At 43.8% G+C, this 72,089-nt stretch overlaps 1 protein-coding gene across 1 annotated transcript; it reads left to right on the plus strand.

The window, feature by feature from the left end:
- The first annotated feature begins 5,607 nt into the window (after positions 1-5,607).
- Positions 5,608-54,863, plus strand: LOC138302047 (calcium homeostasis modulator protein 3-like). The gene is made up of 3 exons (XM_069242450.1): positions 5,608-6,246; positions 47,282-47,537; positions 54,087-54,863. Exons 1-3 carry the CDS (start codon positions 5,960-5,962, stop codon positions 54,564-54,566), a joined length of 1,023 nt encoding a protein of 340 aa, XP_069098551.1. The 5' UTR covers positions 5,608-5,959; the 3' UTR covers positions 54,567-54,863.
- The last annotated feature ends 17,226 nt before the right edge of the window (positions 54,864-72,089 follow it).

Here is a 72,089-nt window from a genome sequence, read left to right on the forward strand (position 1 = left end):
ATGCCTATTATCGTCTTCCAAAGGGATGGTGGGGGAGATGTTATTTGGGTATAGTGTTCCCAAAGGTTTATCAACTGGATGACCTATCGATGATTCAAAAGACACCTGGATCCCATCGTATCCAGAAAAGAGAGACCGCAGCTGCTGTGGTAGGAGATATATTTGGAGCCATGATTCCTTCATTGGGAGTTGTGCTGAATTCCATCAAAATAAGAAAGTTGTCTACTATAGTGGATAACATGTTGACAAAGTTTTCAGGTGCTATAATCCTGATAGATGCTGAACTTGCAGCGGAAAGAGCTATGACTCTTCAAAATAGGCTTGCTTTAGACATTCTTTTAGCAAAGGATGGTGGCGTTTGCAAAATGCTTGGTGCACAACACTGTTGTACCTATATTCCTGACAATAGTGTGAAAATTAAAACTATGCTTGCTAATTTAACAAAAGAGAGTGCAGATTTGAAGGAACTGAAAGAACAAGGAGTGTGGGAGAAGGTTGGAAAAGGACTTGCTTCAGTGGGACATTGGATTGGGGGAATTTGGAATGGAATATTACTGAAAATAATAGAAGGAATATTAATAGTAATAATTTGCATATTTGGAATATGGGGAATAAAAAGGGGAATAATAATGATTATGGAAAGAATTAAAAGAAGAAAAGAAGAGAAAATTATGAAAAGAATGGCAAAAGAATACAAAGCGCAAACTAGGGGGATTAAAAGGAAAAGGGAACTGACAGAATTTTAATGGAATAAAATTTGTGGGCATAGTTTGGTGTGATGACTAGTAGTCATCAGAGGAGGGATTGATGAAGCAGAAAATGAAGGTTTTACATTTATTAACGCGTAAACGTAGTGTGAAATAATCATGTGTGACTTTAACCGAACTAATAAAGATTGTACGGGGACAAAGTGTGCCCTCAGAGTAGTTTGCCAACATTTATAAGCGTGCTTTATATAACGTGGTGTATTAGAATTGCACTAATCCGACATAATCGTAAACGTGTGCTATGATTTGCTTGTTTGAAATGGTTTAGCTTATCATGACTTTAGCGGAGGCTTTGGCCTAGTTGCCTGGTCTCACGGTTTAGATGCTCGTATTTTTCCACTGTGCTAATAAACGTGTATTTTTGCTTGAAGCTGTACTTTTCCACAGAAACCATTCACATGCTTATCTTAAGGTTTCGTGCCAGCCTGGCATATTTTCTCTTTACTCCAAGGTCGATCTGCAGGTGCGGACAATGGAAGCTCTGAAAGTAAGCTAATTGGCATAAAATGTTGCAACTTGCGTACCCATCTCCAAGGATAATGTATGCTTAAGTAAAAGCTTGAGAACTGTCGTTTTTGATTGGACAATTTGAAGCTAACCTATGAACCCTCCAATGGAAGACCCTACTGGATTTGAACTATTGTCTATAAAAACCAGGTGCACGAGAAGAAGGTAGCCATTACGCGATATGATTGCCATTGCGCTATCATTTGCCATTATTGGACATCCCGCCATTTTGTAGACTTCGTAGCTATTATGGCCCACTTTGCTGCGACGCCATTTTGAAAGAGACTTTGATGCTTTCTCTAATCGAGAGAAAGAGACTTTAATGATTCTTGCCCTAGAGACTTTAACTTTGATCCCTTTGCATGAAGTAGTAGTTTACCTTGCCGCCGTGAGGCAATTGCCCCGTCCACCCTTGCCCCTTTGCCCCGTCCCATGCTGATCGAAACGGTACCCATGCAGATTGAGAAACGGTACCTGTGAGACGAAGACTTCCTTGTATGCTGATCGTAATTGGTAAATATGAAAGGAAATTGTACAATTGCATTGTGTTTCTTTTAGGTAACCAACTGCTGATTTTGATAAGAGCCCTAGTTAGGAGTTTTTTCTAAATTAATGTTGCTAAACTGTTTTTGCATGAAGTCCCACATGCCGATGCTAATTTGAGGTTAGACGAGGATTCCATATGTCGCACGATGCAATTTGAGATCTTGTTATGCTGACTAAATGTATGCAATTAGTTCATTACAGATTATCGTATTAGTGATTTGCATTGCTATTATTGAATGCCTTGTGATTCAAATGCTACATAGATTGCACTTGTTTCGCCGTTATGGACAGCTATTAATGTTCATATATGTTTATCATTTGGTGTTGAGACACATCTATATTGTGCTAGCTTTGTTAATATAGGGAAATAAAATTCACTAACTTTGAATAAACTGGTGTGGTTATTCCTGACTGAAAGGTCAGGGTTCGCCGAAATGTATTCTGGATTAATTGTCAAGTGTTATGTTGATCAAGGTATTGCCTATGTTCGTTATTGATTATTGATTTGATGCAATCGATCGATTAAGAGTACAGAGAGTTCCCACTAAGTCAAAAGATTCATCGGCCTAAAGAGCGTCCGAAAACAGGTAAAATTATTAGTACGGACCGCTCTATCACTGCTACACTCCTAGCAGCCCCTAGAACACTTTCCAAAACGTTGGTGGTGCCCCGCTCTTCTAGAGGCATCGCAAAATTGGATTGTGCACATTTTTGTGCCAAAGCAGGGGTTTATGGTGTGCTCCTTTGACCATGGGTGTGTAATATTTGATTAGTGGGTTCCTGCTTTCTCAATGCGTGAAGTCTGACCTTTTTGTACAAAATGGCTTTGCCTCACACTTCCCTTTTTTCATGCCAGATGCCCTTGCTCCTCCCTTGGGGCACCTAGTGTGTGCTTTTTCTAGGCAGCGCAGGGAGCTCATTCCTGCCCTGCCTTGTCAGCTCCCCTCCTGGCTGACAATACTCTGTGTCAGCATGGGAGCCAGCATGTTTCTTTTACTCCCACCTGTGTGAAGCACTCCTGGGAACGGCTACTTGTTGTGCCCGCCCCATCTAGACACGGGCACATAGAGGGAGGAGAAATGCCTGTTTTGCTCCTTGGTCCCAGGGGGGTTAGCATCTCCTGGGAGGATCTTAAATGTATTTGGCCAGGTGATGCAGTCAATGGGATTGAAAATGACCTCTGGGAGGTGGCCCTACACACATCCTGTCTCCATAAAAATATATGTAGGAGGTTGCACTGACCACCGAGGGCTTGGCTCTCGCTGGGGGGGAATTGAAAGATATGTAGGGGGTCACTACTTGCTCTATTCTCTGCCCATACCCGAGGGGAGAAACCTTTCCAGGCCCATTTCTCTAGCCCCGTTGGGGTAATTTTCATACTGAAGGTGTGATTTTGCTTCAAGTGACTCTAACCACTAGAAGTATTTTCTTCAGCCTCTTAGTCTTTAAATATGATTTTATTTCTTGAAGTTTGATTTTCCTGCTGCTAAACCCGTCCTTTGTTTGGGGTCCTAGCCTCTACTTTCGTCCAGGGGCCTCCTCAGCACCCTCCACAGTCTCCCAGTAGAGTAGCACTCCGCAGGCCCCAAGGCTTTGGCCATCTTGCAGGACACCTGTGTGTCAGCAATGGTATCAGGTGGCTTTTCTTCTGATGGGAGTCACCCATCTGCAGGACCAGTCCACAGAAGATCCAGGGGGACCCTCCTTCAAGGTCGTCCATCCCCTTTACTGTCCCTCAGAGAGTCTAAGTGGGTTAATACCACTGCCCCTAGAGAAACATACCTAGTCCCTGGGGACCGGTTACAGTGAACGTCTTTAACTCCATCTTCACAGTGAAGTCAGGTGGCTTTTCCTTCCAGCTGGGCATTGTTCTATAGTCTTCTCTTCCAGGTCGAGTGAGTTCCCATGTGTCTCTACCTTGTTCAGGGGTTTTTAAGTGGGAGTTAAATGTTCTGAAAGGAGGACACCTCTGTCCATCTTAGGGTGCCACACAATTACTCTACCCATGACCCAATCCTCTTGCACACCGTTCTGGGACATTTAAAGATGGCAACTTCAAGTGGTCTCTGGAAGGAATTCCCCTGAGAGCTTTAGCTCCGCCATCAACTGACACAACTGCCTGAACACTTCCTACCAAAACTTCAAAGGGGAGCCCCTCCTATGTTTGGTTCCAGGAGTCTGGCCTTTCCCTTTTGTTTCTGTGGGCTTCGGTTAGTCCAGGCCCGGTGCAGTGTGAAGAGTTACATAGCAAATGAAGATTTCCTCCCCACCACTTCTTTTCGTATGTGCTGGGATAAACACTGTTAAATGGTTCTATTGCGTATGGAGGCCTTTGATCCGCCTGCTGGCTAGAAAAGTAATTAACTTGGCACAGTAAAGGGGGCAAAGTCCTGGAATCAAATTAAGGCTGGGCCAAGGAAATATGGTAATTTTTAAAGGGCCATGAGAAATACAGATATCAAAAATGTGACTGTGGATCTGCACTCAGTGTAGCTGTTTACTCTAAAATTGATCATTGGCGGGTATCTCTAGGCCAAAGTATGGAAAACCTGAGTGGTGGCGCAGATTTTGCTCATAAGGCATAATCCATTGGGCACACAGCCTTTTCAGTAATCACTACAGATTTATGAACCTGTGCCCACTTACATTATAAGGCCTACATCGGGTCAGCACCAATCCCTGAAGTGTCCATTCTGAGACAGGCTACCTGCGGCAAATACCAGGCTGAGCTAGACAGTAGTCTCACACGCTCAGCCCATACACTTGTGCTCACATCCGTGCTCACATGTTTGCGTGTAACCAGCCCAGCACTTTTTACCCACTGATGCGGTAGCAGACCCTATCTTAAAAGGTGAACACTGGTAGTTAGGACTCCAAGTCCATTTCCACAAACTTTCCCGTAAATGAGACTCAATTGGTGTGACTCACAGTAAAACTGCAAAACTGGGAAGACAAAAAGCAAAAAATTTAAGGTGATTAAATGGGCGAGAACCATTTACTATACCGACTGTCAGCGGATCACCCCTCATAACTCTTTTCCTTTCTGCTGCACCCAATTTATGGGTCCCAGAGTAAATCGTTTCCATCTCCAGCACTAATTGGAGTGTAGCCTGGAAATGTCTTCATGATGCATCTATCTTGTTTGTGCAGCTCTAGTCTCTACATGATGGTGCAAGGAACTGCACCTGTTTTCATAAAGATACTGTCACTTTCTGTCCTTTTGACATGACGTCTGCTCCTACTACGGGAGTCTTTTCCTGCTATGCCTGGCAACCTTTTTTATGCACTGTTGTGAAAGCAGCTTTCTATCATTGATGTAGCACTAGCGCCTAATTGCACCATACCGTCGGGCACCAGTGCATGCTTTAAAAAGATGTATTGTGGCAAATTCAGTTTTCGCTATAGCAATGCTTTAGAATGATCTATGTATCAATTGCAGCAAATGTGCACACAACTTTAATTTTGCTAACCATTGTCTCATAGGCGCTCCGGTACTGCCCCTCCTGGGTTGCCTTTGTTGTTGGCCTTCATGTTGTTTGATCTGCAGCTGGTTTTGAAGGGTGGGGAGCAGTGAAAGAGATTCCCTCAGCTGCCTGGTTGCTGTATTGATGTGAGCCATGCAAATACTCAGGGTGGAGGCACAGGCACAAACAAATCCGTGCATTTGAATAGACGATTCACTCTCCCAAAGCCTGCCGCATATGGCCAATTTCCCATCACAACAAACGAGGAAGTGACTTGCTGAACAGCCACTGGTTCCGGCCAGAGCCTCGTAGCCCAGAGGGGACCTGCAATTTCTTGACAAGTGAGTGCAGTTTACAGGGGCTGTGAAGCGGGGAATATACCTTGATCATCAGAGAGACAATTGCTGGCTGCATGTGATACAAAGGAAAATACAAGTATCATTTGAATTGAAAGGTGAGAGGAATTTCCTCCACGCTGCTTCGCCGAAATGCGTGCTTTGTAGTACAGATTGACCAAAGAAAATCGAACATTATCAAAGGCGGTTATCATTTACTCCATCATAAAAATTGGATATTATCAGAGCAGCTGAAACATAATCGAAAATCCAACCTGGCGTAAATTGGTCTTGAATAACTTCAAGTTGTCATTAATCGACAGCAACGTCAGGCAGCGCCATGGAGAAGTTCCGCATGATCTTCCAGTACTTCCAGTCCAACTCCGAGTCGGTGATGAACGGCATCTGCGCGCTGCTGGCCCTGGCCAGCGTGAAGATCTACACCTCCTTCGACTTCAACTGCCCATGCCTGCCCCGGTACAACATGATGTACGGGATGGGCATCATGTTTGTGCCCCCCACGATATTCTTCCTCTGCGGGATGCTGGTGAACAGGCAGACGGTGATCATGCTGGAGGAGTGGAGGCGACCCACTGGCAGAAGGAAGAAGAACTTAGCTATCGTCAGGTATTGTACAGATTACGCTTATTTTCATTTGAATGGTTGAATGAATGAATTAAAAAATTCTTAATCTGAGCCGGTGGTTTCTGGTTGTGGTTGTGTGTGGGGGGGGGGGGGGCTGCGAGCTATAGACACATATGGGAAAGACGGAGGAAGAGAAAAATGAAAAGGCCTCACAAAGGGAGACACCGTAGAGCTACAAGAGTGAGCCGAAGGGACAGGGAGAAGCTGTAAATGGATGGAAGAGGTCAGAGATGGCTTCAGGAGTATGTTGCCTCAGTATTCTGTGTTCGCACATATTATTGGAGCAGCCGCCTGTTTCAGAGAAGAGATTTGGGTACCGACAGGTTTTTATTTGCAAATTAAACACTGGAATTAAGGAATGAATGAAACATTGAAGGACGATTTACGTAGCACAGCATCGTGAACAGAAAAGCCCCTGGGTGTATCCTGTTTATGTCCTCATTCTGCATTGCACTACTTGTTAAAACTCAGAGCTCCATCGGGTATGCATTTTATTACTATCAGACATACTGGTACATTTTGATGACTCTATATTCAGATATTTGACTCCAATTCCAGGTGTCCTATGGATCATTTCTAATAGTTATAGGTCCGTTCACATTTTCTTACAGTACTTTTGAATATTATTGTATTCTGACCCGGGATGTTCTGTGCTACTTTGTGAACTAGTTTCCTATTGTTTTCTGTTAACCACATCGATGAGCTGGTAATATACCTTTCATAGATTTGCATATTTTGGCGTATAGGTTTACTTTTTGGGCGTTTAAAATGGCAGTGCAACTTTGTTTATGGTGGCACCAGTTCATAAACATAGCTCAAAGTAGGGCAAGTCATTAAAGTACCGCATTAACCATAAATATTTAGTTTTCCCTTGCTATAAATCCGAGATGTGACAGATTACTAGTCTTAGGTGAATATTTCAACAAGTGATCAGGAAATCTTTTTCCAACTCCTGGGGAAGGATCAATACACTGGAAAGTGGATGTACAAGTTAGCGGAGGGACGGAGGGATACAGGTTTATCTGGATGGATGCTCGGGTAGATCAAATGCACATCTAAGCACAAGAATGCACAGATGGATTGGTGTAGATGCTTGGGTGGAATGGTGGAATAGAACGTGCATATACAGATGATGTGATGTATATGTGTCGATAGATGCAGATGTGGATTAATAAATACATGTACAGGCAGTTGCACAGGTGATGTCCAGGTGTGGGAATATACAAATGGATAGATGCAGAAATGAGCGGTTGTACAGATGGATGAGACGTAAGTGAAGCAGTTGTAGCTCGCCGTGCGTTAAAGGGGCAGGGTGGCACGCGGGAGGGAGGCGGAAGGGACAAACACATTAAACCCAAAAAAAAAAAAAAATTACCTGCCAGCCGCTTACCGCTCCTCTGTCCCCTCAGCAGGAACAGGCTCCCAGCCTGCCCCACGGCCAATCCTTACGCTGCTCAGAGCAGCGTTAGTATTGGCTGGAGCGCCCAGCCAGGGCGCTCCCAGGCAGACTCGAAGCCTGTGCCTGTTCTATCCAACCCGGCAACACATTGCTGGGCTGGAGAGAGCACAGTGCACATTTGTGTTTGGTCAGTCCGAGATGGCCGGCCAAACATACATGTGCCCTGAGGGTAGTGCACGGTGCACTCCCCTCGTCATCCCCATCAGCCCCTCCCCTTCAACAACAAAAGGATAATAAACACAGTTTATCATCCTTTTATTGTTCAATTTTTGCAGCTGCTGCTGATCGCGGGAATGGCGACGCTCCTCCGCCATAGTGGAAGAGCCGCCGCTGAAGCAAAGATATGGATTTGTGTGCAGCAAAATGAATGCAGAGACAGGTAATGTACGGATTCATGGATGGATTGATACATGGGTCGCTCAAAGCTAAGGAAGGTGGATGGATGTTAAGGCGAAGAGATGTGTGAGCCATCAATAATTTTGTGTATTGTTGCTTAGGTGAGTGGATACAAAGGAGGCTAGATGGACTGATTGGCAGATGCAGAGATAGTTGCCTGTGCAGGTCAGTGTATGTGTTGCAATTTATATCAAAAGTGCTCCCTGGAATATGATCAAGCCCATTCTGATATTTAGGGACCAGGATGAGACCCGATGATGAAGCATGTCACTACTAGAGTAGGTGACTGTCTAAGAAAAAATACTTTGATTTGTCCCCATTGCATAGTGTAGGAGGCTGGACTGGCTTGTAGTGAGTACCAAAGGGTACTTGCACCTTGCACCAGGCCAAGTTATCCCTTATTAGTGTATAGGGTGTCTAGCAGCATAGGCTGATAGATAATGGTAGCTTAGCAGAGCAGCTTAGGCTAAACTAGGAGACGAGTGAAGCTCCTACAGTACCACTTAGTGTCATATGCACAATATCATAAGAAAACACAATACACAGATATAATAAAAATAAAGGTACTTTATTTTTATGACAATATGCCAAAGTATCTCAGAGTGTACCCTCAGTATGAGGATAGCAAATATACACAAGATATATGTACACAATACCAAAATATGCAGTAATAGTATTAGAAAACAGTGCAAACAATGTATAGTTACAATAGGATGCAATGGGGACACATAGGGATAGGGGCAACACAAACCATATACTCCAAAAGTGGAATGCGAACCACAAATGGACCCCAAACCTATGTGACCTTGTAGAGGGTCGCTGGGACTATTAGAAAATAGTAAGGGTTAGAAAAATAGCCCACCCCAAGACCCTGAAAAGTGAGTGCAAAGTGCACTAAAGTTCCCCAAAGGACAGAGAAGTCGTGATAGGGGAATTCTGCAGGAAAGACACAAACCAACAATGCAACAACGATGGATTTCCAGTCGAGGGTACCTGTGGAACAAGGGGACCAAGTCCAAAAGTCACAAGCAAGTCGGAGATGGGCAGATGCCCAGGAAATGCCAGCTGTGGGTGCAAAGAAGCTGCTACTGGACAGTAGAAGCTTAGGTTTCTGCAGGAACAACAAGGGCTAGAGACTTCCCCTTTGGAAGACGGATCCCCCACGCCGTGGAGAGTCGTGCAGAAGTGTTTTCCTGCCAAAAGACCGCCAACAAGCCTTGCTAGCTGCAAATCGTGCGGTAAATGTTTTTGGATGCTGCTGTGGCCCAGGAGGGACCAGGATGTCGCCAATTTCATCAGGGGACAGAGGGGGCGTCGAGCAAGACAAGGAGCCCTCTCAGCAGCAGGCAGCACCCGCAGAAGTGCCAGAAACAGGCACTACAAGGATGCGGGAAACAGTGCTCACCCGAAGTTGCACAAAGGAGTCCCACGTCGCCGGAGAACAACTTAGGAGGTCGTGCAATGCAGGTTAGAGTGCAGTGGACCCAGGCTGGACTGTGCACAAAGGATTTCCGCCGGAAGTGCACGGAGGCCGGAGTAGCTGCAACAGTCGTGGTTCCCAGCAATGCAGTCTGGCGTGGGGAGGCAAGGACTTACCTCCACCAAACTTGGACTGAAGAGTCACTGGACTGTGGGAGTCACTTGGACAGAGTTGCTGGATTCAAGGGACCTCGCTCGTCGTGCTGAGAGGAGACCCAGGGGACCGGTGATGCAGTTCTTTGGTGCCTGCGGTTGCAGGGGGACGATTCCGTCGACCCACGGGAGATTTCTTCGGAGCTTCTAGTGCAGAGAGGAGGCAGACTACCCCCACAGCATGCACCACCAGGAAAACAGTTGAGAAGGCGGCAGGATCAGCGTTACAGAGTTGCAGTAGTCGTCTTTGCTACTATGTTGCAGTTTTGCAGGCTTCCAGCGCGGTCAGCAGTCGATTCCTTGGCAGAAGGTGAAGAGAGAGATGCAGAGGAACTCGGATGAGCTCTTGCATTCGTTATCTAAGGAATCCCAAGAGACAGAGACCCTAAATAGCCAGAAAAGAGGGTTTGGCTACCTAGGAGAGAGGATAGGCTAGCAACACCTGAAGGAGCCTATCAGAAGGAGTCTCTGACGTCACCTGATGGCACTGGCCACTCAGAGCAGTCCAGTGTGCCAGCAGCACCTCTGTTTCCAAGATGGCAGAGGTCTGGAGCACACTGGAGGAGCTCTGGGCACCTCCCAGGGGAGGTACAGGTCAGGGGAGTGGTCACTCCCCTTTCCTTTGTCCAGTTTCGCGCCAGAGCAGGGCTAAGGGGTCCCTGAACCGGTGTAGACTGGCTTATGCAGAAATGGGCACCATGTGTGCCCATGAAAGCATTTCCAGAGGCTGGGGGAGGCTACTCCTCCCCTGCCTTCACACCATTTTCCAAAGGGAGAGGGTGTAACACCCTCTCTCAGAGGAAGTCCTTTGTTCTGCCATCCTGGGCCAGGCCTGGCTGGACCCCAGGAGGGCAGAAGCCTGTCTGAGGGGTTGGCAGCAGCAGCAGCTGCAGTGAAACCCCAGGAAAGGCAGTTTGGCAGTACCAGTGTCTGTGCTACAGACCACTGGGATCATGGGATTGTGCCAACTATGCCAGGATGGCATAGAGGGGGCAATTCCATGATCATAGACATGTTACATGGCCATATTCGGAGTTACCATTGTGAAGCTACAAATAGGTAGTGACCTATATGTAGTGCACGCGTGTAATGGTGTCCCCGCACTCACAAAGTCCGGGGAATTGGCCCTGAACAATGTGGGGGCACCTTGGCTAGTGCCAGGGTGCCCTCACACTAAGTAACTTTGCACCTAACCTTTACCAGGTAAAGGTTAGACATATAGGTGACTTATAAGTTACTTAAGTGCAGTGTAAAATGGCTGTGAAATAACGTGGACGTTATTTGACTCAGGCTGTAGTGGCAGGCCTGTGTAAGAATTGTCAGAGCTCCCTATGGGTGGCAAAAGAAATGCTGCAGCCCATAGGGATCTCCTGGAACCCCAATACCCTGGGTACCTCAGTACCATATACTAGGGAATTATAAGGGTGTTCCAGTAAGCCAATGTAAATTGGTAAAATTGGTCACTAGCCTGTTAGTGACAATTTGAAAGAAATGAGAGAGCATAACCACTGAGGTTCTGATTAGCAGAGCCTCAGTGAGACAGTTAGTCACTACACAGGTAACACATTCAGGCACACTTATGAGCACTGGGGCCCTGGCTGGCAGGGTCCCAGTGACACATACAACTAAAACAACATATATACAGTGAAAAATGGGGGTAACATGCCAGGCAAGATGGTACTTTCCTATACAACCCCCCCCCAAACGAAGGACAATAAGACTAGCCATGACCTGATGAGTCTTCATTGTCTAAGTGGAATATCTGGAGAGTCCATCTGCATTGGAGTGGCTACTCCCAGGTCTATGTTCCACTGTATAGTCCATTCCCTGTAGGGATATGGACCACCTCAATAATTTAGGATTTTCACCTTTCATTTGTTTTAGCCAAAGTAGAGGTTTGTGGTCTGTCTGAACAATGAAGTGAGTGCCAAACAGGTATGGCCTCAACTTCTTCAGTGCCCAGACCACAGCAAAGGCCTCCCTCTCAATGGCAGACCAACGCTTTTCTCTAGGGGTCAACCTTCTACTAATAAAAGCAACAGGTTGATCCTGGCCCTCAGAATTAAGTTGTGATAGGACTGCCCCTACTCCTAATTCAGATGCATCAGTTTGGACATAGAATTTTTTAGAGTAACAAGGGCTTTTCAGGACAGGTGCAGAGCACATGGCCTGCTTCAGCTCCTCAACAGCTTTCTGACAGTTTGCTGTCCATAATACCTTTTTAGGCATCTTTTTGGATGTGAGGTCATTAAGAGGGGCTGCAATGGAGCCATAGTTCTTAATGAACCTCCTGTAATACCCAGTGAGGCCTAGGAAGGCTCTCACCTGAGTCTGAGTAGTAGGGGGAACCCAATCTATAATAGTTTGGATTTTCCCCTGAAGTGGTGCAATCTGTTCCCCACCAACAAGGTGTCCCAGATAAACCACCTTCCCCTGCCCTATCTGGCACTTTGAAGCCTTGATAGTGAGGCCTGCTTTTTGCAGGTCCTCCAAAACTTTCCATAGGTGGACCAGGTGATCATCCCACCTGGAGCTAAAGACAGCTATATCGTCCAAATATGCTGCACTAAAAGCTTCCAGCCCTTGCAGGACTGTGTTCACCAACCTCTGAAAAGTGGCAGGTGCATTTTTCAATCCAAAAGGCACTACTGTGAACTGGTAATGGCCTCCAATGGTTGAAAATGCAGTTTTAGGTTTAGCATCTTCTGATAATTTGATCTGCCAATACCCTGCAGTCAAATCAAAAGTGCTTAGATACTTGGCAGATGCCAGTGTATCTATGAGCTCATCTGCCCTGGGTATAGGGTGAGCATCAGTTTTGGTTACCTGGTTGAGACCTCTGTAATCTACACAAAACCGCATTTCCTTCTTTCCATCTTTGGAATGAGGTTTTGGTACAAGTACCAAGGGAGACGCCCATGGACTTTCAGAGTGCTCAACCACTCCCAGTTCTAACATTTTCTGCACCTCTTGCTTTATGCAGTCTCCGACATGGTCAGGCTGCCTATAGATCTTACTTTTGACAGGCAAGCTGTCTCCAGTATCTATAGTGTGCTCACACCAAGAAGTGGTACCTGGCACAGTAGAGAAGAGTTCAGAAAACTGACCCAGGAGATTTATGCAATGGTCTTTCTGCTCAGCAGTAAGACAATCAGCCAAAACTACCCCTTCCACAAGAGCATCTTGTTCTGTGGAAGAGAAGAGATCAGGTAGAGGATCACTGTCTTCTTCCTGTCCCTCATCAGTTGCCATGAGCAGGGTGAGATCAGCCCTGTCATAGTAGGGTTTAAGGCGATTGACATGGAGCACCCTAAGGGGACTCCTGGCAGTGCCTAAGTCAACTAGGTAGGTGACTTCACCCTTTTTCTCAACAATTGTGTGGGGTCCACTCCATTTATCTTGGAGTGCTCTTGGGGCCACACGCTCCAAGGCCCACACTTTCTGCCCTGGTTTATAGTGAACCAAAACAGCCTTCTGGTCATGCCATTGCTTTTGGAGCTCTTGGCTGGCCTGAAAGTTTTTACTGGCCTTTTTCATATACTCAGCCATCCTTGATCTGAGGCCAAGCACATAATCCACAATATCTTGCTTTGGAGATTTTAAAGGTTGTTCCCAACCCTCCTTGACAAGTGTTAGTGGACCCCTAACAGGGTGTCCAAAGAGGAGTTCAAAGGGGCTGAAGCCCACTCCTTTCTGGGGTACCTCCCTGTATGCAAAAAGGAGGCATGGTAACAGGATATCCCATCTCCTGCGGAGTTTTTCAGGGAGACCCATAATCATGCCTTTGAGAGTTTTGTTAAATGTCTCCACCAGTCCATTTGTTTGTGGATGATAGGGTGTAGTGAACTTGTAAGTCACACCACACTCCTTCCACATGGCCTTTAAGTAAGCAGACATGAAATTGCTTCCTCTGTCTGATACTACTTCCTTTGGGAAGCCCACCCTAGAAAATATTCCCAGGAGGGCCTTTGCCACTGCAGGTGCTGTAGTGGTCCTTAAAGGAATTGCTTCAGGATATCTTGTGGCATGGTCCACTACCACCAAGATAAACCTATTGCCTGAAGCAGTAGGAGGGTCAAGGGGGCCAACTATGTCAACCCCTACCCTTTCAAAGGGAACCCCAACCACAGGCAGTGGAATAAGGGGTGCCTTTGGAGTGCCACCTGTCTTGCCACTGGCTTGACAGGTTTCACAGGACTTACAAAATTCCTTTGTGTCCTCAGACATTCTAGGCCAATGAAACAAGGGAACAAGTCTGTCCCAAGTTTTCATTTGTCCCAGATGTCCAGCTAGGGGGATGTCGTGGGCTAGAGTTAGGAGGAACTTTCTGTACTCCTGAGGAATCACTAACCTCCTGGCAGTTCCATGTTTAGGATCCCTTGCTTCAGTGTACAAGAGGTTGTCCTCCCAGAAAACTCTGTGAGAGTCACTGACATCCCCATTAGCCTGTTTGACAGCTTGCTGTCTTAGACCCTCTAGTGTGGGACAGGTTTGCTGTGCCACACTCAGCTCCTCCCTGGCAGGCCCCCCTTCACCCAAAATCTCAGCAGTGTCTGCTTCCAGCTCCTCTGGTGTAGGTTCTGCACAGGGTGGAAATTCTTCTTCCTCAGAACAAGAATCCACTGTAGAGGGAGGGATAGTAGGAAGTGCTTTACTTCTACTAGCCCTAGCTTTAGGGAGCACTTGGTCCATTGTTCCAGGATCCAAGCTTCCCAGTCCTTTTTGCTTTTTTGCCTGAGCCCTGGTTAAAGCAAAAATATGCCCTGAGATGCCCAGCATTGCTGCATGGGCCTCCAACTCCACATCTGACCAAGCTGATGTCTCCAAATCATTTCCTAGTAGACAGTCTACAGGTAAATCTGAGGCTACCACAACTTTCTTTGGACCAGTAACCCCCCCCAGTTGAGATTTACAACAGCCATGGGGTGGCTAAGTGTGTTGTTGTGAGCATCGGTTACTTGGTACTGGTGACCAAGTAGGTGTTGTTCAGGGTGGACCAGTTTCTCTATGACCATCGTCACACTGGCACAGTGTCCCTGTAGGCCTGAACCTCAACACCATTTATTAGGGGTAGCTGCTTGTACTTATCCATAGTAAGGGGACAAGCAACTAAGGTGGCTAAATCAATAGCCCCCTCAGAGACTAACACAGCCTCTGTGGTCTCCCTAACAAGACCAACCCCAACTAAGTTACCAAAAGTGAGCCCAGCTACTCCCTTGGATTGGCTATTAGTAGGTTTGCTCCCACCACCACTGCTATTAGTAGGGACACTAGGTGTAGCAGTAGGGGTTGTAGTGGTAGGAGGCTTGGTGCTTTTCTTTGGACAACTGGGATCTGTTGTCCAATGGCCTTTTATTTTACATAAATAGCACCATGGTTTCTTTTCTTTGTTTTGATTAGAAGAGGATTTGGGCCCACCACCCCCACCAGAGTGTTTTTGTGGGCCTGATGAAGACTCATTTTTAGATTTGTCCCCACCCTTGTCAGAAGACTTACCATCCTTCTTCTTGTTGCCATCTTTGTCACCCCCTGTATGAACTTTTCTGTTCACCCTTGTTCTGACCCATTTGTCTGCCTTCTTTCCCAATTCTTGGGGAGAGGTCAGACCAGAGTCCACCAAGTACTGGTGCAACAAATCAGACACACAATTATTAAGAATATGGTCTCTCAGGATCAAGTTATACAGGCTGTCATAATCAGTAACTTTACTGCCATGTAACCACCACTCCAAGGCCTTCACTGAATGGTCAATGAAATCAACCCAGTCTTGTGAAGACTCCTTTTTGGTCTCTCTGAACTTTCTCCTGTACTGTTCAGTGGTTAAGCCATAACCATCCAGGAGTGCATTCTTAAGAACTTTGTAATCATTGGCTTCACTTTCTTTCACAGTAAGGAGCCTATCCCTACCTTTTCCACTAAATGATAGCCATAGGATAGCAGCCCACTGCCTTTGAGGGACATCCTGTACAGCACAGGCCCTCTCAAGTGCAGCAAACCACTTGTTAATGTCATCCCCCTCCTTATAAGGGGGAACTATCTTGTGCAGATTCCTGGAATCATGCTCTTTTGCAGGATGACTATGGGGAATACTGCTGCTGCCACCATGGGTTTCTAAACCCAATTTCTCTCTCCTTCTCTACTTCTAAAGTCTGTCTCTCCAAATCCAGCTGTTGCTTCTTGAGCTTCAGTCTGGTTTGTTCCACTCTCAATCTGTCATCAGGGTGGGTGGGAGGGACATGTCTTGAAACAGAAGTATGATGAGAATGGACAGAAGGAGACCTGTCCCTTACAGAAGGCACCCTAACAGCTTGGTTAACAGAAACATCACTTCTACTGTGGTGAGAATGAATGCTTTTGCTATGATGTGAGACAACACTATCTGTATGGTGTGACTCTACATCAGTACCAACTATGCTAGACTGTCTAGTAATGGGCAGGCTCTGAAGTTTCTTTCCTGAATCTTTTCCTAGGGGTGTCCCTGGATCAGATTGGGAACCATTAGCTACTTTTTTCAACAGATGGGGCCCTTTTGGCCTTATCTTGTTCTCTAAGCATGTTAAGCAATAATTCCAAGGAAGGATTCTTCCCTACACTCAAACCTCTTTCTATACAGAGACTCCTTGCTCCTTTCCAGCTAAGGTGGTCATATGCAAGTTTGGACAGATCAACATTTTGGCCTGTGCCAGACATTTTTAGAAAGAGTTTAAGTGATAGAAAAAGAGAAAAAAGTTTTCAGAACTTTTAGAAACAGAAAAAAACTTTTAAAACTTTTTAGAACTTTTTAGAAAGTTTAGAAGTACTTTTCAGCACTTAGAAAAGAGTGAAAAGAGGAAATGCAAAACTTTTTGGTTAGGTGTACATACACTGAACTTGTTTTGTATATTTTTCTCTTATGAAAAGTACAATGACAAGAGTGGTAAGTAGTCTCAAAGCACTTATCCCACCGCTGCACAACCAATGTAGGAGGCTGGACTGGCTTGTAGTGAGTACCAAGGGGTACTTGCACCTTGCACCAGGCCCAGTTATCCCTTATTAGTGTATAGGGTGTCTAGCAGCATAGGCTGATAGATAATGGTAGCTTAGCAGAGCAGCTTAGGCTGAACTAGGAGACGAGTGAAGCTCCTACAGTACCACTTAGTGTCATATGCACAATATCATAAGAAAACACAATACACAGATATACTAAAAATAAAGGTACTTTATTTTTATGACAATATGCCAAAGTATCTCAGAGTGTACCCTCAGTATGAGGATAGCAAATATACACAAGATATATGTACACAATACCAAAATATGCAGTAATAGTATTAGAAAACAGTGCAAACAATGTATAGTTACAATAGGATGCAATGGGGACACATAGGGATAGGAGCAACACAAACCATATACTCCAAAAGTGGAATGCGAACCACGAATGGACCCCAAACCTATGTGAACTTGTAGAGGGTTGCTGGGACTATTAGAAAATAGTAAGGGTTAGAAAAATAGCCCACCCCAAGACCCTGAAAAGTGAGTGCAAAGTGCACTAAAGTTCCCCAAAAGACATAGAAGTCGTGATAGGGGAATTCTGCAGGAAAGACACAAACCAACAATGCAACAACAATGGATTTCCAGTCGAGGGTACCTGTGGAACAAGGGGACCAAGTCCAAAAGTCACAAGCAAGTCGGAGATGGGCAGATGCCCAGGAAATGCCAGCTGTGGGTGCAAAGAAGCTGCTACTGGACAGTAGAAGCTTAGGTTTCTGCAGGAACGACATGGGCTAGAGACTTCCCCTTTGGAAGACGAATCTCTCACGCTGTGGAGAGTTGTGCAGAAGTATTTTCCCGCCGAAAGACCGCCAACAAGCCTTGCTAGCTGCAAATCGTGCGGTAAGGGTTTTTGGATGCTGCTGTGGCCCAGGAGGGACCAGGATGTCGCCAATTGCTTGAGGGGACAGAGGGGGCGTCGAGCAAGACAAGGAGCCTTCTCAGCAGCAGGCAGCACCCGCAGGCCAGAAGTGCCAGAAACAGGCACTACGAGGATGCGGGAAACGGTGCTCACCCGAAGTCGCACAAAGGAGTCCCACGTCGCCGGAGAACAACTTAGGAGGTCGTGCAATGCAGGTTAGAGTGCCGTGGACCCAGGCTGGACTGTGCACAAAGGATTTCCGCCGGAAGTGCACGGAGGCCGGAGTAGCTGCAAAAGTCGCGGTTCCCAGCAATGCAGTCTGGCGTGGGGAGGCAAGGACTTACCTCCACCAAACTTGGACTGAAGAGTCACTGGACTGTGGGAGTCACTTGGACAGAGTTGCTGGATTAAAGGGACCTCGCTCGTCATGCTGAGAGGAGACCCAGGGGACCGGTGATTCAGTTCTTTGGTGCCTGCGGTTGCAGGGGGACGATTCCGTCGACCCACGGGAGATTTCTTCGGAGCTTCTAGTGCAGAGAGGAGGCAGATTACCCCCACAGCATGCACCACCAGGAAAACAGTCGAGAAGGCGGCAGGATCAGCGTTACAGAGTTGCAGTAGTCGTCTTTGCTACTGTGTTGCAGTTTTGCAGGCTTCCAGCGCGGTCAGCAGTCGATTCCTTGGCAGAAGGTGAAGAGAGAGATGCAGAGGAACTCGGATGAGCTCTTGCATTTGTTATCTAAGGAATCCCAAGAGACAGAGACCCTAAATAGCCAGAAAAGAGGGTTTGGCTACCTAGGAGAGAGGATAGGCTAGCAACACCTGAAGGAGCCTATCAGAAGGAGTCTCTGACGTCACCTGATGGCACTGGCCACTCAGAGCAGTCCAGTGTGCCAGCAGCACCTCTGTTTCCAAGATGGCAGAGGTCTGGAGCACACTGGAGGACCTCTGGGCACCTCCCAGGGGAGGTACAGGTCAGGGGAGTGGTCACTCCCCTTTCCTTTGTCCAGTTTCGCGCCAGAGCAGGGCTAAGGGGTCCCTGAACCGGTGTAGACTGGCTTATGCAGAAATGGGCACCATGTGTGCCCATGAAAGCATTTCCAGAGGCTGGGGGAGGCTACTCCTCCCCTGCCTTCACACCATTTTCCAAAGGGAGAGGGTGTAACACCCTCTCTCAGAGGAAGTCCTTTGTTCTGCCATCCTGGGCCAGGCCTGGCTGGACCCCAGGAGGGCAGAAGCCTGTCTGAGGGGTTGGCAGCAGCAGCTGCAGTGAAACCCCAGGAAAGGCAGTTTGGCAGTACCAGGGTCTGTGCTACAGACCACTGGGATCATGGGATTGTGCCAACTATGCCAGGATGGCATAGAGGGGGCAATTCCATGATCATAGACATGTTACATGGCCATATTCGGAGTTACCATTGTGAAGCTACATATAGGTAGTGACCTATATGTAGTGCACGCGTGTAATGGTGTCCCCGCACTCACAAAGTCCGGGGAATTGGCCCTGAACAATGTGGGGGCACCTTGGCTAGTGCCAGGGTGTCCTCACACTAAGTAACTTTGCACCTAACCTTTACCAGGTAAAGGTTAGACATATAGGTGACTTATAAGTTACTTAAGTGCAGTGTAAAATGGCTGTGAAATAACGTGGACGTTATTTCACTCAGGCTGCAGTGGCAGGCCTGTGTAAGAATTGTCAGAGCTCCCTATGGGTGGCAAAAGAAATGCTGCAGCCCATAGGGATCTCCTGGAACCCCAATACCCTGGGTACCTCAGTACCATATACTAGGGAATTATAAGGGTGTTCCAGTAAGCCAATGTAAATTGGTAAAATTGGTCACTAGCCTGTTAGTGACAATTTGAAAGAAATGAGAGAGCATAACCACTGAGGTTCTGATTAGCAGAGCCTCAGTGAGACAGTTAGTCACTACACAGGTAACACATTCAGGCACACTTATGAGCACTGGGGCCCTGGCTGGCAGGGTCCCAGTGACACATACAACTAAAACAACATATATACAGTGAAAAATGGGGGTAACATGCCAGGCAAGATGGTACTTTCCTACACATAGGTTGAGACTCGGTGGTTATCATAATAACCAACGTGCATAGTTTGAATAGGGTGTGATATATTTAGGTGTACTGTGACTGTGAAAAGAAAAACTGCTATCTCATTTCCTTTTAATAAACACTCTCTCACCTCCATGTAGGGATGGTTGCATCCCACTGGGAGCTGTGACTAGGGAGGTGGAGGAGCCCCTGTACAGAGTTGTGGATTGCCACCTTCCTGAGAGCTGGGTGGCACATGCATACAAAGGAGCAAGGAAGAGTCAAGGCCTTCAGTACACTTCAGCAGGGCCCTTTGATTCTGAAAATGGTTACTGGTGGAAGGGGCCTGGTGACATATCAGGAAGGAGATGGGGCTGATAAAAGAGTCATGAAGAGTAAGGCTACATTACATTTGTGTCTGAAAATGGATTATAATAAGGAGGGCTTGAGACTCCCAAACTGTCAAACTGAAGCCCTACATCAGCATGGACAAGCTCAGTACAAGGTGTACCTGTGTGACCAGGACTGGGACTTTGGCTTTGCCATTCTCCCATGCTGGGTGAGGGGACATCACTCGGGAGAATGAAGGAATACTCACCTGGAGTCTCTAACACCAACTTTTGACTGACCCAAGAATAGAGGACACTTTGAGGAGAAAGTGATTACCTGGTAGGAGTGAGATCGAGTAGGGATCCATTCTCGGTGGGTCCCGGCAGCAGACTGTCACATTCAGGCCCATCAGGACCACTCCACTAATTGGGCTGTCTTCCTCTTCCCATGTCCACTGTCTCACCAATTGGTCTGTCTGCCTCTGTGAAAAAAGCATGGCCCCCGTATGCCAGGCAGGGGCAACGATGAAGACTAAGGGCCATCATCCTGGTACATTGCTACACCAAGAACAGGGCTGTCTCCCTGTGTGCCACTGTAGCCTGAAGAGGCCGTTGCACTGTATGCGCTGCTACAACCCCCCAGTGTAACTGGGGGCGGGGTGGTGGTGAAGTGAAGGGGCAATCACCCTAAGCAGCGTACAGCCATGAAGGAGTGGTCTGTGAACAGCAGAGGAAGAGCAATGATTCAGCTATCCAAATCTGGGAACACCAAATACCTGCTGGCAGACTAGGAAGATTGAGTACCAGGCCACTGGGCCTCTGGAGGAAGTTGCTCTGACTAACCCACTATGGCACAGGGACACTTTGGATTCTGTAATGCCATTGTTGGGATTGTTGAACTCACTAACAAGGCATAGCTTGGATGTCCCCTCATCTACCTGTTGAATAACCACTGTCCTTAGAATGGAAAGTGGGACTTGAGAGCAGACCTGGATAACAATAGCTTGTCTGGCTTATGAAGACTGTGTATATTATTTGTGGTGTGCTGCATTATACTTTGTGTTCGTATATAAATAGTACCATTTACATAAAAGAAAGTATTTGACTGGACAATCATTTATTGGGATTGCTAGGGGTGTTTTGAGTTGTGAGCCTGTGTTTACCCTACACTTACCTCCTCCCCAAGAATCCTTGAACTGCCCAACTTTTGCTACCACTGAGAGTCAAGTACTGATTGGTACTTGGCCCAGTTGCTCAGAGTCCATAGTACGCTGGGTCCTGCCAAATCTGGGGTGAAATGTCTCAACCCCCACTCTACATCTTTTCTACAAAATCTTTCTTGGTATGCCTTTTACTGGAAAGGATATTTTGGGCGAGTAATGGTAGAATAGCATTACTTTGCTAAAACGAAGGGAGATGTTAATGGTTGTTATACTTCTGTATGAATAGTTTGGACTGAAAAGATTTCGCATTATGCAGCAATTTGGCCCTGGCACTCAAGAAGGTTTATTATTTATTTGCACGTTAGCCAAACCATTGTAGCTTTAACTGTCTGTTTTTGATATGGTTTCATACTGAACAGTGTATGTATCCTACTGTTTAAGTTTTCTTGCACTGAACTTAAGGGTTTCCCGGAGTTTGTACTTAGCTCCAGCTATTTTCTCTTAGATTCTAATGAGTAACCAATGCCAGTGCCAATGAGAAGAATCCCATAGCATGATACTGGCTCTTTACAGTAGGGATTATGTTCTTTGACTAACATTCTCTGCTTGTTTTGTGCCAAACGTAACCATTTGCATTTGGCACAAAATATCCATAGTCATTTCTTCAGACCTTAACACTTTTTGCAATACGGATACAATGTCTCACGTATTTTTGAATACTTGAAATGAGATTCATTGAGGACATCCTTGAATAATGACTTTCTTTTTGCCATTCTAACATACATACCAGATTTGTGGAGTGCCTGGTGAATTATTGTCACATGGGCACTTTGATAATATAATATAATACACTGTTCCAAAACTAGTGGGAGGGAAAGAGAAGGAGTCCTAATAATCAGGAGCAAAAGTCCTCACACACCACATTTGGTGTCATGCTTCATCATCGGACAGCTCCTCGTCAGGCCGGCGCTGCAATGCCTGACGGGCACCCCCTGATGGGGGGCTCTTTGCCGGAGATCTTTTTGTTATCGATGATGCCGCGGAACCAAATATGGGTCAGAAAAAGAGGAAGGAAAAACAAGAAGAAAGAGTAAAATTGTCTCAAGACCCTCACTAAATAATTTATTACTTGCTGTTGGGAAATGGTCAAGATTAAAAAGGTAACAAGGGAGTGAAACTAGAGATAATGCTCAGACACTCACACAAAAATCAGAATAGAGGAAGACGGTGATTACCCGAAACCCCTCAATATGTGGTCAAAATGCGGTCGACATGTTTCGCGTCTCTTATGGTCCAACAGGATCCCCTGACGCTTCTTCAGGACCTACTCAATCATTGGACTTCTCCAATTGAAAACAAGGCAAAAAAATTCTCAACTCCTGCAAACTAACGCTCACAGTCAAGACGTCATCAGTCACTTACTAGAGGTAAACAGGACTGGCTTTCCTTTCCTATCGGTCACCCTAAATACAGGGAGAAAACTGAGGTTAACAAATTGCGTAACTTCTTCATCTGTACTCAGAAAGTAGTACGTTTAAGTACAAAATATAAAAAATAGTGACAAACTGTGCAACACATAGTGATGAAGTGGATGATAGCAACCCATGCTCGTGATATATAGGAGGGCTTACCATCTCCATTAGAGAAAGGGCTTCATGGGATCACGCAGGCCTGTTGCCCGGTTCACAATGAATCTAGTTATGAGATAAACACAGACACATAACAGAGGAACAGAGTGTCTCTGTTACTAAATCATCAGCCAGACCTTTAACATGGTCACTGGGAATAAGCAAAACATAGTTTGAAGTGCAGACTGGATACAAATAAAGTGTAGTATACATCCACACGCACACAGTAAAACAGCAGACACGTCGTCATAGGTTACATAGTGATAATAATAATCACCCTGGTTTTTAATATATATACGTGTGGTCTGTAAAATGACCACCTTCAGGAAGAACATACAACAAGGTAAGAATACACTCGAGTTATGTAGGTCAAATGACAAGGGTTAGTGTATATAAAAAAAATAATACTATAGGAGGTAGTGATAGGGGGGCCAGGGTGTCCTATCCATGCTAGTTCCCTCCTTATTCATATCAGAGTCAACTCGACATGACACTTTATTTGTATCCAGTCTGCACTTCAAACTATGTTTTGCTTATTCCCAGTGACCATGTTAAAGGTCTGGCTGATGATTTAGTAACAGAGACACTCTGTTCCTCTGTTATGTGTCTGTGTTTATCTCATAACTAGATTCATTGTGAACCGGGCAACAGGCCTGCGTGATCCCATGAAGCCCTTTCTCTAATGGAGATGGTAAGCCCTCCTATACATCACGAGCATGGGTTGCTATGATCCACTTCATCACTATGTGTTGCACAGTTTGTCACTATTTTTTATATTTTTTACTTAAACGTACTACTTTCTGAGTACAGATGAAGAAGTTACGCAATTTGTTAACCTCAGTTTTCTCCCTGTATTTAGGGTGACCGATAGGAAAGGAAAGCCAGTCCTGTTTACCTCTAGTAAGTGACTGATGACGTCTTGACTGTGAGCGTTAGTTTGCAGGAGTTGAGAATTTTTTTGCCTTGTTTTCAATTGGAGAAGTCCAATGATTGAGTAGGTCCTGAAGAAGCGTCGGGGGATCCTGTTGGACCATGAGAGACGTGAAACATGTCGACCGCATTTTGACCACATATTGAGGGGTTTCGGGTAATCACCGTCTTCCTCTATTCTGATTTTTGTGTGAGTGTCTGAGCATTATCTCTAGTTTCACTCCCTTGTTACCTTTTTAATCTTGACCATTTCCCAACAGCAAGTAATAAATTATTTAGTGAGGGTCTTGAGCTAATTTTACTCTTTCTTCTTGTTTTTCCTTCCTCTTTTTCGGACCCATATTTGGTTCCGCGGCATCATCGATAACAAAAAGATCTCCGGCAAAGAGCCCCCCATCGGGGGGTGCCCGTCAGGCATTGCAGCGCCGGCCTGACGAGGAGCTGTCCGATGATGAAGCATGACACCAAATGTGGTGTGTGAGGACTTTTGCTCCTGATTATTAGGACTCCTCCTCTTTCCCTCCCACTAGTTTTGGAACAGTGTATTATATTATATTATCAGGTTGTCTGGTGGGTGTACACTGGACCATTAAATCCTCCGATCCCTTCTCTTTATTTGTAACATGGGCACTTTGCCCAGTCTTGGCCATAACAGCCTGCAGCCCATTCAAAGTAGCCAGTGGGAATATTTCTGCAAGGTTATTACAAGACACAAGCCAACTTTAACAACCGTTGAAATTTGTGGTGCCAAGTCAAAAAAGGCTCGTATATTCTTGACCACTTCAAAAGACTTTGAATATGATATAAGAGCGAAGGGCAGGGTTCAGGGAGGTTTCACAGTGAAGTCCCAAATGAATGTTCACTTTGTCTTTTTTTTAGCACGTAATATATTCTTGTGTAAACCATACTGCAAGGATTTTGCTGCAGACCTGAGGAATGAGAACAGAAAGGGGCGAAATAATGTTGCAATGCCTGTACTTGTATTGTAACAAGGGCTTAGTAACAATTTGAAGCTCTGTAGCAATGGACAGGTTATCTTAGTACTTTTTGACTGAAAAGGGGATAACGTTACACACTCTATGTTCTACATAGTAGGATCCACAAAATCCGACAGCATGAGTCTGTTAAATAGCATTTGGTCAACTGTTTCAAAGGTCATTTATAGTGCGTGAATCCATGAAAGCTACCTCTAAACTCTATGTCACTCTAAAGCCCTGCCATGTCACTTCCAAAACTACATTTATACATCAGCCTCACTGAACACCCACTACATTAGAGAACTGCAGATTGTTATGTCTCAATAAAGACCAACAGCTGTTTCACCACAGTCTATCATAATTGTTTGAACAATAATTCCTGGGATTATTTGGATTAATTGAGGATTTTGCAACAAAAGGTGCTGTTACTACATAGGTTTAGCTCGAATAGAAAAATGCCAGTGATGTATTTTTTGCAAAGGTCCCACAATATAAAATTTTTGGGCCCATTACCAGCATGGGATGGTTTCAAGGTGCGAGGTCTCTCAGAGACCCTCGATATTAACTGGTCTTGAGCTGATCTCCCATTAATGTGAGAAAATTCTCCAAGACTGACTGAATTTTAACTCAGATATTGAGATGTAGTTAAGGAGTTTTGGGAAATGATTGATGATTTCCTTGCTGTGAGCTAGCCATGATGACATATCTCAATGGAATGGAATTTTAGTCAAAATGAAACTCATCATTGGATCATTGTGAATTTTCATCCATTTCTTCAAATCAGGGAATTAAGGTGCATATGTCCAACACACTGAGATATTTGATGGAAAATAACTTATATTTTCGATACCTGATACCAAACAAAGTCTTAGTAGACTTTGGAGGCAAGATTTGGGATGCTGCAAAAATAGCTTTGTTCATGTTATCAGTAACTCTTTTCTTCTTTAATGTTTATTAGAATAGCCTGCTGTTGTGTACAGATCACTTGTATGACAAATCACATTAGAATTAATCTATTTAAAGTGCAGGACCCCGATCCATCTACAATTCTTACTAATTTCTGTTTGAAAGATTGCATTATGACTTATAAGTCTTTGTCTATTCCTAGATGGCCATTCCAGGCAGGAGAATTGTTTAGAGGAAAATCAATGATATGCATCAGTACTCAACTAATAATCAACAACTATTAAATAATTCTACCCTCAGCCATTGCTGTCAGAGGATATCAGTAGGATTTCAGGCCATTGCACCAGGGATGAGAGACAACAAAGGTAAGCATCCTCATTCAGCCTGTACTGATCCTGAGCCTGTAAGAACTATTGTGGCTCTTCTGCAAGGATGATCAACTGTTTTGTCCCCATGAACCACTCTTAGGTTAGCAAGAGCCCTAGCATGGCCTTGTCTGTAAATCATCAATTTACTTTTTTTAATTTGTGTAAGCTCTTGTTGCTGTTGCTGATTAGCCTGGGCAAGATCACAGAGAGCAAAGGTTCTGGAGGAACTAGAGGAAACAGTCAAACCTGTTGCGCTTGTGACAGGCCTAGTGTGCGGAAAGATATATTTTGGTGAGCAGGGGCTGTTTAACATGTTGTTCCCCGCTCCGATGGTGTGTTTAGTACTGCCCATAATCGATGATGAATTAATAGTTGGCTAGGTTGGCATGGCAGGAGGGACAAGCCAAAGCTGGGACCAGAGTAAAGAGCAGTACAGCGTGTCTGTGTCTTTTGTTTTAGGCCTTAATGCAGGTTACACCTTAGCAGCCGTAAAGATCTACATAAAACCCGCTGCAACACAACATTGATGACGAGGGTGGTCATGCCCTCGGTCTGTGTCATCACCAGCAGGAAGGCCCCCGTGTGTGGCGGCCGAAATCCAGAATGGCCAGTGGCACCAACTCAGAGCACTCCAGAGGCCCGACATATCCTGGAGAGTCTTTACCATTTGCAGAATGAACTAGCTGCCAACCCTGATGTCAGTCTCCTGCAGGGGCATCGACTTGTGATTCCCGCAAGCCTTACAAATCAGGTGGTGCAGTTGGCCCATGCTGGCCATCAGGGGCTGGTCAAAACAAAAAAACAGTTACGCATGAAAGTGTGTTCCTCCTCATGGACAAACATATGGAGACCCTAGAGCAGTCATGCCCCTGGTGCTGAGCCATTGGAGGACACCAGCTCCCGTGATAAACAAGAAAGGACCCCAACAAGCGTGGGTGTGAGCCAGTCTCTTTTTTGAAAGCCTGCTGGATGGGAAGTATGCCACGGTAATTATCAATGACTACTCCAAATACCCAAAAGTTGAAATCATTATGTCTGAAGGAGCCCAAGTACTGCCAAAGTTGGAGAAAACCATGGCCACTCATGGCCTGCTCAGACAACTGAGGACTGATAATGGCCCGCCATTTGATGGCAATTAAATCACAGAGTACCTTAAGTCTCTGAATATTACCCACAAAAAGGTCACCCCTCTTTGGCCTCAAGCCAACAGGGAGGTAGAATGCTTCTTGAGTACCTTAAGGTCATCAGGATTGTGCACGCCAATCAACAACCATATGAATGGGCCATACACTCATTTCTTCGTGAATATCGTCAAATGCCCCATTCCACCATAAGGCAGGCTCCAGGACTCCTGCTTATGGGATGAGTGGTGCAAGATTAAATTCCTGATCACCCCAAGTGGACCCCTGGACTAGTGGACAATCAGAGTGCCATGACCAAAAAGCAGACTGCTAATGATTGAGCCAGTCGTCGTTGCCATGCCAAGTGTTTCCTCCTTAAAACTAGTGACTTACTCTTGGTAAAGGACAGATGTCTGGGAAGTAAATTCAGACCACCTTTCGAATGACATTATGGACCACCACTCATATCATGATGTGCAGGAAGTTGTATTGTGGTGAGCAGCCACGAGGGTGTTGTCATGTTGTTCCCCGCTCTGCGGGTACGCTTGGTACTGCCCACCATCATGTGGTTAGATGTTGAATAAATAGGTGGCCAGGAGGGCGTGGCAGGAGGGAGAAGCCTACGCCGGGGCCAGAGTAAAGCAGTACAACATGTCTGTGTCCTCTGTACGAGGCCTTAATGCAGGTTACACCTTAGCAGCCTAAAAGACCTACATAAACCCCCCTCAACTCAACAAGAATGTCCATCGACTTACAGGAGGAACTACTGAGAACACTGAGGTCACGTTTTTGCTCCAAAATATAGTATTCAATGCTGGTTACCCTTTTCTCCATATTCTCAACTTTTGTTTTCCTCTCCATACAAATAATTTTCCTTTTAGTGTGTTGTTGGGTCACTGTACATCCCTTAGATTGTCAAGCAGCCCAGAATCTCCCTGGAAGTAAGTTAATTGATTTTCATGCCATCACACGCTCATGGTCGAAGTCACTCAGAAGAGCAGATTGTCATGCCCAACTTCCCTCTAGCTCAGGTGTTGCTCCATGGCAATGTCTTGGTGCCAGGCCTGCATCAGAAGAAAGAAGCTATCAAATTTACTATGGGACTCAGCCTCCTTTGTAGCCCAATCCCAAACGCTAACTATTGTTGGATCAATGTCCTACACTGTCCAATTATATAGAATGCACTATAGAAGGTGATCTGCAGCCAGGCCTCAAGTTTTACCAAACTAACTTGTAAGCATGCTCAGGAAGGTAAAAGGTAGGTTCTCAGGTGCTTCTGTGCCTTTCAGGGTAAAAGAGCCCTGGGAGTGGTTAAGAAAAGGGCACTGCAGGAAACCCGCAGGACACACTACAGGGAACGTATTTTTGCCTGTCTCGCCACCACTGCATTCAAGGCAAGAGGAATTCTCCTCTAATTACACTTTCTGTGGCAATCAGCCTCTTTTTAGGTTCTGTTACACACTCTTGCCCATACTCCTTCAAATCTTGGAAATGCAGTGAGGGAAGAGCTACTTTGCTGGCCCTAAGTGTAAAAATTAGTCTTGCAACAGGTGTCATTAGTGTGACTTCAGTGTCTGCAGAGGTGGCATTAACTATAGGGACATCCAGTAGGATCCTCTGGAGTCCATGGTATTTAGCTAAGTATAAGGGTTAAAAAGAGCGACGTGGAACCTCCTACCGTATTAGAGCAGACCATATCAAAATTTAATAGAAACATGTATGGTATTTAGTGCTACCAAAACAAATGTGCTCTAGTGTTGATGAAAGCACTTGAGCAGATAAAAGAGCTGATATTGTTTCAGTGTGCATATCTTTTAAGCAGGACATCTTTGAACAAAGCCAGTAGTGTTAATCAACTTTAGCACATTCACATTTAGGGTTGTGGATGATGCTGAATCATGCAGTAATGTGCCACTAATTATTCATTTTCTTAATTTACAAACGGCGGGTTTGTGTTTGCCCTTGATGAGATGTAGAAGGAATACCTGTACACTTTTACTGTTTCTAGGCACTGTAACAAGTGTTATTAATACCCAATTTGGTTGTATTAAAAATACGAACTTTTGAAGGATGAACAATAAAGTTGGTCTTGCCAGGGTTCAGTTTTATCGACTGCAGATCAAAACAAATGTCAGCAGCAATTACCTGACTGATCCATCTTAACATCTTTTGTATTTATTGCTTCAGCTAAAAAGCTACAAATTAGATTGAAATACTTTTATGTAAACACTTCAAATACATACTGTTAAAACAGAATATGCAAATATAAAGATAGAATCATGTCAACTGTGTCTCTTGAGCCCCAAGGCTGAAGCAATATAAGAGGCGACTGGAATGATAATACTGGATAAGTCAGTCTGAGCACGTGTCGTGGCTTCAATGCAGTGCTTTATGTTGTACTTCCAAAACAAAGAGCGAAGCAGCTGCCTTCTTCGCACCAGAGTTTTTGCAAATAGTAGCACAAGTGCAGACCCCCAAACTTTCCTTGTTTGTGTGCCATTTTGTGTGTACGTTATAACTGATAAGACACTTAACCTACATTTTAGAGAAAGGCTTCTGTTAGACTCTGGCAGTATAATGTTCTATTATGCTTCTTAAATCTCAAAGTATGTATCTTCAGGTAAAGCAATAACAAGCTGCCAGTCCTAGAAACTTTTGGCATAGTAGCAATATATTTTTCACATAACATGTTGTGATAGTTGTGATACTGGACTCATTTACTGGGCTAGAATTACCCCAGTAATTCACGTATTCTTTTGTTTTAAAAGTTCTCAGAGTGTGATTGTGCAATTGGAATTTTGTAGGGACTTTATTAGTTATGATATTAATAAATCACATCTGATGGAGATTATCTAGCCACAAATTCCTTACGTTAGAATCTTCCCCAGGAGTGAGCCTAGATCCGGAAACTTTTTTGTTCCCTTAGCAAGTCGTTGCGTTGGAAGAGGGCATCATGCCACTCCATATCGACGTCATCCACCGGATGTGACATCAGCGGAGTCTATATAATCCTACATGAGTTCCTTCTTTTCTGCACTTGCAATGCAGATCCAGTAACAGTTGGCAGGCCGTTTTCGGGCTACTTTGACATTTTAGTCAACGTAACAGTGTGCTTTTTCTTGTCCATGTTTTTGAGGTGCAAACCATGTGGGTATTCTGGATGACAAAGGTAAGTTATGGACCCCCACTCAATTTTTGTGTGGTGCCTGAGCGAGCACTATGATGCCGAAGAGCGCGACTCCTATCACCTGGTTTGGCCGAAAACTCTAAGGGATCGTCATTTGAAGCTTCTGGTGGTGCGGATGTCAGAACCGTCCCGGCATCGACAAAGGTCTCCTTCTCGTTCTGACGTTCGTTTGCAGGCCGTTCAAGGAGTTACTCTTATGGACGTCATTCTCCATCGACTTCACGAGGTGAGTCTCGACGCAAGTGTTTGAAGTAACCGAAGTTGCCGACTTCACCGCGTACGGCCTCCCACCATTCCTTGTTTGAGGCGTCGAGATCAGAGTCTACCTCAAGTATCCCTCCTTTTCCAGGGGCTGGGACAATTCTAAACTCTAAGCCAGATGCGTGAGTATTACATATCCCTTTACGCTATCTTTGGTGAACCACCTTCCTCTGGAGTGCTGAGGGCCCAGAGGAGGTGCAGAGTGCCTTGACTGTGTCCACGCCGGTGGGTTCACCCTCGGCTTCAGTTAGGCCTTCAGCTACAGTTGACAAAGCCATTACGGCGCTGGTGCACAGCCCTTTGGGGTTTCCACCTTTGGATTCCGTATTTGATCGTCCATCTCTGGTGACTCAGCTGGCACTGCCGATCGAATTGGAATCCCTCTCTCCATCTGAGTTGGAGTCGACATCGAGGAATTGCTTTCTCAATGCCGGTCGACGTTGGGTACAGTGCCAGTCATGCGATTATCCCTGACATCCCTCCACATTCTGAAGAGTCCCCTCATGCTTATCCTTCTGAGGGACATGGTGGAGAGGCAGTAGAGGAGATGGATATTCATCAGCCTCATAGAGAGGACAGTTGGCTAGCTGACCTAGCTGCGGCAGGTGGCTTAGATTCTTCCACAACCTCAAGCCTACTTCCCCCTCTGGACTTGCCACAAAGGCGAGCTCTTCTCTTGCTAAAATGCTAGAGGGGTTGCTGTAGTTTTGGATCTAACACTTCCTTCAGTGGAATTACCTTCAGATCCTCTAATGTTTGTCCTACACTTAGGCCAAACTGGGGTTTGAACCACTGCTTCCGTAAGACAAAGCCCTACATGATGTTTTGTTGGGGGCTTGGCCTAAGCCTGATACAGGGGCCCTTTTTGATTGGGCTATATCTTATAGGCACTGACCTGCCCCGGGTGATCCGGCTTGCCTCTTAAAACATCCTACTCATCATAGTTTGGTGGTACAGACTGCTTTAGCCTCCCATGATATTGAGTGTCTCACACATTTCACCATCTGACAGAGATTCCAGTTTGTGACAGGCATATTGTTTCCTTCACAAGTTCTACTTTACGCTCTGTTAATACATATTCCGTTCTTGGATGCTTCTCACATTCATTATGGGACTCATTGGCCAGCATCTTGCCTACGCTTCCCTGTGCTATCAGGAGCACTTATGATTCAAGATGGCCATCAAACTAATCATTTCCTGTGATATGGATACTACTGACTCTGGGTCGGGCCATGGCCTCTTCAGTTACACTACGTCGCTGTGCGTGGTTACGGGGCTCTGTCTTTTTGGAGGCAGTTAATGCCACATTGATTGAGATGCCTTTTGATGGTGCCCATTTATTTGGCTGACTCCGCTTTAAGACATTATTATGACAGTAGGGGTGGAACAGTGAATTATCTAGGTTCTTCTCTACCCTTTTGCCTAGTTAATACCTCCTGTACTGGACTGTAGGGGGTTATTTGTCTTTACTTGTTTCATAGTTGAGCCATGCTTTGGCAGTACTGTGAGGTTTTTTCAGTTTTATGTCTCTTCCACCTAGCGGTGGCACCGGCTGGGTGTTCCTGCTATTGGCAGGTGTTATTTTTCCTTAAATTGTCAAGGATAGAGTATTGGGGTGTATAGTACCCTGGAACACTATGGAGGTTTCATGCCTGATGCTTCAAGGCTACTTATTATTATTGTTATTATTATTATTATTATTATTATTATTAGTGGTTTGAAAGTGGTAGTTCTCCACTTTAAGTTTGTCAATTACAGCTTTTTAGCTGGTCACCTCTTTTTCATTATTTACAATACCTCATATAAAGGTAATGTTATTTACTTTACTCTGAAGGAGAGCCGGTGCTCAAAAGCTGATATCTTCATGATATATGCCTGGTGAGCATTAATATATATGTATATATATATATGCACCCTCATTTGGGGGTACAGAGTTGCTCCCTCTGTAGAACGTTTCCCTTATAAGAAACTTGTTATATTAACAACTCTATGAAAGTGTCAGCATATTATTTAATTTCTGTCACAGTCTTTCTTAAGATAACCCTCTTATTATTCAGGACAACCTTTGATTCTTTATAAGGATTATACAGCACTAAGGGTATCTGTTTAGTAAGTCCTTCTTGTACTATTGAACAAGGTAGCTGTTGATGTAGTCTGTTTGTTATGTACGTTCTACTTTTACCTATGATATGGTAGTATCAGTTTTCTACTTTTGCTAGTTTTGATACGTTAGAAACCAGAAAGTATCATCTTGGGGACTTTAAGACTTTGTTTGTTTTGGTCTTAAAGGTTTTATATCAGATAGTCATCAGTGATTAATGAGTTTTCTACACTTTTGTGTAGACAATTGCAGAGTCATGTTCTTTGAACTTTATTCATTCTTTTCCTGGCTTACATCAGGTTATCGTGGGTCTTCATTGAGACATAGCTCTCTGTAGATTCTGTTCACTCTCTTCTATAGAATAATTAATCTGATTGACTCTTTAGGAGGTTGTCTGCGCTTTTGCGTTTGCATTCAAGACATTCTTCTTTTCGGAAGGGTTTTACCCTCTTTAGTAGTACTTTTTCTTCTCTATGAAAATATTTATATCTGTATGCACTTAGGTGTTTATGCCTCATCTAGGTGAAACTGTTTTCATTGTGACCTGACTCTACTTGTTGTAGGTTGGGTTCTCAATTTGAGAGTGTTGTCATAAGATGGAATGTACAAAACTGGAGGTATTCTTTTTATTAAGAATTGTGTATATTTTCAGTGTTTGCATCATTGACAACTTTTCCAGTTAATCTATATATGAGTCTTATTCATTATAAGAGTCACATATTCACCTTGATTTTTGCCACCCTACCAAGGTCCCCTTTTTCCCAGAAAAAAACAAAATTAATGTATATAAATAAAGAGAAATGTATATATATTTCATTGGTTACTACATATGCATTTGTTTATTATATTCCTATGTAAGTAGGTATGTATAGTGCAGGGGTCTCCAACCTTTTCTATAATAAGAGCTACTTATGTTTAATGAAAACTATCCTAAGCTACTAGTGCTGTTACTGTTGTAATGGTGATGGCATCAGAGCAAGATTATACTTGTTGCAACCATATGCAAGCTTGCGAGCAGTGATCACCTCAGCTCATTAGCTCGCAACAATGTAAAAAACAAGCCACCGACAATGTAGAAAGAGTCTTCATTGGTAATACATAACAGCCGTAGCTGCGGTGCCCTTGGTATCAAGCCAACAGTATTAGTAATAAGTCTCTACAGCTCTGCATCGTTGATCTGTCAATATCAGCTTTAAATGCATTTTGGAAAATTAACTATTTGTCTCCAAACATCAGTTAATGAATTCATTCTGAAAATGCATATATTTTCATCTCAAATACATGCTTTCCATTTTCGGTACAGATATGTTAACTCAACCAAGCAAAGCTTCTGATTAACTAGGCTGGGATGAACACAGGAGAGCTACTTACAGGTAGCAAGTGAGCTACCAGTAGCTCATGAGCTACTCGTTGGAGAAGCATGGTATAGTGATAATATGTTGAAGATGGTTTTATCATCTCTAGCTACTTTTTAAAGAGGACAACTGTGTGTTTTATCTGCAAGAGATAAAACATTCTGTGTGTTTTATGATATACCTTTACAGGGTAAGAAGTATTGCTTAATAGCATGCTATGCTGCTCTGTGTTCCATCAGGTTAGAACATGCACTTTCGGTCTACATATAAGAACAAATAGATCTATATTCACTACTCATTTGGCAATACTATCTAATGGTTGTGGGTAGTGTTTCTTACTCATGTTTTCTTTATCTTAATAATATAATTGCTGTGGTCCTTTCCATAGTATTGATGGGTGCTTGTGCATGGGTTTCCATCTCATTAGGGGAGTGAGTCATTTAATATTTGTTCTATTAGTTTGCCTCTAACACTGGCCACATTAACATGGATTTTCTTTATTCCATGTTTTTGAATGGTTGTGACTCCTTATACTTGGTTCCCACCACCAGTGTTATGTGGTGCAATTTGCCTGGTCTCTTTGAATTGTTCTAGACCGTTTTTGTTCTAGGGATATGTTTTTAATGGTCTTAATCATGGGTGATGCTGTCTCCATGCTCTTTACGTTTTGTTTTTACTTTTTCTTACTGTGGTCATTTACACAATTCTTTTAGTAAAGAATATGTCTTTCCTCATAGGTATTCTTATGAATACACGGTCCATTTCTCTTGCACTAGACCGGTTTTCTTCTAGTTAGAGACTCTCCATATTATTGGGTCGCTTATGACACACATTTGACATACTAATGTGGATGAGCTTATCCCATGTTTTTCATTTTTTATGGTTTTATTTACCTGTGGTTCCTTCCACAGGTTTTGATGCCGTAGAGTATAATTTTACCCACCTTAATTATAATGATTATCTGGTCTTTTTCCCATGCTCTATACTGGTTTTCTGATGCTCAGAGACGTTTTTGAAGGTCTCATATTGCAGTCTATCCTCTGAGTTACTATGACTTTGGTAGCTGATTCTAAAGTAAGGAATCTTCAGATAGATGTCTCTATCAGATGAACAAGTTACTTACCTTCAGTAATGCATTATGTGGTTACGTGGTAGAGACAGGACCTAGAGAGGCTCTAGGTGCAGATTCCTTAATGTCCTGTCCATCCTCCCTGCTCTGCGAACTGAGTCCTCTTTGAGCTCAGAGATTTCATAATGGAAATCTAAAGCTTGAATTAAAAATTTGGTGATTACTTGACACAGTGGTGTCTTTTGTTCTAGCACATTGTTTCAATTTGCAGTTTCTATATGTGGCTCCACGTTTTGAGCGCAGAAATTAGTCACTGAAGAAATCGACGTTGGCACATTGGCGAGGGGGTTATATAGACTCTGCTGACATCACATCCATTGGATGACGTAGATAGGGAGTCGCGTGCCACCCTCTTCTGAAGCACAGACGTACTATGGCAAAAAAAGTTTCCAGATCCAAGCTTGTGCCTGGGGAAGAGTCTAAATTAAGGAATCTTCCTATATCTACCAGATAATGCGTTACCGAAGGTAAGTAACTTGTTCTTTGGGTAGAACTTCGCTGCAGGATTTATCCAAAGTGTAATCCAATAGAGAACAGGAGTTAGATAGATTGACATCATGAAGCCCCATAGATCAGCCTCACACACTGATTTTATTGAAGCCCCACCAATGCTGTTCTTGGATCACAGTACGGCTCACACCTTCTGGCTCAGTGTGGACACCTTTTTGTCAGTTTTCTTGAGCGAGGTATAAACTTGCTTCAAACCAAAACCATTGGCTTGGACTGTGTTTTTCAAACAGGCTTTTTGATACATTACTATAGCTTTGTTTTTTTACTGCTGCAAATTGTGATATTTTGGAGGTACTATAGTACTTGTAAGCCATCAACAAGTGATACAGGGCCAGCTCTGTTAGATTTCTTATCACTGCTTCGTCAGTGAAGTATAAAGAATTCGTATTTTCCCATCTCCTACCATAGATATATCCAGGTTCAGCTTGAGCATAGACATTCCCACATTATTTATAAATAGGTGTAACAAGATGGGTTCTAGGACCCAAAGTTGGCAAATGCTACTTTAAGTGCGAAGTTTGGTGTCTATCCCCCCATCCTTCCATATGTGACTTTGGCTGTGGCATGATGATGTAGACCATGTAGGGCTACAAGTAAGTTTTCAGGCATCCCCTGTTTCCTCAGAGTGGACCTCAGGAGTGTTCTACTGACTGAGTTGAGGACTGTTTTGTTTTCTAAAAAGGTAAGAACGGTGGAGGTACTTTAACTTCACATATTTAATGCATATGAAATAGAGTCTTACTGCTTGATCAACTTTTCCCACTCTGGTAATGAAAACTGCCAGCAGACCAGCCAGACTCCAGCCCCTTTCAACCTCGTCTTGGATATGATTCAGTAGTATCTTCCTATAGATTTCCCCTGCTCCATCCAACAAGGAAATTAGGAAATAGTCTGCAGGGTCTGATCGGAGGCCTTTTTAGAAAACAGAGATGATATTCTCTGTTCTCCATGAGCAGGGAACTTCTTCAAATTTTCAGACAACTTTGTGGACTGCTTTTAGTGGGGGGACCTATAAGCCTTGGTTCGAAAAACATCTGATGACACTTTACCTGGACATGGTGCATTATGTAGCCATTGGCCTTAAATCACATTAATCTTTTTTTCTTCAGTAAATCTTCATTTGAGTCTAATAAGCTAGCTGGCTCTGGCCCATCTTCAAAATCTTTCTCCAAACTATTATTGTTCTCAGAAAAAGCAGAAAGTTTTCAGAGCCATTCAGCGGTCCATCTCCCAAGTTTAGGTTTGTAGCTGTCCGGCTGCAACCCCATTTGACTAATTCACAAAATGTCCTTGTGTCACTGTGGTCCAGCCCAATTTTCACTAGATTCCAATCTTTGAAATGTAGTAGTGTCTTCTCAAGTTTAGTTAATAGCTTATATTCTTCTCCTAAACTGATTAGTATAATTTCACCTGTCGGTTCGGATACCTATGTTTCAAGTCTTCCATTAGGGTCAGTTTTTTGCATAGCATTCCTCATCAAATAATGTGAGGTTTGGCATGGAATTGTTTCTCGAGTTTAGGATAGTGAGATTTTTGGATACCGAGAGATGAATGTGTGCCTATTAATGAAGGCTTGAAATACATCCTTCTTTGAGGCTTGTTTCTGAGTAATAATTTCTTGCAATTGATTTCTGAGGATTTTGTCTAGATAGTACTTTGATGTGTGGGGGTTTCTCAGCTAAATTAGTGGATGGCTCTTTAAGCCTTGCGATAGGAGCTGTGCAATTAATGGATTATGATCTTTCGATTATTGGTTGAACACTCATATAATTAAGACTCAATAATTAATCAAGTTGTCCAGTTTTAACCCCAAAGGTGTTTTGACAGGCATTGCAAGCATATCCGATATTGTCTGCCCATTAAGAGTAAAGAGGCCACATGCTGCCATCATTGTCGCAACTGAGGCAGGCCTTCACCTCACTATCTGATGGCTGGAAATTCTTTTCTGAGCCATTGGAAAGATAACTGGAAGATGAAAGAACATTGTAGTATGTTTTACAGATATGCCGAGGAGCCATTCTTTGCTTTTTTTCGATTTCCTATTATTATATCATTACTGGAGGTGTTTCTGGTAAGCAGAATTTAAAGATGGAATTCAGGAGTGTGTTACAAACGTGTGGGCTCAGTCATAGAAAGGATCAAATTACATTTCAGTTTTCTATTTCCCCTGACGTGAACCTGATAGAAAAAAGGAAAGTCACATAATAATTTAACAATTATAGATCAGGTAAGTCATTTGTTAACCAAGTTGTTAGCAAAATCTCTGAAGTGTGCAAGAACTGGCAAAAATATTTGCTTGAAACATTTAGGCATAGGAATACACACAACCATTCCTTTTATTTGTTAAAGCAAGCGCTTTGAAGACCATGTCCCCCATATCAAACTTCAGAAGCAAGCAGAGCCTCCTATGAGATTTGGGTGCAGGAGTTAATAATAACAAGCATTTGCAATGCCATCGGTCTCGCTTTTTTAAAAGTTCTTGGCATTGAACATGGCATGTTTTTAAATTGTGATTTTCTTTTTGTATGCAGCCACGGTCCCGTCTCCGGGGTTTGGACACACTGTAATGGTGCAGATGCCATATGTTAACATAAAGTGCGGTGTGCCGTGCTGCAACAGTTAAAGGAGCTGGGATGCCTCTTCTGCTCCATGGAAATCTATTCGAACAGGAAGAAAGTGTGGTGCAGGGACTAAAGCTGCCGGTTTTCGAACTGATGATGTGGGTTCGAATCACGGCGTTGGCTCAGTATCGCTTAATCTCTCCCAGTGCCTACAAAAAATTACATGACCCTTTGTGATGTGGCCAGGGTCGGATTGGTAAAGTGGCCCATGGGCCAATGTCTTAGATGCAGCTGTGGGCCGCCTTTTAGGGTAGAGTGGTGACCGATTTGAAATCGATCTGTGCCTGTTTAGATGCTACTAGCGGCCCAGTGGGGGTCTAAGCAGCCTTTTTGGAGGCCTTCATACCTCCCCTTCACCAACAGGACAGGAGTCATCAATCCCAGCCCCTCGCTGGGCCGGCACATTGAAACAAAAAGCTAATTTGGGCCGGCTACGGGCATATTGATGTAGATTGAGCAGTGGACTTGAACTGAAGTGACCTCCGTGATATTCAGCTGTGGTTCACTAGTGTGAACAAGGAGTGCAGGCAATGTTTGCTATTTTTTAAATCTCAATGGAGCTAAGAAAACAAAAGGTATACTGAATGATCTTGACAGCTAGACAGATCATTCTGTTTCAGTTTTTGGGACATTTCTCTTTTAGAGAACTCCCCTCCTTATTTTGATTCTACTTCAAACACTGAAGCAGTGTTATGCGAAAAGGCATGATCGGCAATTGTGGGCCACTTTTCTTTAGGGTGCCCGGGCCTATTTTTCATCCCAATCCAACCCTGTTTGTGGCTAGTACTTATATACAACCTCCAAAGTTAAAACAGATAATTAAATAAACAAGCGGGCCTCTGCCCTCCGGCCCACCACCAGGGACCGCATGCAGGCACATGTGACGCAGAGAGCCGATCCATGCAGAGAGGGTAGTTAAAATAATAAGGCATTTGCAAAGAGTTAATCTACACACATCAGGATTGGCTTCAAGGGGCAGCCAGAGTTGAGACTGCATTTTGTCGCTTTAGTTGCGAAACAGTGAGATGTGGTGAAGATGGCAGGTCCACCAGGTTGCACTTTCTACACTGACAGTGGAAACCATGCGTCTGCCTGCCAAAGTAACAGACGTAGGACTACTGTGGAGAAAACCTACCCAGCCTAATATTCTAGGTGGCCATATTGGAACGCAACTACTTCAAAGCTACCTGAAAGGTTGCAACGTTATTATAAATAAATATAACATATTTTATATTTATCAAATTAAACTGTTCAATTGCTTTATTTGATTAACCCTTTGCAGTTTCATTTACTGTTAGTATAAATAATTTTACGTATTTTAAATACTGAAACATATGACTAAAGCTGTAAATACTGCGGTGACAAAGCAAACACGGCATCAGCATAACACGTTAAACTCTATTACCCTTTCTTTGTGATATACATTTTCTCAAGTTTAATAAATGTAACTTATGCCTTTTTAAAATACCCGAGTGTTTACCTACCTGTTTCTGACTTTGTTCATTCCAGTCTTACCTTACGTGAAGAGGCACATAAGTTGTTCAGAGGATGGTGAAATGATTATAATAAAACCTGTCTATCCACAACCACAAACTCCTGTCCCACTTAAAAAAGCCTTAAAGAGAAATTGTGAGTTACATAATTGGGTGTCGAGGGTTAGGTTGATGTAAATTTCTATGAGCACTGCTGACCTCAAGACCATCACCGGGTATTAGGAAACGGTACCTGATGTCTTCTTTTCCCACCTACCTTAAGAATGTGAAGTGAGCTAAAGTGGCGGGTATCATTGAGTAGTGCTTGTTGTAATTACTAGTGAGTCAATGTCCATACTAGTGCTGCCCCTCTTTAGGAAGCCATCCTTTAATGTGCGAATTAAACCTTTTCTTACAACCAGCATGGCCGAAGTGCAGCCACTCATGCAACCTATTTATTTGGGGCACGGCCTAGTGTTTGATGTATGTGTATGGACATAGTCGACCCTAAGTGCTTGTTCTAGTCTTGGCACTGTCTCTAGGACTCCGTGGGGGAACAGCTTATACTGATGATTCGGAGCATGTTGGCAAATTGTGGTGAGTCCAACCATGAGCCAAAGATTTGCCAAGCTTTAGCCCTTTGCCATAATTGTTCTGTGTAATTACTCGGCATCACTTTGAAGAGCATGACTACCTTCCCCACCCTTTCCTAGTAGACAGAAATGTCTCAAATAGTTTGCTAGTGTCATCCATTGGCAGAAAGAATACTTTGAGATTGTGCTGTGTTTTACTTCTATTCCCACTCCTGGTACATTTGCTGTTATTTTCCCCTCCTTTTCGTCACTTGTATTCAGAAGATGAGCTGTATCCAGATGATTACTTCCTTCTGAGGTCCAAAATGAGTACTGTTAAGTTCGTTAATAAAAACACATTATATCAAGCATGATGAAAAGGCAAACTTAAACAAGAGAGAACTTACTCTGAGAAATCACAAGTATGTCTTTTGTATGGTGGAGTCCTTTTCTCAAGCTTTATTTATCTGGAAACCTGCTCAAACAGGAAGAAGGTGTGGTGGAAGGACAAGAGCTGCTGCCTTTGAAAGTGAGGATCTGGGTTCGAGTCACAGCATTGGCTCAACATTACTTAATTCCCCCATGCCTACAAAAAATGATTATGTCCTTGTGTAATGTAGCTGGTACTCATGTAAAGCCTTCAAAGTTAAAACAAGTAATTAAATAAACAAGCAGGCATCCACCCTCCCTCCCAACACCGGGAACTGCACACAGGTACATTCAGTGCAGAGAGCTGATGAAGAGCAAATGTGACCAAGATAACAGCCTTTTTTACAGCAAAGCTGAGAGCAAGAATGCCCTCAAATGAAAACTGAAGCTTTGCTGAACACGAGCAGGAAACAAAATAAAAAAAGTCCCCTAAAGAAGAGATAAACAATTATACAGTAGTTGGTCCCTGCTTCCAAAGAGAAAAGGGAGGGACAAAGATGCATGACTGACCACTAACAAGGAAGGATTTTTAAGTGACGTGAAACAAACAAATGAAATGGCTTTAAGCCCAAGAAGTATTCTAAAAAGTATACAAGAGGTGGTATGCTTATGCTTGACTTAAAAATGAGTCTTAGGCAGTGCATTGTGCTAAATACAGGGGGGCATATTTATACTCCGTCTGCGCCGATTGTGCGTCAACATTTTTGACGCACAATCAGCGCAAACGTTGCCCCGTTTTTAAACTTTGACGCCCGAGCCCGCGGACGACAAAATTCCGCTGTGTGCGTAATTTTTGGGATGCAGCAACCCGCCTTGCGTTAATTATATGCAAGGTAGGCGTTCCCGTCCCAAAAATGGCTTAAAGGGCCGTGCGTCGTATTTATGCTTTTGGGCAAAAATGGCCGGGAGGCGGAGCCAGAAAATGACGCACAGCCCGAAATTTGCATCAAAAATTAACACCTGGGTCAGGACAGGCGTTAAAATAGGGCAAACACACCTGTATTTAATCAGAACAAACAGCAGAGCAGCAGAGCAGCAACAGGGAGCCATGGAGGTGATTCTAATCCAGCATGCACGCAGATGTAGAGCCCAGCAGCAACAACAGCAGCTACAACAACATCAGCAGGGACCCCAAAGGCAGCGCAGAAGGCAGGAGAGGATATTCCGCCCAAGAACAACCCTTCAGGGCCTCAGGGAACACGACATCATACAGAGGTACCGGTTGAACTGGCCATTCAGCAGCTGCTGCAAAACATTGAACAGCAGTTGGCCCCCACTTTGATGACACCCCACACCATCCCAACAGAAACAAAGCTGCTTGCCGTACTTCATATGCTGGCAAGTGGCTCTTTTCAAACAACTGGTGCCCTGGTTGGCGGAATATCACAACCATCATTCTCCGCCTTTTTGACCAAAGTACTGGACGCCATCATTCGACTGACACCCTGCCACATCTGCTTCCCTAACACACTGCAGAAGCAGCAGAAAACTAAACAGGGGTTCTACGCAATCAGTGGCTTCCCACACGTCCTTGGTGCAATCGACTGCACACATGTACGCCTTGTGCCACCTACTGCAACTGAACACCTCTACCGCAACAGGAAGCACACACATTCCATCAACGTGCAGGCCATAGTCGATCACCAAGGATTGATCACCAACATCGTGGCTAAATATCCTGGGAGTGTACATGACTCATACATCTTCCGTCACTGCACCATCAATGAACACTTCCAGGATGGACGGTATGGCAATGGACTACTTGTTGGTAAGTACAAAAACCTACTTATTTACACACTGCACAGCAACCCTCTAGGACACACAACACATACACCACAACAGCAACATGTCGACAGGAACACACTGAGGTCGTGACATCGCTAGCCATGTTTCTTAAGTCACCATTGAACCTGTCACACATCGGAATTTACTGTACAGCCTAATGCGAAGACGTCAATGAGTGTGGTTGCCTAAATGTCACCTTGCAAATTGTAAGTGTCCCAATGACCTTTACATTAATACATTGCCTAAGTCTAAAGGTATGGGATGTCCAGGGTACTTTGATATGAACGTGTTAACAACACTTTCAATTTTAACTGTGCATGGAACTATCATCTCACCCCCAGTGAAGACACACGGACACCTGTATCACAAGTCACAATGCTAGGCAGGGCACACTGTACTGAAAATCCCCAAACATACTGCTGACAAACGGTTAGCAGACAAACACTTGTTCAGCCAAGGAAACAACACAATGCAGATGGTATAGCCTACAAGCATAGGATGTCACATTAGTACACAAAAGAGTCACAGACAACACAAGACAACTACTGCCATTAAAGGTCTTTTCAATAGTGGCATCTACATCAACATGATCCCATTCATTTTCTCTTGCAGCTGATCAGGGGTATGGCATCCAGCCATGGATTATGACACCATTTGGCAACACGAGTACAGCTGCAGAGCGTGCATACAACGAGGCCCATAGGAGGACACGCAGCATTGTCCAGCGGACCTTCGGCATCCTCAAGTCAAGGTTCCGCTGCCTCGATATCACTGGTGGTAGCCTCCTATATTCCCCTGAGATGGTCTGTAGGATCATCCTCACATGTGCAATATTGCACAACATTTGTATCAGAAGAAACATTCCCCTCCTGGAACCAGAGACACACATTCCTGAAGAGGAGGATGCTGGCCTGCAACAGGAGGGGGAACTACAGAACACAGCTGCTGGTATACGCAGGCGGCAACAGATTGTAAATAATTTCTTCTGAATATGATCACCTTCACCACTTTAGTTAACTAATGTAAATAAACACCTATTATAATCACCATATCATGGTCTGGCTATTCCTTTTTACACACCTTCATCTCTACTTATCAGAATAAGAGTGTTGCCTCATGGAGCATTGCTGAGATACTGAGTAGGACACGGAACATCCCAGAGCTTATGTGATGCCTAACATACAATGGTCACATGCACACACACTCTTAATTACATATATCATGTACATATCTCCTTTGAAGGTCTATAGCAGAGGACCACAACTATTTCACACATACATGTTGAAAGCAAGGTCCAACACAGCATGGTGGTGTATGGTTTCTCACTTCATCAGATTATTCCCTCAGGATGGGCAGAGTATGATGCAATCATGGTCACTGTGCAGATTTCTCTAACTACATAATATCTGGACAGTTGTATTGACAAGCTACGTTATTTGACAGTAGGGACATTTCAATTATCTACTGCGCAGTTGAAATGTCACATTACCCAGAGACAGATTTGTTGTGTAAGTGCTATTTATTGAAACGTGCTGTAGTGCTATATGTACATTGTCCATGATTGTGAGTCCATTATAGTGATATCTTCCATTGTGATCCAACACAAGGGTTTACCAAAATGCTTTTGTCATGCTGGGGTTGCTGTTTCAGACAGTGCAGAGGGACAGACTTAGCCAATGAGTAGGAGAGAGACAATCACTGGGCTGGGTGACAAAATATACAGTGGTTTGCAGAACAGTGCTTGAGTACAGGTGTTGCAAGACTGGCAAGTTACAAAGCGCAGGACCTTGGTAATAGTTGGCCATGTGGCAGGGACTAGTGCTTCCGGGTCATTTTCCTTGTGAACGTGATCTGTTCCATGTCTTCTTCTTCTGATGTGTGTGTTGCCTGCTTTGTCCTTGTTGTTGTTGGTTGTGAAGGGGCAACACACACCTCAGTGTTAGAAGACGTGGAGCCAGACATCCCTGTCGCTGCTCCCTGTGAAGGTCTTAAGGGCAGTACTGCTGCAAGGAGGGCCTGCTGGTTCTTGAGAATAGCAGCCACATCACGATGGTAGGCAGCCAGGTCGGCCCTGAGGGGTTCAATGTTGCATTCGTGCACGCGTTGACAGGATTGCTGTTGTAGGTGTTGGGTCAACTGTATTACAGCTGTGCTGATTTCCTTCTGGGTTTTCTGCAGTTCATGCAAGATAGATGTTAGGGCTTGCATAGCTGCTGCCTGATCTGCAGATGACATCATGCACGAACGCACCCCCTGAAGGCTGGCTGCCATATTTTGCATCCCCACACGCACCTCCATGACCAGCTCCCGCTGTACTCCAACTACAATTCTCTCAAAGCTGGTGACAGTGTCGTCTGAGTCCTCAGCTGTATTGGAGCTGGCAGGTCTTACAATTGGGGTGGTGGGTGGATCCTCTGCGATGGCTGCTTGTTCTGTGCTCCTCCTTGTGACTGAAGGTGGGGTCTGGAGGGTTTCAAGGACCTTTTGGATAGTCTCCTGGGGAATGTTTATCGGCTCGTCATCCATGTCATCAGGGAAATCTGGGAAGGCATATCGGCAGGAGATCCATCTTCCTCTGCAATGAAACAGGGTACAATTAGTGTGTCTGTGGTGTGACAATTTTGACGTGACGTGCCTGCCTTTTGATGAATTCACTTTGTGATCTTGTTTTGTATTAATATGTGCAGTCCTTCAGATGGGCATTGTTTCAGACCTATGGCCCACCTGTGTGTCACATGTATTTTATTGAGTTATCAGACTTGTCAGCCTCATCGCCTCTAGGTGTTGGTTTATGCCAAATAGAGTATTGCCACCTTCTTGTCCTACTCGACCCTCCGTGTATATCCATTCTCATGGTGAGACCTTTCACTGGCTGTGGGTGTTCTGCTGGCCCTGGCAGCACACTTAACTATCAGGACCTGCCCCAATCCCTGATCGTTCACAATGACTTAAATGTAATTGACATGTTGCATATCCTATGCATGGCAATGTTATGATCTGATATGGATGTTGACATTGTTAATGGGTCCTGCTGATGTTGGGTAATGTGTGTTACATTGGATTGCCCTGATAGTCGTATCAGTGTCCTATTTCATCCTCTGACTGTGCAGGTGTATTTCAGTGACCAGTTACATGTGTCCCCTCCTCAATGCTGTTGACAGAGCAGTATGACATTTGTGATGTTGCCTTCTTACCTAGGCACAGGATGGACCCTGGCATATGCAGCATGGGTGTGTCCTTAGTGCTGTGTCGCTCCTATTGTTGTTTACTTTGTTGGCTGACGAGTGCCAGGATGTCCGTTTGACGTAGTGGCCTTCCCTCCTGTCGTGGCTTTCCCTTTGCTCTATCGTTGGCATGAGAGCATGCCCCATGGGACTGTTGTTGGTGTTGTGTAATGGTGTGCCCCAGGTCTTCTCAGAACGGGCCATGCCCCCCCTGCCGTGCCCCTTTACCCATGCCACTCCATGTATATGATGACTTACATGCAATGTGTAGTAGGGATTCCCCCCCCCGGTTGCAGTTGACATTAGTGCATTTCAATTCCCCATGCGACTTACCCTGCATGTGCGTTGTCTCCTGGTAGTCTGCGCTGTCCTGTCCTTGAATCCCTGTGACGATCTCCTCAGGGATGACGGCTGCGACCATCTCCTCCATGTGGTCCAGGGCCTCCTGGTGTGCTGGACTCCCCCCTCCAGTCTGCAGTGCTGCCTTCCTGTTCCTGGCCATCTTTTCCTTGGTCCTGCGTTTGCAGTCATGCCAGCGTTTCTTGCACTCGATGACTGTTCTGCGTACTTCAGCCACACTGTTAATCTTGTCGACAATTTGTTGCCATATAGCCTCTCTCCTACTGATTGGCAACTTTGATGTGGCAAACAGTTGGTGCTGGTGTTCCATCTTTAACCAGGATTTCCTGCTCCTCTGCACTGAAGCAACACTTTCTTTTCTTCTTAAAAGTGTCCTGGTTCTTGTGTGGCTTCTCCTGGCTGGTTCCTGGTCTGCTGTCATCTTCCTGGGGTCTGTAGTGGCATCTGGGATCCATTTTGGCTCTCCTCTGGTGAAATGGCTGTGTTCGCTGAGTTTTTTGACGCCATTGCGTAAAAAAAAACGGCGCATATCCGGTTTGTGGTGTCGTAAATCGACCCACAGTCATTTCCGCCGCGTTAACGTCGTATTCCTTTATGACTTGACGCCGCGGTGTGCGTAAAAAATAATGACTCCCACCTGTTGTTTGCGCCGCCGTGCGTCAACGTATAAATATGACGCCCGCACGGCGCACCAAAATGGCGTTAGCCGGCGGTAATATTTTTGACGCAAAACTGCACCGGCGAAGTTTTGCGTCAAAAAGTATAAATATGGGCCAGAGTGTTTTTTGGCAGCAATGCTAATTTGGCGATTGGTGGATTAGATCTCTGAGATTGAAGGTAACTCTATTTCCATACCTCCACATCAGAAAACACCTTTTGACCTTCCCTGTTTTTTGTGTTTCCTTCTAGATGCCCACTTCTGACAAACCTAGAACTAAGTTACAAAAGGCTGCTGTGATTTAGATAAGTGTATGAAAAATACATAATTTGTTTTCTCTAACAGTTACATTTAAAATCATTTGTATCCTCTTCAAATATTCCACAACGCATGCAGTTATGTTTCTTGCTGTAAATAAATACTTTGTATGTTTGTAGCCTAACTCTGGTCCCACACAGTTCCAGTTAGAGATGCATGATACAGCCTCTTGTTTACATCTTCCTATAGGTACATGTGCACGTCTGTCATCCAGCGAGCAATGATCGCTCCTGTGGTCTGGATAATTGTCACCCTCCTCGACGGAAAGTGCTTTATCTGTGCCTTCAGCGAATCAATTGATGCAGAAAGGTTCTCTGGATTTGCAAATAAAACACCCCTGGAGGTTTTAGTCTTGCTCTCCAAGGTCCCCTGCAAAGACGATGAGCTTATGAGAAACCTCACTTCCAGGAAGGCTGTATCCAGATTCCTGCGCTGCTGGTCACAGGTAAGACTTACTGCATAACTCTTTTGAACAAGGGCACCACTACACAATTAGTAAAAAGCAAAGGCAAATCCAATATGTCTGACTCACCTTAAATATATTAACTTTTGTTTTAATGGTCATATATGGTTCCATTATATGTTTGCATGGTTGTAAACACACAATACACTTGAAGGTGGCGTTGCAAACACAGGCACCACATATCCAGGTAGACCTGCAGACAGAAGTAGACGCAATAGTCAGCTAGATGAACAAATGGAGGATATAAAGGGTTGTAATTGTAAAATCACCTGAGTATTTCTGTGAATGTGAGATACAGCGAGGTACTGAGAGAAGAGATTGTTATTAAGTTACGACATAGAAGAAGGGGCAGTGGTTTATCCATGTTGTCTTTTCTTGTTCCCAATAATCTTCACATTCCCTAGGTACATATGCAGTGGGAGGTAAAAGGGGACAGCTAATACTGATCCCAGTGGCTGAGATACCACATAAGGTGAAGGATGGGAGGAGGGCCATATCTGGAAGAAGAATGGTGGTGGAATGTGGCAAGCAAATGAGACAAAGAGAGGCAGGGTGGTGATATGTGCCAAGCTGCAGCCTTTAAATAGTACTACCAAAGGGGGAACTAGAGATTCTGTGGGGGTAGAAGTTATCATGGCCAGACTGGAGACCTTGCAAAAATTTTCAAACCAGTCCGACACAACAGGAGACCATAACTCCCATTCTTGGGGGCTTTTATGGTTGAGGCATGGCAGCACATGATTGGGACAGGGCGATGAGAACAAATGAAACAAGAGAGCATTGAAGGAAGGGGACAATGGAAAAAAAGATGATGAAAGCAGAATGGCCAGTCTGGCCCTGGAAGTCATGAGGAGCTTCTGATGCTAATGACTGCAAGAAGAGTAGTGTGGTACTGATGCTGGTGTGCAGCCTTTGACTTCTCTGCTTGCTGTTGACTTGGTTTCCAGCAATAAATGCCTGTGTGAGCAGCCTGGCTGATGAGGCCTAGGGTGGGTGGGCTGCTGCATAGGGAGGTGTTTTGGAGGACTATAAAGTAGAATTATTGACTGAGTGTGCAGTCAGTAATGCTCTATTTGATAACAGCTGCATGAAGATGTTAATGGATATAAAGATGAGGCTCAGGGCCAACCAGTATAGAAGTGCGTCTCATCTGGAGCCACGTTAATGTGACGGTTATGTTTTTTGATTAGTGGAAATGTTTTCTCAATCTCCACCAATTACTAAGAGACACTGAACTGGTACTACTTAGGTATTAGCAATGAAAACTTCCCTCGCACACACAACAGAGACAGCACAAGTAGCAGCAGTGTGGCAGCTCCCACACTCAAATACATACACATATATAGCAGGCAGCAGGTGTACACACACACACACACATGCGGTACTGGCACACTTCTTTAGGGCCATTGCTAGCTTTCAACATCAGTCTGTGACTTAGAGCAAAAGAGAGGTTGCAGGATTAAAGTAAACACCTTTCAAAAACATACAATAAACTTGTTACCACCACAAAAAACTATCCCTTGCTTTGAAACATGTCCCAAATTGCACTCAGTGAGCAAGCCTGTTTTAGGGGGAGGGGTGTCTTCCCTCAACAGAATTCTCAAACCACTCACTGTCCCTCCTCTCATCCCTTCTCTTTTTTCCTTCAATCTGTCCACCCATTCTTTTCTCCATCGTCTATCTCCTATTCCCCTCCTATCCTTCTCTTCATTCCTTCCCGGTATCTCCATCCACTAATCTATCCTTCTTTCTCTCCATCCATCCAGTTCTCCGTGCATCAGTCCTTCCTTCTCCATTAACACTTTCTCATTTTCTTCACTTCTTTATCTAGCTTTCATTTTCTCATGTATTCATCCATCAATCCTTTCGCCTTTCCACCCATCCACCGATCCTTCTCTCCATCCAGTCTTCTGTTGCTCCCCTTCTTTCTTGCTCTTCTTTTTCCATTTATTCATCCATCCTTTTGCCTCTCCGACCATCCACCCTCCCTAGACATTCACCTCTCTATCCACCCACCATTCTTCTTTGCATCCATTGTCTTCTGTTCTTTCCCCTTCTTTCTAGCTCTTTATCCATTCATCCATGAGTCTATCATCCACTAATCTATCCTTCAATCTCTGCACCATCCATCATTCCATCTTTTCTTCCTTTTCATCCATCCATTCTCCGCTCTGTCACTCAATTATCCATCATTCTTTCTCTCCATTAGTCATCTCCCAACCATCTTTTACACTGATGACACTCAGATTGTAGTGTCGATCACAAGTGATGTCGAAGAGGTGGCAAAACGTTTTAAGAAGTATATGAGCGCAATAGTCCGCAAGATGAATGTAGGAAATGGCCTTTCTGCAGGGTCACCCCCAAACCATTTGCATATGCTCTCTCCTCAAAATATGGTGACATTGACTCATACCCAATTGGATCATTTAATTTACTTGTAAGTCCCTACTCAAGTGCACTACATGTGCCTAGGGCCTGTAAATTAAATGCTACTAGTGGGCTGCATCACTGGTTGTGCCACCCACATAAGTAGCCCCCTAACCATGTCTCAGGCCTGCCTCTGCAGTGCCTGTGTATGCAGTTTCACTGCCACTTTGACTTGGCATTTAAATGTGCTTGCCAAGCCTTAAACTCCCCTTTTTCTACATATAAGTCACCCCTAAGGTAGGCTCTAGGTAGCCCATAGGCAGGGTGCTATGTAGGTAAAAGGAAGGGCATGTGCATGTGTGGTTTATATGTCCTGGTAGTGCAAAACTTCTAAATTCCTTTTACACTGCTGTGAGGCCTGCTCCTTTCATAGGATAGCATTGGGGCTACCCTCATATACTGTTTGAGTGGTAGATACTGATCCGAAAGGAGTAGCCAGGTCATATTTAGTATGGCCAGAATGGTGATACAAAATCCTGCTTAATGGTGAGGTTGGATTTTACATTACTATTTTAGAAATGCTACTGTTAGAAAGGGAGCATTTCGCTACACTCAAATCCTTCTGTGCCTTACAATCCACGTCTGACTGGGTTAGTTGACAGCTCCCTTGTGCATTCCACTCAGACAAACCCCAAACACAGGATGCTCAGTCACACATGCATACATCTGCATATTGAATGGGTCTTCCTGGGCTGAGAAGGTGGAGGGCCTGACACCTTCATGCAAAAGGACAGTAGCCTGCCCTCACACAAAGGACTGCCACACCCCCTACTGGGACCCTGGAAGACAGCATGGAACTCAAAGGGGACCTTGTGCACCTCTAAGCCACTCTTTGAAGTATCCCCCACTTCAAAGGCACATTTGGGTATTTCAACAAGGCCTCTGCCCCTATCAACGCAGACACTTCCTGGAGAAGAGAACCTGAACCAGAACCTGCAACCTGCCAAGAAGAACTGACTGGCTGCTCATAAGACTCACCTGGCGGCTTTCTGTGAAGGACTGCTGCCTTGCTGTTGCCCTGCGGCCTTGCTGCTCTCTGGCTGTGCTGAGAAGTGCTTTCCAAGGGCTTGGATAGAGCTTGCCTCCTGTTCCCTGAAGTCTCAAGACCAAAAATACTTCATCTCTGCAAGAATAACTCCTTGTGCTGTGAAAATCGACGCACAGCCTGCCAGAAAGGATGCACAGCCTGCATCGCGGTGATAAATTCACCGCACACCAAACTGGAATGACGCAACCCTACTTCACAACGAGAAGATCAACACAGCGCAAGTGTAGCGACTAGAAATGTGACGCTCAGCCCACTGGATCGATGCACAGCTGAGCCGGAACAACGCAGCCTGACTTCTAGAGGGAAATCGACGCAGCGCCTGCAGCGCAGTAGAAATTTCCACACAACGCCCACCGGATCGACAAAGTCCCCGTGACTTCATCCTGTCAGTGCCGGAATTCAATGCATCATCCCCGGGGCATCCGAAAACCCCGCAACCCGAAGAGGATCCAAGACTGAGCGCTGGAAATCGACGCAAAGCCTTCCCTGCGTGAAAAATAAATGATGCATCGCCGTGTGCAGCCACAGAAATCAACGCACACCTCCCTGTTTTCCACGCATCTTCTGCTCTGCGGTTCCTTGCGGAGATTTTGAACGCAAACCAGGTAAATTTATTGCTTTTAAGAGACTAAATACACTTTATATCATTTCTACAGTGATATTTTCAACATATACTTATTGCATCTTAGTTGTTTTGACCTGCATTTATCCAGATAAATATTATATATTTTTCTAAACACTGTGGCATATTTTTGTGGTGTTCTACTGTGTTATTGCATGATTTATTGCACAAATACTTTACACATTGCCTTCTAAGTTAAGCCTGACTGCTCAGTGCCAAGCTTCCAGAGGGTGGGCACAGGATGATTTGGACTGTGTGTGACTTAACCTGACTAGAGTGAGGGTCCTTGCTTGGACAGGGGGTAACCTGACTGCCAAACAAAGACCCATTTCTAACAATGAGCAATCACTGTCTAAAACTGAACTCTGAGAAAACGGAGGTTTTACTCTTTGGGAAGGACACTTCCTTTTGTAATACAACATGGTGTCCCCCCCTGAGCTTGGCTCTCTCCCCAAACCTGTTCTCAAAGTAAGGAATTTTGAGGTAATTTTTGAGTCACAACTCTCCTTCATTGATCATGTTAACAAGCTCATCTCATCCTGCTTCTTCTTGTTAAAAAGCCTCAAGAAAAATTTACCGTCTATGCAGTTTGACTTACAGAAGACAGTTATAATCTCTCTTATGTTATCAAGAATTGACTACTGTAATGCATTCTATCTGGGCATTCAACAAGGCCCCTTAAATAAATTGCAAAGGCTGCAAAACGCAGCTGCAAGGCTTCTTGAGAAAATCCCAAAATTTCTCTCTGTGTTCAAGGCCTTGGAGAAGCTTCATTGGATCCCAGTGTAAAAGAGAGTTGCTTTTAATACACTTTATAAAGCTCACAAAAGCTCTCCATGTGACTGGCCGAATTACTTAAGGGACAAATTTGAATAGTATATCCCTAATGGAAAATTGAGCTCGGAGACAGCCACGAAAGTGTCTGTTCCCAAAGCTAAGAACGTTTCTTGGGGGGTAGAGGTTTTGTCTTCTTCTCCTGCCTACTATGAAAACAGTTGCCCAGGCACCTTAGAGGACAGCCAAGTTTGAGCATTTTAGGAAGTGTTTTAAAACTTGGCTCTGTTCCAACACTCTGTAATTCATCTGCCCTTTAGTCTTATGGATCTTTAGCACCAAGATGCTTTTGGGCATTTGACGCGCTCTACAAAATTTATCAATATCAGTATCCTTACTTCTCTTCAACCATCCTTCCTTCCATCCATCCATTTATTTACCCATTCATCCATCTCTCCATTCTCCTGTCGATCCATCAATCCCTCTATCCATTTCCCTCTCCATCTTTTTCTCCAAATGTTTTTACACAAAGGTCATTGTGAAGTTGTGCTCGCTAGGCCCTCATCGGTAGAAAAGGACATAGAGACTAGCAACTTCAAGTTCATCCATCAGTATATCCTTCCACTAATATATCGCTCTACCTCTGCACTATCAATCCATCTTTTCTTCCTGCTCATCCATCCATCCTCCATTCTGTCTCCCCACTATCCATCCTTCCTTAGCTCCATTATATATCCTTACTTACCTCTAACCAACCTACCTCTCCTCCACCCATACATCCATCCATGTATCCATCCAGCCACCCATCTCTCCATTCTCCTATCCATCTGTCATACTCTCCATCCATCCTCTTATCCATCTTTCTTCTCCCTCGTCCCCTTCCTTCCATGCTCTTTTGTTCAATTTGTTATCATAAGCCAAGCCCCATAATACGATTGTCTTTATGAGCTTCTTTTGGAGACAGAGTCTCCGAGAGGTAAAAGGAACCATAAATAACAATTAGTACTTAATATGTTACACAGACTACACAGAGGCAACCACCCCGCTCAAGCTGCTAATGTGGGGACTAGTCACATCCATGTCTGTTGCTACACTCTTCCCCCTCTTCTTTGTGCAGAATACTAAATCTGGTGGTAATACCAAGCATTGATGATATTCGTGATCCAGTGTCTTACCTCAAGGTTTTCTAGACTGTAAACTTATGCGTATTCACCTGGTGCAGTATTACACATCACTCTGAGTTTTTCATCTCAATATGGCAAGAACGCAGTAATATTGCATTATTTCCACACTTTCAAACTGTGACAAGTAGGTACAATCTGTTTTTTCCCGACATAAAATTCCACCAAATTTTATGAAGTGAAAATAATTGATGAAAAAAACCCTGCATGTGCGATATTTAACTCAAAATTCAAAATCCCAATGTGGGTGCAAAAAAATCAATATTTCAACTGGTTTTGAAAGGAACCCCAAGACTATTCACTAAATCAGAGTCCTCTCCATACGGTAACAACCTCTCCCCTTAGATGTTCTTTAGAGAACTTCTGCTGTCCTTCACAGACCACACCCCTGGTTGGAGTCATTTGTTCTGCCTCAGAGTCAGAACGGTTCTAAGCTGTCTAATCACCTTCCTTTTGTTTATATTTTTCTCTCCGTCTAGGCTCTAGGCTGGAGTATTTTGCTGTTCCTGATCGTGCTGGCCTTCCTAGCCCGCTCCCTCAAACCCTGCTTTAACCAGACCGCCTTCCTGCAAACCCGTTACTGGAGCAACTACATTGACCTGGAGCAGAAAGTGTTTGATGAAACCTGTTGTGAACACGCGAGGGGGTTTGCGCACAAGTGCATTGTTTATTTCTTTGAGAGTATGCAGAACGAGATGAGGTTGAGGAACTTTAAAGCCAAGGTGCCTGAAGAAGAAGAGGAGGAGGAGGGGGATCAGGTGCGTGGGATCACCGACCTCGACCAGATGAACAGTCTCCTGAAAACCTGGCATGAAGATAAACCCCCTCTTGACATCAGTCCAGCCGCCAGGCGGCAGCACTGCCGGTCAGACAAATCACTGTGCCTTGGGGGATACAGCGAGTGTAATGGGTGGTACTTCTCACAAGAGCCAAGGAAAGCCAAGCACACAGATGTTTGAAACCGTGAATGGGTCCTACAAACCAACATACAATAGTGCACTTGGAGTTTCTTTTAAAGAAAATTAGAGGCCTTATTTAGATTTTGGCAAATGGTGTATTCTGTCCTAAACATGGTGTGTGTACAGTCCGCTGTGTTACAACTTAGTACAATATAGCCTAAGGCACTTGTAATACAGCAGACAGTCACATTTTGTAGGAGTAAGCCAGCCACCAACCTCTAAATAAGGCCTTAAGTGACAAGCATATTTTTCAAAGAAAATGATCAACTGAAAAGATCCATTGTGTTTTGGGATCTATATGAGCAAAGTGCTTCTGCACGTTTATAGATGGTTAATGGATGAATGAATCATTTTTTATTTTATTTATTGATTCACTACAATAGACCCATTGTGGAGGCTGCAGAAGAGCAGAAAAAGTAAAAGATAAGTGTGAATGACAGGCATGCCCAAAGCCTGGTATAGAAGTAGTTGCCAAAGTAGTGAGGCAGTTAAAATCCATCAGTGCAAGATCGGCATTGACAAAGTTTGATCTCGCTGGCCGTGGTGTCACCAGGTTAGGACTGTTAGCACGTCTGACCTTAATAAGTAAACTTACAAGGGGACGCGAATAGGTTGATGAACGTTTTGACTCGCAATTAAGAAAGATGTTCTTACCACACCTCCAGTAAGTAATCAATAACCAATACACAATAATCAATAATTAATAATCAATAACTAATAATCAATGGAGTCAGTAATTGTCACGCACCATGACCCTTCAGTCATGAAAAACCACACCTTTTAGTAAAAGTTAGAATATTTATTTCCCTATATTAACAATGCTAACTAAGGTCATGTAGATATATCTCAATATCAAATGAAACACACACAGGAATAATACTGGCTGTCCAAAGCAGCGGAAGAAACGTAACCTACTCAAAGCTTGAACTACAACACATTCTAACGTTATGGTGCAAATTAATAACAAAGTCAGCTGCGTCAAAGTAATCGCATACATTAAGTTTAGCAGAGTAATTCATCAAGCATTAATCCCTATTAGCATGATTTAATTAATGAGGATCCTTAACTAACACCAGATTAGCATCAGCATGATGGGCTTGATGCAAAACAAATTAGTAACACAAATTTGGAAAAACATCTAACTATGGTTAAAACAGTTGGTACCTAGAAAGAAAAAGCAAATATGCATATTAATCAACAGTCTAGCTCATAATACCTATCCACAATGGGGATCAGCAAGCAGAGTCAGTCTTCGTCCTCAGGACATCAGTCGGTCAGCAAGGCAATCAGGATTCAGCATCAAAGTACAGAAAACGCAAATTCTTTAAGCATTAAAGATTAAGCAGGTCTCTTGTCAAGACGCACAAGAAGTATTGACCTTTCGGCCAGCAAGAAAATGGGCAATGAATCTGTCTTCTCTCAATGTAGCGTTGTTAAATCAAAACCAGCAAAACTATTTCCCAAATCCCTATTGGTCAGTTAATCGCATGTTCACACTTTGTCCAATAAAACAAAAACTTCAAATCTATGAATTCTACTATTACTCCTTTCACATGTCATTGATTGGTTGTCTTGCAATGTCCTCATCATTCGGCTTGTCAGGTAACAACATTGTTGCAGCTTCCTCTCCAGTCGGTGTCTCCATTGTTCTTCTTCTGAGAAAGTCAGTCTCACACACTTTACACATAAAATGTTACATTAATAGGAACAGCATCTTCTAGCAGTCGATTCTCATGAGAAAGCTTTAGCTACGAGCACATCTGAACAAGGCAAAAAGGAAAATTACAGTTTAACTCTCTAGGACAGCCATTTATTAAACATTGAGAAATACAGTTTTGACATGAGGCCTGGCAAACTAGGCCAAGACATTTGCTAAATTAAGGCCTACAATTAATAAAGCTAGAGCACACACGTTATTATGACATATTACTACATTAGTCAAACATATTTTCAACATTTCACAGTATTAATTCTCTATTAAGTACACTTTGTGAACATTGGCGGCCATTCTCCATAATCACATTTTCAAATGCATGCATTAATTTTCTACGTTATTATATTTTCTGCACAAATCACTTATTCAGAATACATGAATACTCATTAATAATTATAATTAATAAGCTGCATTCTTTCTGCCCCCTCTTGCTTCATCATTACTTCTATTAGTAAAAGCAAAGACACTTCAAATCATATGCTCCATTATGACTTCTACCAGGCAAAGCAAAGACTCTAAAAGAAAATCAAAAAGCTGGACTATAGCTGGCTGCTAAGACTGAAGGAGGAGGCAAGGCTGCAGGGGGAGGAGTAAAAGAGACACTTGAGATGTAAAGAAATTGGTGATGTGTTATCAGTTACAACAAAAAATGTGGAGAGGAAAACATTTGGAGGAATGACAGAAAAGAGAAATAAAAAAGTGAAATAGAAATAAATAGGAGCGGGAAAGGGAGAATGATTAATTTATTAGTTTGGAAGAAAAGGACACACACACTCACACAAATACACACATACAAACACACTCTTCCTGTTTGTCCAGTATAGGTGGCCTTACAAGTTTTATCCGTGGTCCTTTGTGTTTCACCCTAAAAATCTTTTCTAAAGACACCACTTCAGGCTTGGTTCCAGAGGACAAAAAAGTGTAGGAGACTCAAATGAACATGAAAGAATTGTGAGTGCCTCTGTGTCCCGGTGAGTGCTGGTGTCTGCCATAGCCACCTCATTCCCATATGTTGACCAAACGCATTGAGCTCGTTAGCTCCTTTCTGATGTAAGATGGCTCACAGGCGGAGGCCATGATTTAGATGAACCTCCATCTTGTTGGTGGGATTAGGCAGATCAGACTGCAGCAGTCCTAAGAGACAGGGATGGAACGGCAGCAGAGAGACCAACAATGAGGTAACACAGTAGAATGAAGGGAGCATTTACATTAGTATATATCATGATCACTACCAGAGATCAACATAGAGCATTATTTTATAATATTCACGGACAGAATATAATTAATTATTTATATCAGACACACAGTAAACCTAATGTGCTGACTCCAAATGCGGTGTGCGCCGGTGCATCGTTGGCCCCAGATTCGCTGCTGCTTAGATTAGGTACCAGTTCTTCATCTGCACCTTTTCCTAGATCAGTAGAGAGAGTGCGATGCTTCTCTTGAGTGAACCATGTTATGGCACAAGTGTTCTTCTGGGTTTGGTGGAGCAGTAAATCAAAAACCAGCAGACAGGCAATGTTCCCAGTATAGCTACTTCATATACTCCACCTCAAATATGAATAGACCCAAAAAAATTGTTGGTTTTGAATCTTAAATAATTTGATAAAATTGCAAAGGTGTATTGGGAACATTCAATGTTAATATTTTTTTCCAGATATTGGGACTGATTAATAAAGTTCCTGTGTTTAAGGCATAGTGTCAGGTGCTGGCAGGAAGGGCTGGTGGGGAAGCGTGCGGAGTTGGGAAGAGCAATAATAACAAAATTGCACTTACCTGCTGCCTCACCTCCACCACTCCTGCTGCCTCGGTGCTTGCCCTGCTCCCCTCCCCCACCCAATCCAGATGCTTCTCTCATGTGGCTAAACAGCATGAGAGGAGCGCTGGGATTGGCCTGAACGGGCTCAAATTCTCCTCAGGGAGGCAGTGGGAGCCTGCACTTGGTCTCCACCCAGCTGTGAAATACAGCTTGGATGGAGAGTTCTAAGTACGCATGTCAGTTTGACTGGCCTCAGACGGCCGACCAAACTGACATGCGCCCTCAGAGTGCACCACTACTCCTCGTCCTTGCTGACACGGAGGATGCTTGCCTCGTCTTGCCCTAGACTCAGCGGAAAAATACAATTATAATAATTTTTAGCAGTGGGGCGACGCTCCTCCACTACAGTGGAGGAGCCACCCCTCATACGGCATATGGATGGTGCTTGATTTGTATATAAAAATGTGCTGGTGCTCAAAACTCTCCTCTGAAACACATGCCTGCTGCATTTAAATGTACAAACACAGAATACTGTAGCTGCATAATCCTAAAGCCATCTTTAATCTGTTTACAGCCATTCCCTGCCCCCTAAACTCACTTTTGCGGCTTTCAGCTTTCTGCTTTCCCCCTTTGTGATGTTTTTCCATCTTTATCTTCCACCGCCTTTGCCATGTGTGTCTTTTGCTCACAATAAATGCCTGATGCAGAAAAATAACTGCCAGCCCTCAAAAATAAGTGCTGATGCCCCTCACCGGAATCCACTGGCTCAAATTAAGCACTGCATATGGCCTTGAACATGCTCTGACCATCAAAAGGGACTGGGAGACAATGCAAAGAATGTAGGACTGGGATGAGAGCTACATTTAATAGAGCCTGTTTTCCAGGTAATGTCGGTATTGGTATTATCTTGACTCTTTGTTGTGTGATGGGAACTCACACATATTAATATGTTCAGTAGAGCGGGGAGAGTGGTATGCACTATTAGATTATTTGAGTCATTCTGGGTGTAGGAGTCAGGACAAGAATGTGAGAGAACAAGATTATGGGGTGGAGGTCAGGAAGTTTGTTCTCATGCATCTTAGATGTCTGCCAGAAGAAGCAGTGGATGCAGAATTACCACCTCAATAAATCAAGCACTGGTAAAGCCAATAAAGGAATATGTTTATTTATTGCTAGATGTGTTTGGTTGCCCAGCTACGATGGTGGGTGTATGTAGCTATATTTAACCTGGAGTGGTTGGATGTACAGAAAGTTGGCTTTTTGGCTGCTCCATTTTAAAGGACATTGGGTCAGTAGCACTGGTCAGGTCATAATAGATTACCGAGACCCTGGTGTTCTTCTGGAAAATAAGTTTTCAAAATTAGTGGCAAATACAGCATTTTAAGACACATTGGGAACCATGTCTTGTATGGAACTGAGGGTGGCTCATGAGCAAAGTATAATTAACTTAGGCAGTGCATGGTAACCGCTGACTAAAGGCAGACCGTTCAAGGTAGCTAGCAGCCCATTGATGGTAGACCTAGAGGAAGGGAGAAGGAGCGGCAAGATATTCAGGAAACCTCACTTTGAACCACGAGATTTAAAATTCATCAACTATGCTAGTCTGTGCAGCAGATAGAAACATTCACAATGCTTAAGTTATCACAAGTAATGAAGGAAAAAGGTGTTTGCAAAGTGAAATATAACACAGACGTGCTAAAGACTAAATAAATAGACTGATCAGGATATGATACCAACAACCTTAAATGAATGCAGCTAAATCAGCTCTATGGATGGTGCTTGGCACTGTACCTAACAATCATTGATTTGGTTTAAGGTGCTAATGGATGCAAATGCAGCCATGCGCAAGTACTGTTTGCTTGCATTGCATGCACAAATGCTGTTTAGCATGTTAAAACCACCCTATTGGCTTGTCCAGTGCTGGGAGAAGTACAAAAAATGTATTCCATATAGAATGCATATAGGAGGTGAAAAATTCAATGTGATAAACAGTGTGATGAGTGAGTCTGATTTTCTGATGTCAAATAGTCCTCCATGGATTCAAATTGAAGGATTTCATAGAGAGCAGAATGATACACCAAACAGACAATAGCCTGAGGTGAAAGATAAAGATAATTTCTTATATGCAATTCCACCTTCTAGCAACACCGCACCACTCACCTTTTCCTCAACACCGCTGTTCTTTTTCTATTTTTCATCTTTTCTCACCTGAACTGCATGACTTTTATTAGCAATATCAGGGGCAAGCAATTAAGACCAGCCCTTGTGAGTTACAGCTATACTGTGAAAAACTGATTCTAAAACGTGCAGAGTAACAACCAACAAAAAGAAGAGTCTGCAATTGAGAAAGAATCACGTGGCAGTCCAATGTATCAAAGCAGTGCTGGATTATGAGGGTGGAGACTGGACTAGCGATGTGAATGACATTCTACTGGATGCTTCCTCTTGTCCTCCTTCTCCTACATAAATCCTGCTTAAAGCCCCTTGAATCCTGTCACTGTAAGAAAGTGCTGCAGGATCTTCTTAGATTCTCTACCAGTACCCATTTCATAAGTATCCAGTCTGACAATGGTGCTGAGCGCTGCCGCCCCGCAATAACTCCAAAAACACAAATGATGAGAAAAACCTTAGCTTTTTTTCCCCATCACTGCAAAATAGGAGTTTTTCAGGGCTAGGTTTTGACAGCACAGGTCTCAAACGGACCTACTTATAGATTGTTTGGGTCTGCCCCTTTGAACCAATGGCTATCATCTACTAGCCTTTTTTGGCCAAATGGTTTGAGATTGAGACTTTGTCAATCACTTCCTGGGTCAGCCCAGTTGATTACTCATTTCTCAACTAATGCTATTGGCTGTTTGGATGAGTCCTTCCACCTCCAATCAAGTGTTTGCACTGAACTTGACAAATCGCTCCTTTACAACTGTAGCTCTCTGTCCACTCCAGCTGGGTTTAATGCACTAATGCTGTATGAGCTCGTACATTAAACCTAGACCTACTGGCTTTGCCAAAGCTTGTTAACATTTCTAACTAGCGGCAGCTCCTCCGCAATGGTGGAGGAGCGTCACCCCACTGGCTTAGAGCCAGCATCTGAAAAATAAAACAATATTTTATTATTGTTTTATTTTTCAGCTACTGGCTGAGTCAGAGTGTGCAGGGAGGGGCAGAGCCGGGCCATGGGAGGAGAGAGGGAGAGCGGAGTGGAGTCACTGGAGTGCACTTAAAAGTGCGCATGTCAGTTTGGCCGGCCGTCTTAGGCCAGCCAAACAGGCATACATACTTAGGTTTCCCCAACCCAGCTGTGTTGCACAGCCGGGTTGGAGAAACAGCACAGACTCCCATGCACTGTCTGAGTGGCAGACCAAGCCATAGGTATAGCATGAGAGCAGTGGCAGGATTGCATAAGGAGCCTGTGCTGGTGTCCCAGGCACTGCTAGGACACCATCAGGGGCAGGAGAGAAGAGAAGCGAGAAGGCCAGCAGCGTAGGAAGCAGGACAGGTAAGTTTTTAAAAATTATTTCCTTAATATCACCCCCCCCCGCCACGACTTGAGATCTGTGGCGGTCGCCATTGTTTATAACCTCTGCTACTGACCTCGCCATAACTGTTTCTGTATATGTAAGGGTCATAACTTACTACAGGCCTCAGATGGACATTAACACATTTTTCAGACTATTCCTGTTTAGGAGATGCTTAGTGAGAGTGATAAGGAATTTATTTGATTTTTATCTTTTATGTGATAGCATACTTTCATGACCTCTGACCTTTTATTTCTATCTAGTCTATACAGGATTATTATTTTAATATAAAATTTGTCTAAAGCGTAAGTGCCTTATTTCGTGACTGCTGTCGTTCACTCATACTTCCCAGCACCTCTCACTGTGTAAATCGTTGAGTTCAGACGCACCTACTGTAAAAAAGAGCCAGAGGCACTTTAAGAAGGTCTTTGGCCCACCATAGTGAACAGCTGGATTCAGGGTGCTGCGGGAGCTTAGCTAAAGGGAGTTAAGCTTGTGTGTAGCTGCTCTCACGCTGCTGCCCTGCCTGTGACTCTCCACAGCTCTGGGGTGGGTGGCGCGCGCCTTCGAGAGAGGGAGATGAAGCCGGGAGAGGTGAGCTCTGGTTATGGCTGGGTGGAATCCTGTAAAGAGGTCACTTCAAAAGACACCAAACTAAACAATATTTGGTGTTAGTGTAACGTTTATTTCAAAGGGCCGCTGGCACACATTACCCACTTTTTTTCTGCAGTGCAGCTCCAGCAAACTGAGGCAGGTTTGTTCATAGGGAAATCTGGAAATCTTCCAACAGGCTGATAGTGCGATTTGCCTGTTCGGAACTGATTTCCCTATAGACTAGTGCGCCACCAATAGCTTAAAATATTTGGTTAGTAGAAGGCACAATATAGTGTAATAGGTCGCCGGGCAGGAATAATAGTCTCAGAGGATCGCAGGCAAGTTTAACAAGAACCTTTGCGAAAATGGAGAGATCGGTGGTAGAATAACATTTGACCTTTTCCTCGAAATTAACCAAGAGCAATTAGGCGAGCAATCAGTTACCAGGCGAGCCTGAGGTGACATGAAGGAGTCGTAAGTTCATTAGCTACTGTGACAATGACAACAGGCTCATAATTGTAGATGGCTGGCCTGCACTTTCATAGTAACAGGAGCTTGTTAAAACTATAAACTGTGAAATTAGTTTACTGGATTGAGTTGGGTTACAAGAGTTACTGGACGAGAAAGGGAAAAGAGAGAAAAATGTAAGCACTGCTTTTTTTGGAAAGTTCAGCGATGCTCTCGGGGGGCAGCACTTCAGAGGCAGTTCAGTTGTTGATGGAGTTTGTCAGCTCTATGACAAGAAGGACTTGGTAAGTATAATGCAGCAGAGGAGACCACAACATGAATAGGTATACAAAAAGTAGGCCTACTGGTCTCAACTGCAGGGTGTGGCTCTAACTATCATGAGCTGACCTAGAAACCAGCTGACAGCTCCAGTGTGCTGCTCACCACGCGCCAATCCAGCTGTGAGGAGTAATGTGGGATAAACAAAGCCCAGCACAAAAGCATAATGGACTAATAATAAGAGGCAAAGGAATGGGAACACCAAGATAACCGAACAGGAGGAACACAACAAGGTGAGCGAACAAAGTAAAGGTGCGCACTGAGCATGAGTGAAGAGCCAATGCAACTAATGACTCATTGCAGGCTAGGTGCACAAGTCCACATAGGTCTTATATAGGGCTCTGCAACGAAGGATATGGCATGAACCCATCAGGCTCTGGAAGTGAGTAGTGTCTATATTTTCTGATCTAGCATCCTTCCATAAATTACTTGACACAAATGAAAATAGGTTTGATGACCTGGAATGCAGACATGATAATACCCCAGGTTGAGGGAGTGATATCTAGTACCTAAAAAACAAGGTCATCGATGTGGAGGACCACGCAAGGAGAGACAATATTCTTATCTACAGAATTCCTTAGAAAATGGAAGGTCAAGACATTATTGGGCTGTTCACTTATTTTATATCGAGTCTGCTTGTTGTTTCCTTCCCAGACCTCTAGAACTACATGGGGCACATAGGATCAGGGTGCAGAACCAATCAGCAAAAAAAAAACGAATTCCATCATTGCCTGCTTTTCATCATGCTCAAATGGCAAGAAAGAGGAATGCTCTTTTCATGCTAGAAGATGACACCATATAGATTTCAGTGAACTACTCCCATGAATCAAATCTAATATAAAAAGAAAACGGTTCCTGGACCTGAGTACTAAGCCGCACCAAAGAGATATCAACTACAGACTACTTGACCCTGCAAACATGAATGTGACCAGAGTTTGAAAGACCAATGGGTCCTCTGAACAAGACAACCTTGAAAACGTCTTGGCAGAACTGGGCAATGAATCCTTGGAGACTGCAGTCGCAACTAACAATTAAAAAACAGACAAACCAAATGAGCCACAATTCAACTGAATCATCGAGCAATGGGCAATAACTCTGAAGTGACACAGAGCCTCCATCAGTGCCAGCAGAGCAAACCCTTATGGAACAGAAGCTTAAGTCCTAATCACCCATGAAAGGGAGCTCCTAATCCCATCCCGATTGTCCTGATTGGCTCCTAAACATTTCACTCCTCGACTTCAAACCTGAGGTAACATAGAGTGAAAACTCCTATGCTGACCCTTCTTAGCTACATCTTTCTCTAAACCATGCTTGGACTTTGAGATATAGAGACCATTGTACACAGATACTGCTTCTTCTTCTGGGTTACGCTTACATATGGAACCTGTATAGATACAAGGACGTTTTCCTGTTGCTATGTTAGCCACTCTATCCCCGTCACCTCATCTTATGACCTGCCTGTACTGTGAATACAACTGACCTCTGAGTTAGGGTTTCTACAGCCTCACTTATATGTACAGGTTTCTCCTAGAATAGACTTCCAAGCAGTGCCCCTTTATGGAATGCAATAGGTAGCATTCCAATGCCAAACCATTTCCCCTCCATCCCTTTTTTCCCTTTTCCTTGTTTTGACAACACAGTGAAGGGGTTTTAACTTACCTCTTTTGCTCATGTAAATGTTAGCCTGCATTAAGGGGATAACTTCTTGTTTAAAACAGAATTGTTATACGAATTCGCACTTAGCCACCGGCTGGCTATTCCCATAATGCTGACAAGTACAGTCAGAAGACTTCTATAATTTTAGGGACAACCTATGCCTTTTTTCCCCTGATATACTTGGCAGCCTATCCTACTGTATGTTGTCGATATTGTTATTTTTATAATTCTCCATAGCCACATTACCTATTCTAAGTACCCCACCCAGAAAACGCATCATCTATGTATCACCTGCTAAACCCTCACTGACATCATCCCCACATCTGATATGTATCTCCTATTTCTAGGGTATATGTTGATCTACCAACCATGTCACAGATAAGGCAAGTACTATATACCTCAAGACTAAATGCACCAACGTAGCACTTCTACAGGAAATACATCCATCAGTGGTGGAAACCCAAAAGCTGAAAAATGAATGGTTGGGCTTTGTTGTGCATACTGACCGCACCACCAAGCCACTGGTAGACCCCTTTGAAACCTGTAACAGCACCAAAAAATGTGGTGCTGCCGTTCTTATTCAGAAGACCCTGCTCTATAAGATCATCAAGACTTTAACTAATTTAGAAGGCAGTTATGCCTTTTTGATGCTCAAGACATGAAAAAGGATACTGAGAGTAGGAACAGTATTTGCCCGAACACCCAAAAACAACACTCCTTCACAGTTATATCATGAAAAATGACTGACTGGTAACACACATCAATGGTGATAAGAGGTGATCAGAATGTAGTGCTTGACATCCTTTTGGACTGAAACATGTAACAGGAACGCAAGGGCAATATTGCATGATACATTGGGAGATATGACCAGAGAGGCCTTGCATGGGCAAGGTCATGTGGAGGGAACTTATGAAAAGAGATTCTAACCTGGCCAAGGTCAAATTTAAAACTGAACTGATGACCGTCTGAACACAGGTCAGAGATCTAACACCATACTATAATGCTAATCCTTCATCTGGCACAAACCCGCATCTGAGTCATCCAAAATTACTCTCAATTTCTTTTTCATTGACAAAGCAGAATGGGCACTAGTAAAGTTACAGCTGAGGTAATATGTGTGTGGAGAAAAGTGTGTGGGCTAAATATGGCACAGATGTGCCAGAGAGAATTGTAGTCCTACACTCCAGGCATCCGTTCCATGATAGGCCAGCTGTTTGCTCACCCCTAGACATAGCTGAGACGTGTGCTTATTATTATGAAGTCCTTTATAGTCTGAGCATGATAACTCTCAATCAATGGAAGGAGAATTCCCAAGTACTCTGAGCATCCCCATTTCATTTCTGGAAGGCAGAGACCTGGTGGATGGTGAAATCTCAAAAATAGAAAAAGGCAGATCCCTCTTGAAACCATGATGCCTTACAGCAAGTGGAAATAACTTTCTCCCTGTGGCCCATCTGCAATGACACCAACATCTCCCTAAATTCCCAAAGTGTGTCAAGATCCCCTCAACTGTTCGACTATTCCTTAATAATGCTGACATAAAAATATTGGCCAAAGTGCTAGTGATCAGACTGTGCATGGTTATTCCAACCCTAGAACACTCCTCCCAGGTGGGTTTCCTAACAAGCCGCTCAGCTAGATACCAGCTAGATACCTTCCGAGATCCTTGGCACTCCTCCTGTGACAGACTAGACACAACGAAGCTGCAGCCTTATCTCTCTCGCTATATGCTGAGAAGCATTTGACTATTTAGAGTGGGGATACTTATTTAGGACCCAAGAGAGAGAGAACGAGAGAGAGACACAGACATGAGGATTAATTCTAAATTCCAGTAAGTATAAGATGCTCAATCTGCATACTATCATAGCAATGGATTCCTGACCAGAGCAATAAAGATTGGACACAGTACCTTCCAGGAGTGTCTGCTGTCACCTCTCATTTTCCTGCTGACTTTGGAACATCTATCTGTTTGAAACATCAGTCTGATGATACCCAAAGGACACAAACTACATCAAGACAATTTAAGGCATTTCTATATGCTAATGAGATCGTGTCACCTGCTGCGGGAAACTTAAGACAAAAAAGGCAAAACCCCTCTTGGCAGAGCAAACACAGCTTTTTACTGTTGTGGCAGTGAGAGTAGCTATCTCCATGCAGGTAAACAGGAGGTCACAAATTGCCCCCCAAGACATTTTATCAGATTTTGTGTACCCTTTGCTAATTAAATCCCCTACTCTTATTCTTCAATCATGTTTTTCACTTACTGGGAACAGAATAGTGCCTCTGTGCTTAAGACTAAATATTCCTTTAATCTTGCAAACATGGGTTTTCCTTTAACTAAGACCTTGCTGGTCATGCATTCTATTTTCAAATGAACTCTTCACCTCTCTGGCATCTGCACAAATTTTAGGCCTACACTATTCTTTCACCATCATTTTGTATTGTTTTCTACTGATGTCTGATGTAGCGTAATTTCTTTACATTTCATTTCCTCTCCAACAGACCTCATCGAAATCTGCATTGTTCATACTGGCTCTGATGTCTCTGATACATCTTTACCGCTAAATTCTCTGGGTACAGAATCATTTGAAAAGCAAGGCATTAGCCATGTCCAACATTACCACAGGCCCTGCTTGTGTGACCAATATACACAGTGGGTCTCCAAGGGCCTCAAATACTTGGGAATCCAGTGTAACAGAGTTATTGAAGGGATGATAGAGGCCAATTTAGTACCTCTTATGACTGAGTCCAATATTGTTTTTCTGTTGGTCCCATGCTAATTTATCAATGTCTGTAGAGTTTAAACAGTTAAATGACTTGCATGCTCAGGTACATTTATGTACATGGAAGAATTTCATTGCAGATATGGGCATCATTGCTTGCCCAAATTGACCCTAATCATACATCCTCTAAAGAAGAACAACCAGACTGACTTCCCAGAAGCTGATAACACACATTACATCCAGTGGCCTTTGCTTTCCACATATACTGACAAAAAATAGCGCATCCATTAACTCAAGTGGCTTGCTTTTTACCTGAGGCACAAGATCCACCACAGTGAATAGAGACTGAACAAAACATGCTTAAATACTCAAACTGGATCATCTGCATTTACACCTGCAAATCGCTACTAAGTAATGCCAACTACCTGGTCCTCAGATAATTGGTTGCAGACTGTTACATAGATTATTGAAAGTCTATGCACTGGAGCACCACTCGGCATCTGAACAACATAGTGTAGGCATGTTAAAAGGTAAAAAAATAACTGACTTGGATGAAATGGGGAGGGAAACAGATTCTCCCTGTAAAGCAGCTGCACAATAGTGAGTCGCATAAATTATTTCATGATCTGCAAATGGAAATGCGGCCTACATGAATACATCAACTTTGCAGTGACTAAAAAGTCACTTTGACTCACACAAAACCACCTTATAATTATCCCTGATCATGCATTACCTCTGTAAGTGGGGACTATGCAGAGGCCTGTATGGTGCCCTTATTATGGAATTATTCCTAAAGCTGGACCTAAATGTCTTGTCTGCTTTAGCAAACATCACTATGCAGAATATATTCTCCAGGTGGCTTGTCCTCTCTCCTCATTATCATGCTGGAGTGGTGAAAGAATACCATAATATTGTGGTCAGAATATTATGATTACACAAATATCGTGCAAAAAAATATAGACAGTAAACAAATTTTTGTTCCCGACTTGCAATAGTATCAAAGTTTACAATATTGTATACAATATTATTAACTTGCATTATGCTTTTAGTTCATTACTTATGTTGTATTAAATGTATTTGTATTTATTTTATTAAAATAGTATAGTATTGTATACTTTTTGGGTGTTGTTGGGTTCATTTGGGGATTGGGTGGTTAGTGTATTTTTAATATATAAGAATTTAATTTTACATAATTAATGGGTTAATCATGTAGTATTCTTTTGTTTTTATTTGTTTACATGAGTAATATATTGTTTAATATGTAATATATTTAAATTTTGGGTTGTGGGGTTTATTGAGGAATTCAGCATTTTAAATAAAATGTGTATAACCTGATAATAATTGAATAATATATTAATTATGCACTTGTTATTTTGAATTTATTTTTTATTTGTTTCATTTAAAAAATTAAACTGTTTATATGTTTTTTAGAAACATATTTTATTATTTGATTATGGGTTGACTGGTGCATTTGGATTTTAGTGGGTAGTATTTTTCAACTACATGTTAATTATTGTTACTTAATACCTACCATGTGTGATGTTTGCCATTGTTTCATATATTATAATTTTACAAATTATTAATTTTGATTTTTGAAGTTTGGAGGTGTGTGATTTCTTGGTGGGATGGGTAAGGAGCCTTTCAATAAAAACAAGATATAATGTCTATTAACTGATTTGTCTATGCATTAGGTTATGCTCAAATTATTAAATATTTGCATTGAACTTGTTTTTGTATTGGCTGTAAAAATGATTTATTACATTTGTATCTGTGGTTGTGGGATACATTGGGGTAATGGGTGTATTGTGTTTCCTAAAACAAATTATTAAATTATAAATAACTAAACATTTACATATGTAGGATACAGAGGTGTTTTTTTTTAGTTTGTGGACTATGAGAGTTAAAGAAGCGATGTTCATTTTAAAATATTTCACTTAATAGTTTGATCAAACAGCATTTTAACAATTCTAGTATATTTGTAATTTTTAAAATGTATTCCAGTGTTTTACAGTTATAAGATTTTTATTTGAAATGTACCTTGTTGAATTTGTTTATTTAATTTTTAATTCGATTTAAATGTGTACATACACTATTTGGGTATACTGAACCAAATCCCTGTCATATATGTTTTCCCTAATGTTTGAGGACTGGAGTTAATATAGTAAAAGTTTCCCCACTTTACCTCAATGTATGCATGTTCCCTGTGAATAAGACTGAAGTTAGATTGGTAATTCTGACACTCCTAAATGTATGCACGCTTCACAATGTTTGTGAGAAGGAAATTACAATAGTAAATTTGATGCCTCCATGTAAACAATTTTCCCAATGTTTGTTAGATTTCAGTTGGAATAGTGGATTTGACCAAACTTTCCCCAGTGTTTATTAAATTGGAATCAGTATAGTAAATCTGCCCAACCCATTGTAAATGTGTTCCCCAATTTTAGAGTACCATATCCTCTGCAATATAAGCACTTTCACTCATGGGTGTTATACTGGCTTTAGAATAGTAAATTTCAACCTCATCCACTATGTAAACACTTTCTTCAATGTTTTGAATTTGAGTTATAATAGTAAGTAAGGTATCTCAATGTGTGAACTTCCCCCTCAGTATTTGTTAAACTATTAGGATAGTAAATCTGGCCCCTTTACCTTCTTTCCAATGCATGCACTTTCCCCAATATCTCTTAGTCTGGAATTAGAATAGTAAACCTGACCCCATTGTAAGCACTTCCGCCAGTGCTATTCTCCCCCACCCCACCCACTTGCATGTGTGCACTTTCCCCAGTGTTAGTTATACTGGAGTTAGAATAGCAAATCTGAATCTTCACCATGTATTCATTTTTCTGAATGTTTCTTAGATTGAAGTTAGAATAATAAATCTGACCTCCCCAAATGTATGCACATTGCCCAACGTTTATTAACCTGGAGTTCGAATAGTAAATTTGACCTCTTCCTCACACAATGTATGCATTCTCTCCATTGTTTGTACGATTGTAGTTGAATAGTGTAGTTGAGCAGTTTATATTTGTTTATTTCATCATATTTTCAGATCGGAGCGGTTGACAGCACGGATCAGCGTGCCGGAGCGCGGAGCGCAGAGCGCAGAGCACAGAGCAGAGCAACCCAGCGCTCCTGCCCCCCCTAGCACCCGAGCCGCCGGTGCCCCTCCCCCCCCCCCTGCGGACCCCCGCGGAAGCGGTCCGATCACGGGTGCGGCTTGCGGTGGGGCTTAGGGGGTAGGGGCTAGGGGCCACAAATTTCTGGTGGCAAGAGAGGAGGGCCCCTCCAAGGACGACGCCAGGCTTCGGGCCACCAGGTATCGGCCCTCTGCTCCAGGTGCTGCCCGCGACGTGACCCCCAGAAGGAGGCAAGTGTGCGGTGAGCAACAGAGGCCAGAAAGGGGCTAAGGGGGGTCAAGGAGGGCAACAGGAGGGCAACAGGGGGGGGGGGGTAGCCGTACCAGGGTCTGGCACCGGTTCCCCGCCAGGGCGTGCAGCACTCCTCACCCTGACACACCCCTGACACACCCCCGGTACTCCCACCAGGCAGCTCGTTGCCTCACCCCATCCCCCCTTTGCCCTGCTCCCCCCGCACGCCCCCGCACCCGGCACCTTCCCCAGGGTAGCCGGGCCCAGGAGCGGAGCGGAAAAACTCAACAAGGCCCTTTCCCTCACCCCAACAGCCTGCTCAAAATCACCCCGCTCTAAAGGCAGCAAAACCTACCGACCATGAGATCAGGCAAAGCAAGAGGCAGTATTACAAACCGTCCAGCAAAACAAGGAAAGAGAAAAAGGAAAGGAGACCTGGCTCCGGATGAAGCAACCCCAAAAAGGAGAGCAAGCAGCGAACAGGATCTCCCCCTCCCCCTCCCATGCAGGAGGCAAAACCTAACAAAGGGCACACTCAGGGGAGGCGAACAAAATTCCAGCATGGAAGAAACGATCTGGAGAGAACCCGGCTTTTGGAAGGAAGCGACCCCGGAGGAGGGGGCTCCAGAGTCCGTAGTCTCTCACAAACATCACAAGGTAACTGACTATTTCACTACTACTGGCACCAACACCACCAGAAAAAGGATCGACTTCCTGGGTCCATCCCAAACAAGTTTTGGGGAAATAACCTCACCATGCCAAGACTGGCAACAGCAAGGAAGCAGCAAAAAGAAACTCAGAATGAATTCACCCCCTCGCCTCCCCCTATCGCCAACAGTAGTGATCAGGAAAAATCACCCCACAAAAATATACGCATCATGTATAGTCCAGGACAATGTGGTACCACCAACTCCTACACCAGCATTCGTCTTCAATCCTAGGCAAGACATAACTCTATGCAATAACCCCCTAGACGCCACTAAGTACCAATGGACATCTAGCCCAGCGAAACTACCCATCCTGGACTCAGAACTGGTAGCAATCGCAGAACATTTAGAACAAGAATCTCAGGAAGGTGGCCCATTCTGTCAAAGTCCAAAACTTCACTCATTCCCAACGTACAACGGTGAAAAAGAAGAACAGGACCTCTGGGATATAGAACAGGTATCCATGAACGGACCAGCAAAAGCAGAAACAGTGACAGCCGCACAGAAAGCCCCCCATAAAACAACATTAAACAAAGTACTACCAAGTGATAATCAAGAGCCCGACTCAAAATCCCGAGCCCCAGGGGCAGTCAGATCAGAAGAAATGTGGGCAGCAATCCTAAATTCAATGCAAGCAACGGTCATGGCGCTGCAATTTCATTCAAATAAAATGGACATTCAAGTTGACCTGCTAAACACCC

This window comes from Pleurodeles waltl, chromosome 6, assembly GCF_031143425.1.
Source record: "Pleurodeles waltl isolate 20211129_DDA chromosome 6, aPleWal1.hap1.20221129, whole genome shotgun sequence".
NCBI classification, from domain to species: Eukaryota; Metazoa; Chordata; class Amphibia; order Caudata; family Salamandridae; genus Pleurodeles; species Pleurodeles waltl.

Coding starts and splice junctions, on each gene's coding strand:
- LOC138302047 (XM_069242450.1), top strand. CDS start 5,960: ATGGAGAAGTTCCGCATGATCTTCCAGTACTTCCAGTCCAACTCCGAG. Junction 6,247..47,281: donor AAGAACTTAGCTATCGTCAG/GTATTGTACAGA, acceptor ATCTTCCTATAG/GTACATGTGCACGTCTGTCA. Junction 47,538..54,086: donor TCCTGCGCTGCTGGTCACAG/GTAAGACTTACT, acceptor CTCTCCGTCTAG/GCTCTAGGCTGGAGTATTTT.